Genomic DNA, 71,438 nt, shown 5'->3' with positions numbered 1-71,438 from the left:
TTTTTCTTTTTTAATGTTTGTTTATTTTTGAGAGAGAGAGAGGGAGGGGCAGAAAGAGGGAGACAGAGGATCCGAAGCAGGCTCCACGCAAGGAGTGCAGAGTCTGATGCGGGGCTTGAACTCACAAACTGTGAGACAATGACCTGAACCCGCACCAAGATTCAGCAGCTTAACTGGCTGAGCCACCCAGGTGCCCCTGTCTTCAAATCTTGTCAGGCGGGGGCCAAGGTATCAGATGACAAAGTCCATTTCACAGATGACAAAACTGAGACTCAGAACACAAGTGACTGTCTGTCTGGGCTGTTCAGCTGACACTGAGCTCCTCCTGCTCCCAGACAAGCCTCACTTGATTTTGTTAAAGTTTATTTTAGACGTTAGCCACTTCTCTGAACTTTGAACTTGAGAGGTGAACTTTGCCCAGTACTCCCAGCCCCCTCAGCTGGGCCTCAAGTCCCCAGAGAGCACGGCCCCCAGGCCCTGCCTTGTTCACACCCAGCAGGGGAGAAGGATATCCGGACCCTCAGGAAACCAACCCACCCTCCCCTCCCACCACCAACTGCAAAAAGGAAGCCTCCAGGGATCTTTAGCTGACCTCTGTGACCAACTGGCCACTTGTCTGACCCGCAAAGAAAGGCCAAGGAAAATGGATTAAGGAGCCAAGCGCCCTCTGGAACGAGAGAACACCATCCGCATACAGCTCAGGGAGAAAAGCTGCCGTGGGCAGGGCTTAACAATGTCAAAGACTCTAAGACCTCCATCCCCCTCCCCTCGTCCTCACCGTCCAGAATCCTTCCAAAGCTGTGCAGAAATGGAGGCGGCCGCGGATTATGCCCCCAGGTGTTCACAGAACCGAAGGAGGGATCGGCTCCTTAATGGCCATTGACTTTCATGGTCTGGGGCCTGGGAATCACCGTGTGTTCTGATGCTCTGGACAATGTGCTATTTTCTTCCATGCACGGGGGTGCGTGTCACACATGGGGGGTGATTGTGGACAGACGTGTGTAGATACGGTGCACGCTCATCTCGTGTCTGTATGCATACGGGAGAATGAGTAAGTATTTGTGTGTGTTCCACACCCATCTCTGTGCTCGGTGCCTTCAGGTTCGTTCTCCTGTTCGTTTGTGCGTGTCTCTATGTGCTCTGCACATATACATAGGTACATGTGTGTGCATGTGTGTGTATATGTGTGTGTGCTCCTCCCCACTCATATATGTGTTTGCGTGAGTGCCCCGTGCACCTTTCTATGGGTGCGCGGTGCACGTGCTTGGGGCGCACACTCACCTGTGCGTAGATTTCTACGTATACTCGTATGGATGTGCAGTCTGTGTTCATGTGAATGCTGATTCCATATTTTGACTCCTTGAATGTTTGGAACTCTTTTCTCCCTCAAGGCCTCCGCACGCGTGCTCCAGTGCCCGAAACTCTTCCTCTGCTACTTACCTTCCCGTTCAACTTAAAGAACACATTCCCTGCTGTTTTTTCTCACGGTGTTCTACTCCTTTCCTTCAATGTACTTACGTGTATTTGTTACTGTACATTTATTTTTGTGTTAACTTGCCTCTTCCCTGTCTCCAGGAGGGTATGGAGCGTCTCTTTGAAACCCTGCTCTTCTCTGGGCCTTGAATGGTGTCTGGTTTATGCAGGTTTTCGACAAGAATTAAGTGACTGTATGATTCTATGCTGTGTGTGTGTGTGTGTGTGTGTGGCGGGGGGCATTTGCCATGAACTTCTAAGTAGGGGGGCATGTCTTTCTGGATGCCGACACTGATCTGTGTGCACAGATCTGTGCGGATGGTAGAGATCTGTACATGTATGTGTGTCTGCATGTATGAAGAAATGGCAGGATGTTTGTTTCTTCCACTTATCTCTGCCCTAGCTGGGGTCTCTTAGGTCCCCAACAGACACCAGGGAAGGAAAGTCGGGGTATCCAGAATGGCTGGGGAACGGGACACCGTCCTGAAGGCGAGCTGAGCAAACTCCCCCCAAGGGGTGCCCTGTATGACTGCAGGTCTGAACAGACCCTGGCCGTGGAGCCCAGGGAAAGGACGGGGCACACAGGCGAGGAGCTGACGCCACTGTGACTTTCTCACAAATGGTTGTTCGGCACCTTTTGTGAGACCTCCTCTGGGCCATGCCCGAGCTGGGTGCTGAGGTGGGGCCCCAGGGAGGTGCTCCCATGAGCCGCACACCAAGGACTTGCCTAATCAGGGCAGCACTGCTCAGTCTTCCCACGGCTAGTTTATCTGCCCTCTGCACTGCCCTGAGTCCCCCCGGGGGCAGAGACCAGATCTGTCTTGAAGAATACCAGCCAAATAATCGAGTGAATAAAGGGGTGCCCAGTCCCTCCCCCATACGTCCATTCCATTCGTCTACAGCCTTGAAGCTTGTAAAGAACCGCATCACCCACTCTCCCGGTGCCTCCTCCCTGGTGAGAGGCCCCTCACGAGTCTCTTTCATCACTTATGAAAGCGGAGAGAGGATACAAACACAACAAAACAAAACTAGGGAGGAAAGGTGGCTAATAGAACAACATGCGGCAGGAATAGAATGCTATAAAAGTAAACACAGGCAAAAGGCAGCAGACACAAAGTCTGTTAATAAACGTACTTGGGGAAAACAGCTAACGTGGTTTGAAGAAACTGTTGATAGCTCGGCCCAAGTGCCAGCCGAATCCTTTTACTGGAACGGCTGTAGCCAGCGTCTGGTCTCAGCCTCTGGTCTCAGGAGGGTGGAATTCCATCGGGGAGGCTGCCCTGGCCAGTCCGCCGCTGGAGGCTGCGGTTTCCTTCCCAGCAAAATGCCGATGATGTGAGACCCACATGCAGGTTTGAAGATGAAATGATAGGACCCTGGCAGGTATTAGGTGCTCAGCCCATGCCAGTTTCTTCTTTACTTACACACAGACTCCACCACACGTAGTTTCCGGTGTGTGTTCTTAGGGCTGGGATTTAGCAGACCCAGGTTAATACCCTGAGCTAACATTTATTGATTTATTGGGTACAGACACTGGGCTGGGCACTTTACATGTGATCTCATTTAATATACAGAACAAATCTATTATTATTCCCATTTAATCGCTGACGAAACTGAGTCTTGGGAGGGGTGAAGCCTTAGCTTAGCTCAAGGTCGCACGAGCTAGTCAAGGAAAGAGGCTAGTTCTGGGGGACCTTTGCCAGAGCCTGGGTTTCTCATCCGTGTGCTTTACAGCAAATTTGCTTAGCAATGCCCCTTTTCTCCGAAGCTCAGATTCCCGTTCTGTAAAACAAAAGGGTTAGATTACACCATGGGTTTTCAGAATTTTCTAGCAGCTGAACACTTTTATTCAAATAAAAAAAATGTATGAAATAAATCAAAATAAATCAAAAGGGAGCTGCCCTGATTGAGGCAACAGAGCCCAGAGCCTTTCCCTCCGCCACCCCCAGGCAGCCCGAGGCACCTCTGGGACCTGGGGGGACAGACATTTAAACATGCTGGAATAGATGATCTCTATGGACCAGGTCCTGTCCTGGAGGGTGAGGAGATCAGGGAAAGTGGCCCTGGAAACAGGAAGAGAGAAGGCGAGCCCACTACCTGCCACCCCCCTCCAATTTATAAAAGTGGAAATCAACTTAAACACTAAGATAACAAGAAAAAAACTGACGTGGAAAGCACCGGAAAGGCCCCTGAGCAGAGAGAAGCTCCAAGCGGGGACGTGGCCTGGGGGTGTGGGCCGGAAGTCCAGCTCCCGCCCCCCGAAGGAGGGGCTCCCCGCCTCTCTCAGCACTGGGAGCCCCATGCCCAATTGGAGAGCCTTTGTTTGAAGTCCTGATTTATGCAGCTTCTTGCTGCAAACTATGCATTAAGTTGCCAGCCAAGATTCAAAATTGTAAAATAATTGTGGTGGCGAAATTATTCACAAATCCATCCAGGACGGGTGCTTCGGGAAGGCGGTCAGATTTACATTGAGCACATGGTGACATAATTCAGGCTAAACAGATAAGCTTGTTCTGCTCCTGACAGAAGCAATTCCCAGGAGACTGCGGGGTAATGCCAGGCCAATTACACGCCGGGCCCGTGGAAGGGCAAGCCCATCGCCACTGAGGGTGACACGCAGTGACAAGGGGGCAGGTCACACCCGAAGGGGAGTGTCTTCATGAGACCTGAGCAAGCATAGGAGGCCAAGGGACGTGGCGTCCTTGTCGTGGGGCGGAGCCCATGCGGGCAGGGATAGGGGTGCCCAGGAGAGGACCAGGGTGAGGTCTAGCTTTAAGCCAGCCAGTGAATCAGCCGGCCAGCTCGTCAACCAGATCATATCAGGTTCCAGGAGGAGGCAACGGCGTCCTTCAAATGACGAGATGGGCTCTGCCCCTTTGGCGGGGGTGGGGGCTACATCTATTTGCACTGGATCAAGTTCCAGGTGCCAGGTGCACCACTATGATGGTTTTGTCGGTATCTCTCCCCCCAGTGCACTTGAATACTTTTTCTTCTTCCTTTTTTTTTGCCAGTGTAAGTTGCTTTCCATGGCTCTTTACCAAGGAGACAGGTGTTTTTTTTATATTCCCCACAACGGTTTTTTCACTCTTATCAAATAAAGCTGGTCGTGATAATAGCTAACGTTTGTTGAATGCTGCGCTAAGAATTTTATAAACATTATTTCACTTTAACCCTCGAAAGCAGTGATTTTCAAACTTACGCAGGAATCTAAATCACCTGTGTGGCTTTCTAAACCACCGACAACTGCTCTCCACCCCCAGCGTTTCTGATTCAGAAGGTCCAGGGTCCAGACTGAGAATGTGCGTTTCATTTTTTTGTTAAGTATTTTTTTAAGTTTATTTATTTATTTTTGAGAGAGAGAGAGAGAGAGAGCGCACAGGCCAAGGAGGGGCAGAGAGAGAGAAGTAGATACAGAATCTGAAGCAGGCTCCAGGCTCCAAGCTGTCAGTGCAGAGCCTGACGCGGGGCTCGAACTCACGAACCGTGAGATCATGACCTGAGCCGAAGTCGGATGCTTAACCGTCTGAGCCGCCCAGGCGCCGGGAGAATGTGCGTTTCTAACGAGTTCCCAGATGATCCTGACCTTGCTGGTCTAAAGACTGCTCTTTGAGAACACTAAAGACAAAACAGATACAGAGAAGCTTAAGAGGCAGACGTATGCTTGTCCTGCAGCCGGATATCACCCGGGTTCAGATGCTACATTCCTCCACTTCCTGGCTGTGTGACCTCAGGCAAGTTGCTTAACCTTTCTGTGCTTCAGTTTCCCCATCTGTAAAATGGGTATAATAATAGGAACTCCTTCCTAGAGAGGGAGCCGCGGGGAGGGCAGGAACTCCAGAAACAGCACGGCTGAGGCAGGAGGCTCAGGCTTGACATCACACCTAGCCGTGTGATGCGGGACCCTGTCTCCCCTCTGGCCCGAGTTCTCTCTCCTCGGAAAGATACACCTGCGTTTGGGAAGCTTATGTTCTAGGCAGTGGACTTTTCCACTCCACTGATGGAGCCAGATCACAAAGGATTCTGAATGCCAGGGAATTAGGGCTTGGACCCAAACATCAATGCGGCTCAAACTTTTCTGCTCTAGGATCCCTACTAGGCAGGAGCGTTGCTCAGAGCCAGGCGGTTTCTCGGAAACTGCGCTTTAATCCTAAAAACGCACACGTGTTTTGTATTCTACTCCCTAATATTGCCATGTTTGTTTGCACATAAAGATAATAACATTTTTTTTTTCTGAATCTTCTAATAAAACAGGCATCCGGGAGCCATGTATCATGTTTGCCTGGGGCTTCGGATCTTCTTTGGTACGTGTCTGAATACATCTGGGGAGGATTCAGCCCGTAGGAGAAGGAGCGAAGGCCCAGGTTCCTGGCGGGGGGGGGGGGGTGGGGGGGTTGGGGCAGCCAGGCTGTGTCCTCCCAGGGTGGTTTCCTCAACCCCAGCTCCTTGAAGGGTGGTGTCAACCCACTGTCCAGGCTGCTGTCCCTCCCACACAGGGGAGATGCCACCAGCCCCCGCTTGATTGCGGCTCCTGTTCTTGGAGAGATTTTACATCAAGTGCTTTTCATTCAGAATTGGAAGCTTTAATATGTTTTACAGGAAGCCCTTTTATGTGCCAATAAAAAACGAGCGATTATAGCAGACGATGAAAAGCAGCTAGCGCCTCGGAGCCACTGTGTGTTTGGAAAGAGTGGGTACGTTTCCCCCGAGAATGACACGATCTGGTCCTTTCTCCTTCGTTACGGAACCAGGCAGAGAGGAGCTCTTGTTACAGAAACGCAGAGATTTCCACCATCACTGTCCCCACTTGTGTGTGTGGTTGGAGGGCGGGGGCCCGGCGGGGTGGGGAAGGGGAAGGAACACAGAACAAACAACCCTCTCTGGCTTTCCTAGTTTAATACCTTCTTTTTTCTTTGTGAAAGGGAGGGCCATAAGCCAAGGGCAGTAGCCATGACCACCAGGGGCAATTAACTCGCCCTTTTAATTACTAGTCCTTCTCTGAAGACTCCAAAACCCTCACCATTTCTGGAATGGACAAAAGCCAGGTTGGAAGAGACCTCAAAAGGCCATCCCCTCCCCCAGGAGCACAAGCAGGACTCTCTCATGTGCTTAAAGAGAACAGGTAGAGGGGCGCCTGGATGGCGCAGTCGGTTAAGCATCCGACTTCAGCCAGGTCACGATCTCGCGGTCCGTGAGTTCGAGCCCCGCGTCGGGCTCTGGGCTGATGGCTCGGAGCCTGGAGCCTGTTTCCGATTCTGTGTCTCCCTCTCTCTCTGCCCCTCCCCTGTTCATGCTCTGTCTCTCTCTGTCCCAAAAATAAAAATAAATAAAAAACGTTGAAAAAAAAAAAAAAAAAAAAAAAGAGAACAGGTAGAGTCCTTGTACCGTCCCTAGAAGGCCATCAAGGGGGCGAATCCCCTTACCCCCGCGCCCTGTCCTGAGAACCGGAAACGAGGGAGGATCCCAGGGTATACTTGTGAATCCAGGGTCGCGATGCACATGGAGCTGTGGTGTCCACACCCCAATGCTGAGCCATTCGGGCAGCTAGGAGGCATGGCCACGGCCAGGAGCGGTGCAGGGCTGGAGACCCCGAGCTGCCCTAAAAAGTGTGCACCCCTCCTCCCCGTGCCTGGTTAGCCTGTCTCGGTGTGAAGTGTCAGGCAAGGACGGACATTAGATTTCACGGGGTATAAGCTACGGTGTCAGCCCTAACCTTGAATGTGTAGTGCCTGCACGGATCGAAATCCAGAATAGGCATCGATTAAGGGGGACTACTGGACCAGGTGTAGACCTGCTGAGCTTTAATCCTAGATTCTCCAGTCACTACCACGTGGCCTTAGGCCAGGGGGTTCACCCTGGGGTGGTTTCACCGCACCCCAGGAGACGTTGGCAATGTCTGGAGCCATTTTTGTTGTCACGACTGAGGGGGTGGCGGTGATCTTGGCATCCAGTGGGCAGAGGCCACGGATGCCGCTTAAACATTCGGGGCGCCTGGGTGGCGCAGTCGGTTGGGCGTCCGACTTCGGCCAGGTCACGATCTCGCGGTCCGTGAGTTCGAGCCCCGCGTCAGGCTCTGGGCTGATGGCTCAGAGCCTGGAGCCTGTTTCCGATTCTGTGTCTCCCTCTCTCTCTGCCCCTCCCCTGTTCATGCTCTGTCTCTCTCTGTCCCAAAAATAAATAAATGTTGAAAAAAAAATTAAAAAAAAAAAAACATCCTACAACACACAGAATAGCTCCCCCAACAAAGGATTATTAGCCCCAAATGTCAGCAGTGATGAGGTTGAGAAACCCTGCCTTAGCCAAATTACTGGACATTTCTGGGCCTTGGTTTTCCCATCTCTAAAATGGGGGTGGCACTGACAGTACCCTCCTCACAGGGCTGTTGTAAGAATTAAAGGAGCTAATGTGTACAAAGTGCTTAGAACGGTGCCTGACACAGAATCAGCACTCCAGACATGTGCTCCTAATACTATGATTGTCCCCCGGGGCAGTAGAAGGAGGCAGGGCTAAGGGGAGACCCAGCAGAGTCTGCAAGAACAGAGGTCCAAGGGCAGAAACGAGGGGAGAATTCAGTGCCCCAAGGCTGAGAGTTCAGAGCTGGGGAAACAGGATAGAAAGGAAATGGGTTGGGGGGGCGGGGGTGGTCCTGAGCAGCTTCTTCAAATCCCAGCTGGTATTTGAGGGTTCGCTTCAGGAGGCTGGACAGCCAGGGAGCAGGTGAGTGGGAGTCCACGACTGCGATGGTCTGGGCTCACCCTCCTCCTTTCCCGCCTGCCCCATGGCCATCCCCACCTGCTCCCCGATGGCTGCTGTGCGCACACAGTGGGCTTTAGCCTCTCGCACTAGGCAGAGAATGGGGCTTGAAGCGGCCCAAGCTCTGAATTCCGGGGGGCAGAGGAGTTCTGTTGGGTTCTACAACGGTTTGAGTTGTGCCCCCGCAATGTACATCCGCCTGGAATCTCTGGTTGTTACCTTCTTTGGAATGAGGGTCTTTGCAGAAGTGATTAAGGTAATGACCTCAAAATGAGATTATCATCCTAGATCATGGTGGCCCCTAAAACCAACAAGTGCCCTTATAAGAGATGGAAAGGGAGAAGACGCAGGGAAGCAGGGAGGTGGGGGAAGCAGAGCAGAGATGAAATGATGCATCGACAAGCCAGGGAGCACCAAAGACTGCGGGCCATAACCAGATGCTAGGAGAAAGGCATGGAACAGATTCTCCCTCAGAGCTTCCAGAAGGATCCGACCTTGCTAACACCTTGATTTTGGACTTCTGGCCTCCAGAACTGTGGGAGAATAAATTTCTGCTGTTGCAAGCCAACCAGGTTTGACGTCATTTGTTACAGCAGCCCCAGGGAATGAATAATACAGTTCCCCAAACAAAAAGGCCTCAAGGCCAAGGCACCGTCAGGTCAGGCAGCTGGGCAGGGAGCTCAGAGGCTGGCCCAGGCCCAGGGTCACCTTGCAGGGCCTGGGACAAAGCTCTCAGCATCTCGACCTCAGATAACTGCCCCGCAACAGGGACATTTTCTTCCCCAGATCGTAGAACTCTCCACTCTTGGCAAGATCTAAGTCTCCGGACCAGTTAACAAGGCCAGTGGATGGTCGGGTTAAGGCCGTGTCAACAACCAACTGTGTGAGAAGAAAAGGAGAGAGAGAGAGAAAAAAAAAAAAACAACCCCAAAAAACAAAAAACCAAACAAAAAAAAAACCCCAAAGCACAACCGAAGCTTTATTAATTGTCTGAGCTATTTAGCAGTAGGAGTTGAAAGGAAAGTAGTTAGCTGTGGAAGGGAGAAATGGAAAACTCTGGTCTTTCATTAATCTCGCTGCCCTCCGTGTCAAACGCCCATTGTCAGGGCGGGCACAAAGGCTGCCACAGTTTTCGGCAGAAAAGCTAAGGGACGAGCAAACGGGAATGTTCGGGCCCGAGAGAGAACGGTTCAATATGGAAAGTGTTTTCTCCGCAGCCAGAGGTGCCCAATTCCAGTCCTTTTCAATTTGTATACTTTTCTCCAATGACTCCTTGAGGGTAATTACAGTTCTTTTCACAAATGAAGTATGGAAGATACGAGAGAGCGCCGAGGCTGTCAATAGCCCTGCAGGAATGCACGGTCTGTCTCCGGGAGACAGAAAGCATCGATCCTCCTTCCTGTGGGACTTGGAGCGTGAAAGGGAGGCTGGGGTGGACTCGCCTTCACCTCCAAAGGGCCGGCTGGCTGGGGACAGGAGGTTCTGAACCCCAGGGAGGCACCGATGGAAGAGATTGCTCCCCACTCCCCAGGCAAGAGGTTGAAGACCCGAGGGCTTTGCAGTGTTTGTGTTTTCCTTCCTGGGATGGACGATCCAAGAGCTCCAGCCACAGTCAGCATGAGGCGCTCTGGTGGCCCGGGACACCAGTGACAGAGAGGACCAGAGAGCACCTGCTGGCAGACAGGTACACGGTACACAGCCGGAGACAGGCACCACCGAGGAGGTGGGATCAGACAGACGTCCTCCGGCTGGACCAACGGGCTGAGGTTTACCAGCTAAAGCGGCACAAGCGTAAATGTGCAATTTGCCCTTGGGTCCTAAACCCAACTGCCGCCTTACGGACGCGCCCGCTGCATACAGAGCTCTAGGGCTGTGAGTTGGACAGTAAGCTCAGGACCGGTCAGCTCTCTGCCGTGGGAGCGAGTAACGATGCAGATGGGACACACTCAGGCCGGGGCACCACGGTTCCAGAAGGATATTGACAATTGAGGACACGAAAGGAAAAGCGTATGCAACACCCACTCTCACTGTCCCCGCGCACCCCCATTCCCACCATACTTGGCCCGCGGCCTCCTTGCAACCCCCATGTCTGAACTCGCCTCTTGTCCCCTCCATCGGCTGTCCCCGGAACCCCAGCACTGCTTCCTCCCCTGTCCTGAGTCGCCACTGCCATCCTATTGACTCCACTCTCCCAACACCCTCAACCTCCTTGTCCTTTTTTCCATCCCATCCGGGAAAATGCCAAGTCTGGCTTGAGACTGTGACCCTTGTTTTTCTGCTTAGGGACTTGGGTTTCTGAAGACAGCAAGACTGGAAAATATACTGGAGACTGGAACACGTCAAGCTCGGTGTCTCCACTCCCCCAGCAAGGGCCTTCCACACATCAGCTTCGTCTCTAGTCCCCACTCCTGGCTTCTTAGTCCTTGTCCCCTCTGGACAACCCCCCTCACCCGCACGCCACACTCCTCACTCTCAGCATATGACCTGACCTGGGTGGGAGAGAAAAAGGCCTTTTGGCGGGGGTGGGAAGTACTCCACCAACTTACTGCCCCTCTCTTTTTTTAAAACAGCTTAATGAGGTGTAATTTCCATGCCATAAAATTCCTCTGTGGACGTGTACAATTTACTGATATTTGCTGTTTTGACAGACTTGGGCAGTCATCACCCCGTTCTAATCTTTTAGTCATGTTCCATTCCTATCCCAAGCTCTAGGCATCCACAAATCTACGTTCTGTCTCTACAGGTTTGCCTTTTCTGGACATTTCGCGTAAATGGAGTCGCACAATGCGTAATCTTTTGTGTCTGACTTCTTTTTCAGGTTCGTCCATGTTGCAGCCTGCAACAGAAGCTGGTTCCATTTTATTGCAAAATGCTCTTGCATCGTATGGTTAAAACACATTTTGTTTGTTCACTAGGTGACGGACATTTGAGTTGTTTTTGCTCTTTGGCTGTGAGGAGTGATGCTGCTGTGAACGTTTGCATACACATCTTTGTGCGGATATATATTTTTATGCCTCTTGGGCAGATGCCTAGGAACTCACCCCAATCTTACGAGCTGATCTAGATCCTTCTCTCCTTCCTCTCCAGTATCAGTGACTGAGGTGTCTCTCCTCCGATTACAGAACTCTCCAGCTATGCTCTGCATTATCCCCTTTCCTGCTGCCTGATGGGTCTTGCTCTGTCTGTCCCCCCTTCTCTCTCACTGCCAGTATTCTCCTCCATAAAATGAGGATAACAGTAAGGTCCACCTCCTGGGGTTTTGTGAGGATTAAATGAGTTCAGTGGATAGATTCTGAGGTCCCTCAAGATCCCCATCTCCTCCTGTTCAGGCCTTCGTGAAATCCCCTGGCATGAGTAGAGGTGAGACCTGTGACTTGCTCCTCTAACCAATGGCATATGGCAAAGGTGATGGGATGTCACTCCCATAATTATGTCACATTACATAAGACTCTGTCTTAGAAGACTCGAGGTACAGACTTTCCTTGCTGGCTTCATGAAGTAATCAGGCACACTGGGGAACCCTGGGCATCCTCCTGCAGGTGGCCTCTAGGATCTCAGAGGAGCCTCTAGCCAATGGCCACCAAGACTCCACAGCCCCAGCACTACAACCACAAGAAAATGAATTATGCTAACAATCTGAGTGAGTGTAGAAGTGAAGTCTGCCCCAGTTGAGCCTCCAGATGAGAATTCAACCCAGCTGCCACCTCGACTGTAAGCTTTGAGACCCAGAGCAGAGGACCCAACTCTGCCATATCAGGATTCCTGACCCGCAGAAACTATAAGATGATAAATATGTGTTGTTGCAAGCTGCCGAGTTTGTGGCAATTTGTTCCATAGTAACAGAAAACAAATGCATACATAAAGAGCTTAGAGAAGAGTCTAGCACCACCAGCAGCCCCTAAGAGTGTTAGTGGATGCTCACAGTAGTACCAGATCAGCAATTTTCCCCTAGATTATAACCAAGCAAAGCCCATCTCAAGCAATCAACAGAAAACAAGTGAGCCTTTATTTTCCATCCCTGACAAATTCCTTCCAAGAGTTTTCTGTATTCATTTCTTGCCCTTCTATTCACTCTCATTTTGCTGCAATTTAATTCCTCCACTTCCTCTACTCCACTGAAGCTGTTCTCCTCGAGGTCACCAATAATCTCCTAGTTACTAAATCTGCTGAATGATTTGTGTCCTTCCTGTACTTGACTTCCCTTTGGCCCCTGATGTTGGTGACTGAAGTGGCTTAGAGCCTTGTCCCAACAAGACCTTCGCTGAATCTGAACCTCTTTCGGGAGAACTCAAGAGCGATTAGATCCTGGCATGCTGGCTCCTGGAAACTTCCATTCATTCCTTCATTCATTCATCTTGATACACCCTTGCATACTTGTGGGTATTGCAGACGCAGCACCAAAGCACTCCACGAAACGGGCACGGTCCTTACTCTCAAAGAAGATTGCATTAGAGGCACAGAGGCACAGATTAAAATAGGCCCAGAAGTAGATAGACTGTAAGATTTCATGTGTGTAAGTATTGTGATGACAACAAGGGAGGATGAAGTGACAGAGAATCCTACATAGAGAACCTATATTAGAGCAAGCAGTCGGAGAAAGCTTCTCCAGGGAGGTGACATTTGAACTGGGGTTTGAATGAAGGAGCCAGCCATGGGGAGATTGGGGGGAAGAGCACTCTAGGCCAAGGGAGCAGCTAATGCAAAGACTCTAAAGCGGGCAGCATCTTGGGGTGTCTAAAGAACAGAAAGAAGGCCAGTGTGGCTGCTGCAGAGCTGAGTGAACCGCTGAGTGGTGGGAGATGAGGCCAGGGACACTAGCGGGCTCAGCCCCCCCCGCCCCCCGGGCCCAGTCTGGACTTTAGTCCAAGTGCAACAGTGAATGGAGAGACTAGCGGAATGGCTATCGCAGGGCTGTGGGGGAGATGTGATGGCGGTTTTGACTAGTGTAGATTGTTTTCCCTGGAGACAGACTCTGGAATTCTGTGATTTGCACACAGGTGATTTCCTGGGGGATGCACTCAGGGACGACACCTGTGGGGGAGTGAGGAAAGCAGGCACAACTTCCAACTGTGAACAAGTTGCAACTGAGAGCCCTCAGCTCCCCTCAAGGGAAGCCACCAAGCTGGGAGACGTCCTTGGAGCTGTCCTAAATGGAAGCCAGAGGGTCAGGCTTTCAGACCATAGACTCAACCAGTCCCTGGACGACGGGGTGTGGGCCTGGGGAGGGAACGTAGCCTCAAACAAAAGAGGGTTCTCTTCAACTGAGAGGAATTCCTGGAGAAGGACGCCGCCACTGGAGGATCGGGTGCCCTGGGCATGCTATGAAGTATGCCACAGGTGGTAGCTACAGAAATGTAGAGAATCTGGCAAAGCCAGATTATAATTTCTAGGTAGAACCAGCAGAAGTCATAGTTGGCCTCACTGTAAGACAAAACATGGGAGGAATCAAAGGTGGCTCCCAAGTATCTGGTTTGAGCACTGGGGAAGATGGTGTTCCCATTCCTGAGACGGGACACCGACTTCTGGAGGAAATTAAGAGCTCAGCTTTGGCCATGTGCCATCCCAGAGTCCTGACAGATGTCCGCGGAGTGTTGACAACTATGCAGCCTGACAGGTGAGCATGAGGCTCAGTCAAGGCTGAGGACCTAGTTTGGGAAACTCCTGGTCATCCAGCAAGTAGAGGATGTGTAGCCTGCCAGAGACACTGAAGAGAGACCCATGAAGTGGGAGAGAATTGAGAAGAGTGGGTGTCCCAGAAGCCAAGAGAGGAGCCGTTTTAAGGAAGAGGGAGGAGCCGTCAGGGTTGAGTGCCAATGAGGGGCAACCGTTGGATTTGGCGGGACAGGGATCACCAGGTAATCTTGCCAAGAGGACTTTTGGTGGGAGGTGGGAATGGAAGCCCAGGTAGAAAAGGTGAGAGGGAGAATCAGAGGTGGAGACCTGATTACAGCAATTGTAGGCAATTATTTGTTTGACCTATCTCACTGTACTGACAAGTAGGGAAATGGGACAATGCTTGGAGCAAGGTGTCTGGCCAATTATAGGGGTTTTCAAAAGATGTCATTCCAGAACATGCACATCTGTAGGTGAGGATGATCGAGGAGAGCATCAAGAGGGAAAGAAGGAGCAAAGCCCTGAGGAAGGTGAGCTGGCTTGAGTCCAGGGCATAAATGGAGGATTTGGACGTATGCTCAAAGTCTTCCAACCATGTTATGGAAAGGAAAATACCAACTGTAGGTTTTGATACGAGTATCTGTAGTTGAGTAGATTTGGTGGTGGGGGCAGAAGGTGAAGGAGTTTCATTCTGTCAATGGAGCATGAGGTCAAGTGAGAAGAAAGGGCATGTAGGGGATTCCATGACCAGCTGGAGGTAAGTAGCTAAATTCTTAGTCTCCACTGGAAAAGGCTGGACTCAGGCCCTGGCAACTTAAGGGCAGATCTGCACGAGCGCTGGAAGGCTGCTTGGCGAACAGACTCAGAACAAAGACGTCTGGTGGAACAAAGAGACTAGAGACAACCACAGCCTTCTGCATCCATTCCTCTTGCCCTTGAGAAGCTCTTGCCATTGGGACCAGAAAACTCCAAATCTTATAGCTTGAATGCTCTGTATGTGTCTTTAGGAACAGAATTTCCTGAAGGTCACGGTTTCTTGTCTTCTAGACCTCCCTGGGATGGGCACCGCCTCTCTTTTCTCTGGGGACTCCCACTCTCTTCTGCTCCGTGATCAACTTCCTTCTGGCCAAAAATTTTCTTATTTTAGATTTCCTAGACAGACAAAATAGGCTATAGTCCAGCACTTCTGGTCCCTGAACAATTTTTCATTTTTAGATGACCCAGCCTATGTCTGCTCTAGTCCATGGGTTCCAACGGACTCTCGGGGACTTAACTATTTCCCTTATTTTCCCATTCCCCAGTGCCACTCTCATACACTCTCCGCTTTTCAGCATGTTCCTTTCACCCAGGGTCCTTCTCATCTCATCCTCCTTCTTCCTTTCTCACCCTCTCCAAGGTCTTCCCAGCCCTCAGGCACTGGCATAGCTGGGGTCCCACCTTCATGATTCCATTCTTCTGAACTTCATATACTCTTCCCATGTTCCCCTGGCTTCCACGGATGATCCAATGAATTCTAAATCCTTATTGCCCGCCTAGAGCCCTCTTCTGAGCTACAGACTGGTCTCCACTGAATGTCTCTCACAAGTCAAGGTCCCTTCCATGATGACGCCCTTCCAGACCACCCCTCCCCCTTCAGAGTTCTAGTCCCTACACAGATCTCAATCTTAGCATCTTGTAATACTCACTTTTAAAATAGACTTTATTTTTAGAGCCGTTTTGAGTTCACTGCTAAATTAAGCAAAAAGGACTGATCGTTTCCAAATACCCACAGCCCCACACATGCACTTGCTCCCCTATATCAACTCCCCCCACCAGAATGGCACATTTATTACCATCAGTGAACCCACATTGACAAGGCATGATCACACCAAGCCCACAGTTCACACTAGGGTTTACTCTTGGTGTTATACACTCTAAGCGTTTTGACAAATGTACGATGACATTTATCCACCATCATAGTATCATAGAGTAGCTTCACTGACTAAAAGTTCTCTGTGCTCTGCCTACTCATCCCTTCCCCCCTCCTAACCCCTGGCAACAGCTGATCTTCTTACTGTAGCTCCATAGTTTCGCCTTGTCCAGAATGTCAGATAGTTGGAATCACACAGTGTGTAGGCTTTTCATATTGGCTTCTTTCACTTAACAATGTGCACTTAAGTTTCTTCTATGTCTTTTCATGAGCGTTTGATAGCTCATTTCTTTTTAGCAGTGAATAATATTCCTTTGCACGAATGTATCACAGTTTATCCATTCACTTCCTAAAGAAAACCCTGTAGTACTAATTTTTTTTGCAGGGGAGGGGCAGAGGGCAAGAGAAAATCTTAAGCAGGCTCCACGCCCAGTGTGGAGCCCGGCCCGGGGCTCGATCTCTCAACTCTGGGATCATGACCTGAGCCAAAATCAAGAGTCGGCTGCTCAACTGACTGAGCCACCCAGGTGCCCCAGTAGTCATTTTTTTACACTTGTCAATTTACATGTATGTCTCCCTCCACTAGATAGCAAGCCCCTTAAGAACAAGAGTGACCAAATTTTCATAACCTTACCATCTAGCAAAGTGCCTGGTACGTAGTTGATCCTCAATAAATGTTAAACAGAGGCGTGTTAAAGTCAATAAATAGTGTCCCAGTGGCATCTACAACGCCATATGTGCAAAGCCAAATGTAATCTCTCCTTCTCTTCGCCTTCAAAATGATCCAGATATACTCCTTAGACTTTCTGTTTCATAGAATCCACTTAGGATAAAAATCTGAAGATACCCTAGACTCTTCTTCTCCTTCACCTCCCATGTCCAGCCCCTCCCAGCTCCTATTGACTTGACCTTGAATGTCTCTCACGTTATGCCTGTCTGCTGCACCTTTTACCACCTCTCAAATTCAGACCCTGTTCCTTCCTCCCCTGGATTATTCCAGCAGCCTCCTCACTTCACCGCATCCGTTCTGGCACTCTTCGCACTGGCCACCTGAGTGGTCTTCCTAAAATATCCCCTCCCTACTTAAAAGTCTGCAGTGAGCCCTCACGCCTGTGGGATTACAATGGAACCCCTTACAAAGACGTTTCAAAGCTACTCATGATCCAGCCCCTGAGACGGCGTATGTGACGCTCTCAGCACAGTGCCTGGAACAGGAAAAGCACAATAAATGTTCACATTATTACCATTTTTACAATATAGCCTGGAGATAAAAAGAGTTTGGGAGGACAGGAGAATTGCCATCAAGTACCTGATGACCAGGCATATGAAATATGCATCAGACTCTTTCTGTTTTCTTCCAAGAAACAGAATTGGACAGACTGAGGGAGGCCGTGGAGAGGCAAGTTTCATTTAAATTGAAAGGCGACCTTTGTAACAGCCGGAAGCATCCAGCTGGAAGGAAGTGAACACCACTTCACCAGAAGAGTGTGGTGGAATGTTCTGGTATGTTTGAATCCTGGCAGAGGCGTTCACTGCAGTCCTAAAGCCCAGATGGCTTACAAGGGGGTTCAGGCACAGGGGCAGGGGCAGGAGTGTGGACTGCATGACCTCATGGGCATCTCCAACCCATGGGTCCTGTGAGCTGGTGGTGGGAACCCCGCCATTGTCACTTCTACAAGTACCACCCCCCATCCTGCTGTCACAAAGTGACCATAGACAACACTTCTCCCGCCCTGCCCAGACCCTTCAGTTGCCTCTGCCGTTGCTCCTTCCCTCCATCCTGGGTTGTTTTGCTAGCCCCCCTGAGGGCTCCCCAAACCCTACTGCTCCCCCGGGGCCAATCCATCCCCCCGCCCACTCTTACAAAGTGATCTTCTCAAGACAACAGTTGAGACTCTTCCACTCCTCTCCTCAAAACCTTCCAGATCCTCAGCCCCTCCCCCTGCCCTGCCCCAGCCCACTCACTGCCACCCACCCACCACGCACATGGGATCACTGAACATCTGTCAAGCCACTCCCCCGGGCTGGGCCACGTGTCACCTGCTTCAGCATCTTTTAAAGGCTGGCTCACCCTTTCAGGGACAAGTCAAGCCCCACTTCTCCCGTGAGCCTCTCTCCTGCAGGTCTCCATCAGAGGGAATCAGCCCCACGCGTGCGTTCCCACAGCATTTGGCTCACGATCCCATCAGAGCACCTGCCTTGATGCGTCTGGTCCCAGGTCTGGTCCCCTTTGGGTCGGAAGCTCCTTGAGGACAGGAGCATTGTCTAGCCCCTGTCGCTGCAGTCTCCATCAGCCCCATGCAAGGGAGGGGGCATTCAAAGGGAAGGTGAGGAGGTTTTTAAATTGCTTGGAACCCAAGGCTTCTCCGTAAATGTTTGTTAAATATGTGGGTGGACGGGGGAGAAAAGCAGTCCACAAACCTACGCTCTTACCCAGCAGCCTTCGGTCAGGGCTGGTGGTCTTTGGGAGAAGATGGCTACCTTTTACTCCGAGGGTTACTGCTCTGCAGGAAGACCCCGTCTCCAGAATCCGCCCCCCACCCCCAAGGAGCTCCTTTCCTACACCTTCTACTCCAAAGGCTCTTCTCAGTGAAAACTTCCAGAGCCAGGAAAGAGGGACCCCCAGTTGGCCCTTCTCTGGTCAGACACCTCTGCCCTGCGGATGGCATGCTCTGTTTGGCTACCTCAACAGCTCAGCCCCCAGGGGCCCCCATCTTAGAGCAGGAGGCAGCCTGAGCAGACCTTTGTACCAAAGGCTGGAGCTGGGATTCCCCGGCCGAGAAGATGGACGGTAGAAATGCAGACCACCAAGGAGGCAGCCATTGGTGGGGGGTGAGGAAGGTGGCCCAGCCGAGACCTACAGTCCTTGTCCGTCCAACAGAATGGTGCCTGGAGCTCAGGGCCAAGCCAGGCCCATACACACATGCATCCTTGGACCAGTTCCAGCCGTGTGTGCACACACACGTACACACGTACACACACACAAGCACTGATGAGCTTGGCTCCTCCCTTCCTTGCTCTGGGATAAGAGGTTGTAACCCACATGCCCCTGGCCCCTTGCAGGTGAGCCGGGGGTTTCCTGGGACCCACAGTCTGGGTGGACCCAGGCTATTGTTTATTCACAACTGGCCTGGGGGGAGGGGGGTGGAGGGCGGGACTCTGAAGACCCCCCCCACCCCGCCCCCACTCCCACTTTCATTTTAATGAAATGAAGCCACCCCCCCCGCCCCCCCCCAAACCTTCCTAAGGTAAGAGTGAAATTGATTTTCCCTTTTAACTGGAAAGCAAGATAAACACATGGCACCCTTAGGGGCGGAGGGGAAGCACTTAAAATAGCACATCTCTGGGAGCAGGCTGCTGCTTGCGGAGTTTGTCAGAGACAAGGGCTGAATGCAAATCACAGAGGCGGCAGCTGGGGCCCCCGCCTGTCCCCGGGGAGCAGGTGAGAAGCTGCACCTTCTTAGTTCATCCAGCCTCTGCTTCCACCAAAAGCTTCAGTGGGGTGGGGGCACTGACCTTTGTTCTCACAGACTGCTCTGGAAAGATTTCCCCCAGGTCATCCCCACTTATGCCCACAGCCCTGCAGCCATGGCCCAGCCTTACGACTGCCTGCACCTCAAAAAGAACCCCAGAAGAGCCAAGTCCCTGAGGACAGCAATACTTTTTCAGGGAGCCAGCTGGGGCTACTGACCCTCTTCAAAAGCCCTGTCTAAGGCCCCACCCTTAGGGACCCACCCTCAAGGGACTTGCTCCAAAGACAAGTCTGAGACCCTGGCTGTGGCTGCTGTGGCATGGCTCAGCCACCACGGCTGTCCCCTGAGCACGGTCCCACCAACACTCACTTTGGGAGCCACGCGGGACTGAATGCCGGTTTGCATTTCCAAGCCCCGATCGTACACGCGATAGAGGCTCGTGCAGCCGTTTAACACAAAGCTGCCGCTCTGTATTTATTGACATGGAAAGATGTCCACAACATATTGTCGAGAGAAAAAAGCGTTTTACACCACAGCCTGTGGCGTCTGCTCCCGTTCATTCAAAACTGCGTCCATATGTGTTTACAATCAGACAGAGGTGGCTGAGAATGTTCACCAACACGGTACCCAGGGTTGTTTCTGGGAGCAGGGTTTTCGGTGATTGTTTTTTTTACTTTCTCCTTGGTTTGTTTCTGTGACTCATTTTTGTAATCACGAACACGTGTCATATTTTGTTTAAAAATTTTTAGAGACGCCTGGGTGGCTCAGTCGGTTAAGGGTCCGACTCTTGATTTTGGCTCCCTCGAGGTACGTGTTTAACTCGCTGGTGTACCTGCCTCCCAGGAGTCGGCAAACGCATCCCATGGGGCACTTCCAGCCCACAGGACTTTTGTGTGGCTGCCAAGCTAAGGATGGGCTTTACATGTTTCAAGGGTTGGAGCAAACAAAGAGCATGGGGCAGGTACCACATGTGGCCCACCAAGTCTAAATTACTTACTATGTGGCCCTTTACAAAGAAAAGTGTCCACTGCGGGTTAGGAACAGAGATCCGGGGGCACCTCGGTAGCACCCCTGGCTGCCGGAGAAGTGACAGCTAATGACAGGAGGAAGCGACAACTCAGAAGCCCAGAGTTGTTTCCCTGCACGGCGTAATGGGTGCCGACACTCCCGTGCGGAGCTCTTGAGAGAGACTGTAACTTCAAGATCCCCCGGCTGGCGAGGCAGAGACATGGGTCGACTTCAGGATGATTTTCATCCCAGAGAGTAAAATGGAGTTTGGGGGTTTGGGGGAAAGGGCTCTGATAGGGCAGGAAACATACCATGGAAGCTGAGTACTATTAATCATCCCTGCTTTCAGAGGAGCACACAGGGGCCTTAGAGAAGACAGGCAGTGAGCCACCGGGGGTGGAGAGCAGAGATTTGAGCCCAGTCTGACCCTAGGGCCCATGTCCTGAGGTCCTCGGGTAAAGTTACCCGGAACGTCAATGACTCATCTGAGTCAGGTGGACTCCTGTGGGCGGGGCCACGGTGCTACCTATTCAGTTGCTTAGCCCTGACTGTGGCCCCGCCTCTGCCCGGAGCTCAGAGGCTCTTTGAGAAAGCAGAGGGAAGGGGACATCCGTGTTCTAGCCACTGCCAGGCGGGCCGGGCACCGTGAAGGTGCTTGACACACCACACGGTGCCCTTCCCTTCTCACACCCACCCATGATATTGGGACCACGGCTCTGTTTTGCAGAAGGGGAAACTGAGGCTCAAGGAGCTTACACAAAGTCATGCAGTTTGTAAAGGGCCGCTTCTGGACTTGAAACCAGCTCGAACTCCAGAGTCCACACCTTTCCGTGCTGCCTCTTTGGGGAGGTGGGTGGGGGCACCTTCTCATCTCCTCTGGGGACGCCTCCCTTCCACACCCGCTTCAAGGAAATGCATCAGCAAGCAAGCCGCCTGCCCAGAGCTCTGTCCCAGAGAATCTGAGCCAGCCAAGTGTAGCGGGATTGGGTCTGTTGAGACAGACTAATGAGGCAATTTAAAAACGATTGTTTGGAACACACATACATCTGGTAATAATAGACTACAAGACAACTGACCAGTGAATTTTCTCAGGGCCACTAACAGAGCAAGAGCTCCCAAGCACGTGCGGATGGCACGAGACTGGTGGAGGGCCCCACAGGTATCTCTGTGAGGGTTTAACTCGCTTCGTAGGACTGGCCTGTCCGCTCTTCTGGCGTCGCCTGGCTGGCGGCTGCGTATGTGTGTCTGAAGGATGCTGCCTCGCCCAAAGAAACGCAGGTCCGTGCTCAGCTGGACACTCTCGTGCACGCGCAGAGCTCTGCACGCACTGACATACATGTGAAAGGGCGCCTATGCACACCTACGGCTATCTACGCCCATGCACATGCACAGACATCTTGCACACACACGTGGAAGAGCTCATGCAAACATATACACACGCATACGAAGGCAGAACGCAGTGTCAGCCCCAATCCCTCACCTCTCCCTGTACCCCCGTCCTTCGCCATGTGATGGTTTGGTGTTTCCCACTGAGGAGAGGGGAACACAGTTCCGGGCCCCTTCACTTTGGGTGTGGTCATGTGACTTGCTTTGGCCAATAGGATAAGGCGGATGCAACGGAGTGCCAGTTCCCAGGCGAGACTTCATCCGCTTGCCCTCTTGTCCTCACGCCAACACCACGGAAAGAATGTGCCTGGGCCAGCCCGCCGGTTCCAGCAGGGGGGTGGTGACAGACGTGTGGAGCAGAGCCCGGCACAGATCAGCCACCCCAGGCAATCCAGACGCGTGGACGACAACTGGTGCGCTCTGCTGTGCGGCGAGAGCTAATCAATAGACACGTTCAGGGAGACACATGCACACAGCGGTGCACACACATCCCCGCAGCCCCTACGTACACACGAGGCACGCTTCTGCACATGCACGTTTTCAAACACCAGCTTCCTCACGGAAGGGCTTGCAGGAGACAGCAGTGGGAGTTAAAGCCGACCCTGGGGCCCCTGCATCTGCCGGCGGCTCTTTCTTGGTGCCAGTGGAGAGTCTGCGAGTGGGAGGTGTTTGCCCAAAAATTATTTCAGAGATTTCAAGACCCTGGACCCACAGTGGCAGGGTTTCTGTGGAGCCTCCTCTGAGCAGCTCCAGTGGAGGCCCCAGTGTTGACTCAGATCGCAGCTTCCTCAGGAAGGAGGCGTGGGCTGTCACCTAGTGACTTGGGAGCGAGAAGAAAGAGAACAGAGGTGGCGCGGGGGGGGGGGGGGGGGGGGGGGGGCGGTTGCTGGGAGGGGCTGCTCCGATGCCGGAGCATCCCCAGGGCACGGGCCCTACCCCCTCCCATCCTGGGTCCTGGGCGCTTCACCCTGGGGAGCAGGCGTCCACGTGCTCCGTAAGGCTGGTCCCACGGGAGGTGCCATGTGACGCCTGCCCCTGGGCTGGGCTGGGCCATGTCGCTCCCTCTGGGGGTCCGAAGACACGAGCTCCAGGCAGATGTCCTGTGCCCCTTCTGTGAGGTGGGATGGCTCCCTGGGAGGGCGCTCAGGCTTTTAAACCAAACGACCTGGATTCTCAACTCATGTCCACCATACCTTGACTCAGCCTCTCTGCCCCTCAGTTTACACGTCTACACACGGAGACAGTGATAGGTGAAGACAGAAGCCTCCGACTCACTGCCTGCCATAGAAGCCCCAGCAACGGTAAGAGCCATTATTACCCTCTCTAGACCACTGGGTCCCAAGGGCGGGAGCTGTACCTCATTTCATTCCTGTTCTGTGCGCCGGTGGCCCCAGGGCCTGACACGCAGCAGCATCAGTGGAAGCGGTGAATGAAGGGACTCAGAGGGCAGAGTGAGAGTGCACACAAAGGCCTCCGCAGTCTTCAGGGATGTGGATCAGGGGTTAGATTGCAAGGTACCAGGCAGACGGGGCAGCGAGCCCCTGGCTAGACCTCAGCCGGTGATCATCTGTAGCAACCCCTTCCGTGCACGGAGCCCCCGGAGCAGGTGGAATGGACTGGAATCAGGCAGGAGCTGTGCTGGCTGGAAGGAGAAGGCACTGCGGCCCACACCCTGGGGCCCCTCGATGTCCAGGGGCCGGGACACAATGAAAGGCCTGCAGGCGGGGCCGAGGGGAGGAAACCAAGTGAAGAAAGGGCACCAGGGAGGAGGGCGTGGCCCCCGCTGCCGGCTGCCCATTGCGTTTGACAGGGTGGAGGTGGAGGAAGACCAGGACCCTGAGCAGAGCAGTTCTGGCGGAAGAGGCTCATGGGAGAAAGTGAAGGGAAGGCCTGGACCCAGCAGGCACTAGCACCCTCTCTGGGAGTTGGCCCAGAAGCGGGCCTGAAGCTGTCAGGGAGGGTGAGGTCAAGAGAGGGGGTTTTGGAAGGTTGGGTGTAGGGTTCAGAGCACTGTATCTGTGATGGGAAGGGAACGATCCAGTCGTGGTGGGCCCCCTGCAGGGGCCAGGAGCAGGGCCACATCCACAGGTGGGTTCAAGGGGACGGAGTCCAGGGGGTGGCCATGCGTAGGAGCCGCGCGGCTCATCCACAGTCACAGGGGGAGGACAGACCATGTGGGCACAGGGACCTCTGTACACGTGGTGGTAGGGGTCCGTGAAGCCCACGTCTGATTGCTTCTGTTTTCCCAGGGAAATAAAAAGGAAGGTGGTCAATTGGCCAAGAGGAGCAGGGAGGAGGGGTTAGAGGTGATTCCTGCCCGAGGTTATTCCATCCCGGGCAGCCCCCAGGGCAGGACCACCCAGCATCTTTCCTGACTTACAAGGGGTCAGAAGGACACGGCCTCCTCCGCCCTGAGCTGCCTGTCCCTCCCGCACCTGTCCGGGACCCCAGCGGGCCCCGAGAGCACTCCACTAGCTCCCAGACCCTCCACAGCCCCGCTCAGCTCCCTTCCTGAGCCAGGTCCTGAGGGCTCAGAGCGGCCCACCGGTCAGGCCAGCCTCAGCTCTGGCAGGTGGGGGAGTGGCAGGGAGAGGCTGGGCTGGGCATCAAGGGGAAATCTCCTACAGGTGTCTTCTGGAGGCAGTGCCCGCAGCCAGCCCCGCTCACAGCCAGCGACAAAGCTCGTATCCAGAGACTCTTTGCTGTTACTGCTAAACTGTGTGATTACACTTGTCAGACCCCTCAGAGGAAGGCAGACAGGCTTCCCGTGCCTTCAGACGGCTGAGCGATGGAAAGAAGAAGCAGCTGTCAGCTCGGGCCTCTTTCTCCCTCCGCCCGTCTGCTCCTGCTCTCAGCCTCCTCGCAACAAGGGCAGTGGGATGGGACAGTGTGGGGACAAACCTCCAACCCCAGCAGGCCATGTGTCAGGGCCAGGCTCGGTGCCGGTCCCTCTACACGCATTAGCTCATTTAGTCCTCAAAACAGCCCCACGTTCGGAGCAAACGTTACCCATAGTTTACAATTGATATAAGACTCAGAGAAGTCAAGGAACTTGCCCAAGGTCACTCAGCTGGGAAATGACAAAGACAAGGCTTTGCGTCCAATCTGTCTGTCAATAAAGCCCTCCACCGTGTCTCTCAGCGTTTGTCCTGACAGTTTAGAAACAGGTCACTGAGGACCCAGAGTGTCCAGTCCTATCCAGCTCTCTCCCTAGCCAATCTGGCCAGGGTTAGACTGCGGAGGCTCAAATCCTTCCTCAGCCATTCACTACCTGAGTCACTTTGTACATGTTACATGAACCTCCCAAGTCTGGTTCCCCATGTGTAAAATGGGACCATCACAGTACCCCCCTCTGAGGGATGCCACCCTAACCCTTGCTAGGCCAAACCTGGCATGCCCCAGAATGTGGTGTCAAAACCTCAGGCAAGGGCACGGCCAGCACAGCCATCTCCTCCCTCATTCTGAACAGCAGACCTCTGTTAATACAGCCTCACAGCCACCTCACTCCCTGGGGCCCACATAAAGCATACAGTCCCCTCGGCCTCCCAGATCTCTTTAACATAAACATCAGCAAGATGACTGAGCTTTGCTGTAAAGACACTGAGTCGCCCTGAGCTGGAGAAGAGTGAGGTACGTAGTCCCTTCTCAGAAGACTATAGTAACATGCACCTGTTCCCATTATTCAGGAGCCCTGGGATGGGTGTTTCATGTAGATGAGGTTGATTAAATGCAAATTGGGAGTGGGCTGGAGGTTGACTGGGAGGAAGCAAAACAGTGGGTGAAGGATTAAGGCCTGGGGGCGGGGAGGAAACGATGAGCTGGAGAAGAGAAGACCGAGTCAGGAAGGAGCGGAAGCCAGGCCTGAGTTCGCAACTGCAGGAGGAGGTTTGGAGAGGCCCCCCTGCTGGGTGAGCACCAGCTCCAAAAGGCGGAGAACCAGAAGAGCTTTGGGGAGAATCCCGCCAAGCTGGGGTGACCTCTTTGGATCAGGAGGGGCCATATAGCCCGAGGGGGCCCACCAGCTTCTGCAGAGCCCAGAGGGACCCAGCATGCACTGAGCACAGCCCATTCAATCTACACACAACCTTGTGAGGTCGAGGCTATTATGCTCCTTTTACACACAAGACAATAAGGGTCCTGGCTCTCTGCCCGGTGAGAAATCCCCAAGAAACTATTTGTCAGAGCCTTTTGCAAACCTCCATTGACTGGGAGCTCATGACCTCATGACTCTCCATAGCTAGTGCACGGCCATCCGATGCACGCGCAGATGAACTTGACTCCACAGTCCATGGTGCAAAAGCCTCGGAAACCTCCCCACGGGCCTCTCTGCCTCTGGGGACCAGGCTTCCTGCCAGTGCCCCATCATGGCTTCCCTCATGCCCAGTGCCCCAAAGGAGGACTTATAAAACCAGGTGGTGCAAGTTGGGGTGAGGCGTTTGTGGTCTGCCCACCCAGAGGTCTCAGCCTGGGGAAATGAAAGCCTGTTATTCCGGGACCACTTGTGGTTGGAGAAGGCCTGGGCCAGGCTGGAGTGAGACCGACAGACATAGAGAGATAGGAGGAGAGAGAGAGAGAGACAGAGAGAGAGAGAGAATATGACCTGAAATCCTAGGGGGTCCCCTGAATAGACTGTCCTACAGAGCCCAAGAGGATGTCGGTTCTTTCCTCCACCTGAGATAGAGAAAAAGAGAGAGTTCCCCCAATTACAGGGACCCTCACTCCCTCAGGGGCAAGTAGGCAAACAAGTGAGGCAAGTTCCAGAGGGCTCAGGACCAGGGAGGTGGCGCCCAGCTGATGGCACACTCACTAATCCTCTGCCTGCGGCAGACATCACTAATCAATCACAGCACTCCTTCTTGATAAGGCAGGACGATGGCTTTCTTTCAGACAACAACACACACCCTGAGGGCCCCGCAGTGGATCCAGTCTCTAGCAATAGGAAAATTGCGGAGATCTTGGAAAGGCAAACCGAACTTGGCTCTGGAGGTCAAGGGCAAATCTCTAACAGAGCCTTAGAACCACTTTCACAACTCGTTGGTTTAGGAGGCAGTTAGGTCACTTGGTGTAGTGTCCTCCTTTCCCCGGTCACGAGTGGCCAGTGTGTGAGTCCTCAGCCCACAGAGGACAGGACAGGACACAGACCACATCAATGCATCCACTCTTTGCTGACTTTGGACCCAGCCCGCCAACAGCTACAATCTCAGGAAACTGAATGTGCGGTTAGCTGCACCCAGTGCCCAGCCCTCTTGCTTTCCTGGAAAAACCTAATCAAAGACTCAAGACTATTTTTAACTGATTAAGAGGAGAGCCTGGAATCAGAGTTTCTTTTCAGCAGCTGTGCCACCAACAAGGTGCCACTACAAACAACTGCAATTATTCCAGAACGCACCATGAGCATCACTTGGGCTTCTGCTCAGCCTGACAAGGGCTCTCATTTGATCACTGTTAGCCCCTCCACACTCAGCCATTAGGATGAATCAGGGCAGCAGAAGAGACAATCACCTGCTACGGATCTCCCCGGAGCAGGAGTAGCCAAATCATCTCAGTACCACTTATGGGACAGCAGGGCCCGTGACAATGCAGTCAGGAGGTGAGTGGCTGACTTTAAATAATGAGACGCTTACAGATCCGTGCACACAGCTGAACCTGTGATCCTGCCTGGGAAACAGCCGTTGAGAGTCGAGGGGAGGCTGAGGAAGAGGAATCCTCGAAAGGGACGGCGGTTAACTAGGTACTGAGACTGGCCTGAGAGTGCAAAGGTCGGCAACAAACTCCTAAAGATACGTCTCCATTCTGGCCAGTGTTCGGGGCTCCGTCCCACAATCCCTTCCATTAGGGAGCATTTTCGAGAAGTGGCATGATCCACCATCCTCTACCTTTTGCCTGTGGCAGACATCACTAATCCATCATAGCGCTCTCTCTGGCTAAGGCTGGATGTGGATTCAGACTACTTCAACACAGAGCTCCAGCCAGCCACTACTGACCGAACAAGAAATAAAACCTAGTTGATTGTCTGCTTTAATAGCTCCTTGTATGATTCAGCTGGGTGAGAATGGGAACTGACCTCCCCGCTCCTGGCCACAAAGGATCTTTTTTTTTTTTTTCAGCCTCTGCTTTCGTTTTGATGTACCAGTGCGGGGCGCTCGAGAGGACGTTGATGGTTCCAAGAAGCAAGTTTGGCCCCAGAAGGATGGGAGTACCTGATTCACATGAAGCCTTATCGAGTGCTGATTGGATGGGGCTCATTTAATTTCTGTGTGCCCAGCACCCCATCTTTGGGGACAGCTGCCCCTTCTTTGGCATAACAGCCCCTCTTCTCTCTGCACAACGAGGTTGTGGGGGGGTTTCCAGTCATACTACCTACCTCATGGCTGTACTGAGTCTAGATGTAGATTAAGCATGGGCAAGACATCTGCGCTGGGCTGGGTGGAGGCCTTTCCTGAGAGTTACGGACTGGAACTAAGGGAAGGGGCGGGGGCTGGTCTTCGTTGGTAGTTACACTGTGAGGTGCAAGCATGGGAGATGCCAGTGGTCGTTTCTTGACACGTGAAGGAAGTTGGCTTGAGAGAACAACGTTGGCACAGAAAGACAAGCAAGAGAGATGAAAGTCAGGACAGAGAGACAGAAAACCTGGTAGTTCTAGTTCTCCCCAAGGCCAAGTCACACCCCTTCGGTTATCACATGAGTCTTCTAATAAAGTCCCTCTTTTTAATTACATTTTGGAAGTTGGGTTCTACCCCTGGCAACCAAAAGCCTGTCACAATGCACATACAAAACTATATCAGTGCATAGCAAAGACTGCACTGGGGTGGGAGTCCTAGAGGGAAACATGAAAAGCTCCCCGGGATCATGATTTTTACTGTCTACCACGGGGTGAAGGTAGTCATGGCAATGGAGGGAGCCTGACCTCTCAGGGAGCCACAAACAAAGGATTTGGACAATTCTACTTTTTTTACGAAGTTCACTTCCATGGGCTGGTCCTGGGAGGTAGTATTGCCCAGACTCAGAGTTCTCGGGCATCATGAGATCAACTGAGTTTTCTAAGACTCCGTAAAACAGACTGATGGCTGTGATTTCTGTGTACTTTACTCCAGGCTTGCCAAGGAACAGGCAGTACCCTGGGTACAGTAAACCATACTGTATACTGTATCCTGAAGTTCAGTATACTGGACTTCACGCGTTCCTAGGAAGAGGGGCCAAATCTCTGTGATGCTCTCATGCTCAGAGACCAGCAGCCTCCCATACTCTTCCCTGCAGGACACACCCCTCTGAAAACAGGGAGGATAGGAGGGTATCTTCTACAAACACCCACATACTTATCCGTGCTTTCAACATGGGTCTGTTGGCACCTGCTATATGATAGATCACCTGCTGGTTACCTCAGATGCAGATAAAAACACATAATCCAGGTCTTAAGAGAGGCTCAAGCTAGTGGGGAACAGAGACACACATATAGAATACGGTGCATGGTTTTTAGCAGAGGCGGGTGTAAAGGATTCTAGGAGGCCACAGAAGGCATGATAAGTCAGCCTGAGGGATTAGGGCAGGCTTCACCCAGGAAGTGACAGGTCAGCTGAGTAAGAGCTTATACAGAGGGCAGGATTCCAAAATTGTCCTTAAATTCCCAGAGGGTCCCAAATATGGAAGGTACTTCACTCTCCCCCTTAGTGATGTCTTCCTGTAAAATAGATGGAAGGCTAAAAGCTAACATTTCTCAGACACCCTCTGCTAACTAGGTTTTACGTGTGACCTAGGTTTTGCCAAGCAGATAAAACAGATGATGCATGGAAGGTTGAAAACGAGCCAGGGGAGGTGGTAGCTATGGGATCTTCTACAGAAGCTTTGGCGAAGCATCCACTGTGAAGTTTCTAGTCGTAGGTGCTGAGCAGTGGGAGGCAGTGGCCATGGGGCTTCGCTAGCACAGTTCTATTTTATGGTGGGACATTTCTCCTAGCTTTGTTTCCTGACCCTCCCAGAATAAATAGCATAGATCCCTTTCTATTTAAATGGGTTGAAGTATATTCTGTCTGCAGATAAGACTCCTGATGATGGCAGCAAGTTCTTCCCTGGGCTTCCTTCCTCTCTGGCTATATATACAGTGGTCAGGAGCTTCAGAAAGACCCTGGTTCAAGTCTCAGTTTGATCATTTTCTACCAGTGATACCTTGGGATTGAGACGGGTGTCTCTACCTATCAAATGGCAGTGAGGGTGCTATGCAGCTCATGGCGTTATTATAAAGCCCAAATGAGATAATGTATGTAAAGTGCACAACATTAGACACACAGAAAATGCTGGATAGACAATCATTAGTATTCTTACAACTTGGGTTTCTTTGCCAGCCAACCCAACTTCACACTGCTTGTGAAATGTTACTTGAAGGGCAGACAAAAGAGCATTCATAGTATAAACAAAGAAGACCTTGACGATCTGGAAGACGAATTGAACAAGATGAAATAAAATGAGAGGAAATGCAAAGCTCTACTCTCAGGTAAAGAAAATTTGAACAAAGAGCAGTAGACTGAGACACAGGGCTGGGTTGTAATAGATATGAGACAGATTTGTGGGATTAGAAAACAGATCAACGCGGGCCACTAGTGAGATGTCACCAAAACGTGAATATAATCTTTGGCTATATTAATAGAGGTAGAGTGTAGAAAAAGGAAGCTGAAAACCCTGTTCTACTCTGTCCTGATCAGCCCACATCAACAAAGTTGAATTGAACTCTGAGGAATCTCACCATGAGAGGGATACAGAGACGAGCTTGCATTCAGAAAAGCCACCTGGGATAACACCTAACATTTATTGATCTTTTACTATGTGCCAGAAGCCACTCCTAACTCATTCTTAACTCTTTTGCCAGCAGGATAGACTTGGACGTATGGAGGTGGAGGCAGGCTGTGCAGAGTCAGACTTAGCCCTAATAATGGCCATGACAAGGAGGGCAAATGTGTAGCATTCGTATCACCACTCACCCCTCTTAGCCCATGGCAGACATCCCTACTGAATCACAGAACTTAGCTCACTGAGTCCAAATTGGCTTTCAAAGTATCCTCTCCACCCAACGTTGTACTCAACTAAAGATGAATCTTATAGGCCAGTCCTTCACCATACGGACAAGATGGATGAATGGTGACCATGCTGTTAATTGTGACCAACCCAAGCAGGGATGGGCCCTCTTGCAAAATAGGCTACAAGACATGGGAGAGAAGCTGGCAGGGCCTCCCAGTGGCAGACAGCCCAGCCACTTGTCCGCAGCTCTGCAAGTGTAGAAACTTGGTATTGTTAATGCACCCAAGCTGGGCCAAGCTTTGTGACCGAGACAATGCTGCATGTTTACCAAACCCCATTTCATGTCATTCTTCCTGGGCACACAGGAAGACTACATCTCCCAACATCCCTTGCAGTTAAGTTGAAGTCAAGTGACTTGGTGTGGCCAACTGGGCTATGAGCAAAATTGATACGTAGCATTTCTAGGCTGCACAATAAACCCCCTTAGTGTAGTGATCACCAACGCCCTTTCTCCCCCTTCATCACTAACCTTGGAAGCCATGTGTTGGGGACGGTACCACGGCAAGACGGAAGGTGCCTGGAGCCTGCAGCCTTCACTGTGAGAAAAGCTTCAAGGGTTGCTGTCCCACCCACTTCTGACTGAGATACAAGCAAAAACCAACTTTTGTTGTGTTAAGCTACGAAGACATCAGATTAATGTTTATTAATGCAGCGGAGCCTAACTGAGACTGATTACAGAAGGTTAACACGTAGAGTTTCTCCCAGTGTGGCCTGGGACCGCCAGCATTAGAGTCCCCCAAGAAGACGGCTAGAAGTACACGTCCTTGGCTCCACCCCAGAGGACCTGGAACCACAGATCCTAGGAGGAGCCTAAGAGTTCACACCTTCAGCAAGCTGTCTAGTGATTCATATTCTCCCTGAACTTTCAGAATCACTCACTGCTCAACCACACTCAAACTTACCACGTGATGGTGAGAAATTATACTGTCGAGCAGAGTGGAATCCTTTGGTCACCTGGCCAGGACTGTCTTTGCCATGGACACATGTAAATGAAAGAAATTGAATTTCTGTCTGAAGACCACTTGTGGCCCTGGAATCAGCCCCAGGGAGTTGGGAAAGGGGGATTTTAAAGGGTCTCAGCCTGAGCCATGTGGCCTGAGACTCTCCCAGCCATCACTGCACACTCACCTGGGAGATGTCCTGCCCAGACCAAAAAGGGCACCAGCTTCCAGAACCTCTCTGGAAGCACCTAAACAATGTCCTGTCTAAATACCACCCTTCCACTTTCCCAGCCACTGGGTTGGCGGGAGCCAACATAATGAGTTAGGCGATGCCCTCGAGGTCATCCCAGGAGGATTCCCATCGTGCCTCAACATCCCCTCACCATCCATCTCCAGCGTGGGGTTGGGTGGGGCAGGGAGGCACACACCTGCTGTATATGTTGACTCTTAACTGTCCCCTATTTCCAAGGTGTGAAGGCTGACCACATGGGCTCCAGAGCACAGGGTGATTTGAGTCCCAACTCTGCCACTTACGGAGGGGGTAAATGGGGCACGAGCCGTTTCAGCTCAGCAGTTCCCTACCTGCCGAGTGGGGATAAAATAATAGCCGCCTCCCACAGTTACGATGGGTCCGGGACATATTTTTCACAGCCCCAGTACTTACCCCGTGTATGGGGAAAGTTGTCAAATGTCAAATGAATCAGATGATATTTGTGATGACCAGGTGCATTTACAGGAGGAGGGACAGAGAGCGTGAAGGGCATGGAGATTACGAGCCTGCATTTTGAGGACGGAGAGGCTTCAATTTGAATTGTCAAGTACTGACTTGTGGCCTCTGTTTCCATATGTGCAAAATGGGAAAATTAACTCCTCTATCACAGGGTTGTTAGAAAGATAAATGAGCGAAACAAAGGAGCAATATTAATTTGTGCGCGCGTGTGCCTCCATTATTTGTGCATAGATGTGTGCTTGTGTACCTGGATGTGTAATAATATAGTAGCTAGTATTTATTGGGTGCTTACCTCATGCCAGGCACTGTTCTAAACACTGTGCTATATTAACTCATTCAACCCTCACAAAAATCTATGAGGCAGACATTATTATCCCATTTAACAGATGCGGAAGCTGAGCCGTATTTTGACCTGAGCTCTCTCGTAAGGTATCAATAAGTCTTCCATTTCTCCACTAATGCTGCTTCTTTTTCTGTCTCCGATGCTAAGAAGTAAGAAGGACAAATGTTGTCCCCCAGCTCCTGGTAGAGGCCGAGCCCGCTAAGTCACCAGCAGCACCTGGACCCACTTTGTTTCACCCCTACCGCCGACGGAGCTTGTGTCCTGGGGAGCTCTGTGCAGCGCTCGGGTGTGAAAAGGGGGACAAATAGGGCAGAAGCAAAAGGGTTGGCCCCGGTTCGATGGAATCCCGGAGCCCAAAGTTCATTATGTCCGTGGCCCATCCTCCTCCTCCTCTGGCGGGACCGGGACTGACCTAGTCTGATTTCCCTGTGATTTCAAATACATCGGAGATTAGATAAAGTCATACAAAATAAGACTGTCTTACCAGCAACCCCCTGCCAAGGGATTCCTTTCCGAGTTCACACCTTAGAGCAACACTTGCCATGTGCACCTGGAGACATGGCCAGGAACGCTCAGAGCAGCAGTGACCATGAAGCCAAAAAGTGGATAGATGAGGTATGTTACAGCCACACTGTGGAACATGATGCAGCCCTGAACATAATGAACTACAGCTGTGCAAACAGCTTGATGGAATCTTTTTTTTTTAATTTTTTAATGTTTATTTATTTTTGACAGAGAGAGAGAGACAGAGCATGAGCGGGGGAGGGGCAGAGAGAGAAAGAGACACAGAATCCAAAGCAGGCTCCAGGCTCTGAGCTGTCAGCACAGAGCCCGACGCGGGGCTCGAACTCACAGGCCGCGAGATCACGACCTGAGCTGAAGTCGGCCGCTGAACCGACTGAGCCACCCAGGGGCCCCTGCTTGAAGGAATCTTAAAAAATAAGGTGGAGTGGAAAAGTTGCACAATAAATACTTTTTTTGTTTACCAAAAACAAGCAAAGAAACCCCCCAGACTTTATGTTGTTAAAGAAAACAAAGGAATGATCGGCATAAAAGTCAACTAGTTATCCCTGGCAGAGTTTCAGTGGTTTGGGAATGTTCTAGTTCTTAGGTTGGGGTGGAAACATTGGTATTCATTTTATTATCTTATCGTATATATGTTAGACACACACATATATTATACACACATATATATTATACACATATGTAATACACACATATATAATACACCTATATACACAATACACACATATACACACATATATAATAGACACAAATATATTTTAAACCCACATATATATCCACATTTATATTATATGCACATGTACATGCATATATTATACACATTTATATATACATTATATATTATACACACACTTTATATATAATTATATATTATTATATATTATATATTATATTATATATAGTTATATATTATATATATATTATATTATTATATATATTATATATTATACACACACTATATATATAATTATATGTTATATATTATATATTATATTATATTATTATATATTATATATTTATTATATTATTATATATATTATACACACACTTTATATACATAATATTATATATATTTTTTCTTAATGTTTTTATTTATTTTTGAGACAGAGAGAGACAGAGCATGAGCAGGGAAGGGGCAGAGAGAGAGGGAGACACAGAATCGGAAGCAGGCTCCAGGCTCTGAGCCATCAGCACAGAGCCCAATGTGGGGCTCGAACTCACAGACTGTGAGATTGTGACCTGAGCCAAAGTCGGACGCTCAACCGACTGAGCCACCCAGGCGCCCCATATAATATTATATATTATACACACACTTATAAATACATATTATACCCACGTGTAAGTATTATACATGCATACACACACATATATGTGATACGTGCTCTTATTGGAATCAGATGAAATACAAAGAGAGAAAAGGGACAATAAAGCAACACCTTTCTCTTGTGTAGTGTCACACAAGCAACTTCACGTTGGAGTAAGAAGAAATCCCCATCTTTTCGTCTGTTGCGTCCTGACTACCACATTAATAACAGCAAGTATTCATGTGACCCATTGGAGCAGGACCCACTCTGAACACGACCCGCGCTAACACATCCGATCTCCATGAAAAGCCTATGAGATAAAGTACTATTACTATGTGCATTTTGTAGCTGGAGAAACCGAGTCAGGGAGGTCAGCTTGCCCGAGGACGTGCACCTTCTAAGTGGCGGGGCCGGGATTCACATCCACCCCGCCGGCTCCTGAGCCCGTGTCTCTGACCGTGGGGCGGCACGGCCTTTCCTCAGCCTGTGGTTTGCCACGATCAGTGCATTTAATCCCGCACCGGCCCTTTCGGGAGCACTTTATTCTTCCCCGTGTCCCGGAAGAGGAAACCAAGGTTTCTCTGGCAGGCACAGTACCCGCTCATACACCACACCCCTTGCCAGGCCCGTGGCAAGCCCAGCTGACAGGTTGTGCACAAGCTCAGGTCCCCCTGTAGGCAGGTGCTATCAATCAGAGGCGGCCCACACCATGGAACCCCTCAGCTGTGAACGAGCTCTGTTTCTGCAGGTGCTCAAAGACCCGCTCAGCCCTTCTGTCTGAAAGCTTTGCCTGTCTTCCTCCGTGTCTCCCTCGACTGTGCACAGCTCCTGACTGCCACCTGGGCACTTCCGGTCCCCAGGGGCTGGTCCTCCCTCCGTCCTGTGCGCCACCTCGGTTACAAATCGAAACTGGCCTCGAATAAACTTCTGATGCCCCATGCCTCAGTTTCCCCAAATGTGAACCGGACAAAAGGCTGCGTGATCAGTCCCGAGCCCTAAAGAGCAACAGCTCTTATCTGTACTTTCTGCTTCTCAGGGAAGAGGCCCACCAATGGCCAAACCCTCTTGGGGCCCCATTTGCGACAGTCAAGATTTGGGGCCACCGCCGGCCTCACCCCCAAGAGCCCCGGATTATACTCTAAGCAGCTCACGGGGGCAGCACATCGCAATAGGTATTAATTGCTACATTAAATTCTATGATATTGCTTAAGAGAATGTTCATTTAATTTCCCTGCAACTGTGGTCAACCTGATCTTTAATCGAAACTGACAGGCACAATTTAAATCAGGTAGCAAACTCCCGTCTCTTTAAAAGAGCCAAGAATGGCATGAATATTAAATGGGTCAGGACAGTTGGCAACACTAATACAGTTTAAATCGGAACAAGCCTCAGCTACAGCTTTTAATTATTCATGCTCTCCTGGTAAGTCAGGCCCTGACAGCCGTGTCACCGGGAGTTCAGGAAACTTCCTCGATGTGACATGAAACACAAGGCGGGGCAGGGGTGGGGGCAGCGTGGCCCAAGGTCCCAGATTAGGTCCCAAGCTGTCTGAGGGTAATCTGCCTTGGAGAACACGCTCGCAGGTTGTCTTTGCCACCCTTGGCGACACTTAAATGCTGCATGCTGAATCGGGGAGGCCAAGAACAGAGGTAACGACGAGAGGCACAGACAGAGAGGCAGGTGGGTGGGGGAGAGGGGAGGTGGCAGCTCAGAGATGGGGCTGGGCTTCCGGAGAGAGACACTCAGTGACGGAGAGGGACAGAAACTACACTGGGAGCAGAGACCCACAGAGGCAGAGGCAGAGGTACAGCTGTGGCTCAGAGAGACAGAGCAGGGACCTCCAGGGAGGGGGCCGCTCCAAGCCTGGCCATCGGTCTTGGTCTTGGAGGACCAACAGTGGGGGGCCCGACCGCCAGGAGAAAGCAGCGACAACAGAGCACAGTTGCCTGGGGACCGAGGGCGGAGCTTGCTTCCCAGGGACCGGCTCCTGGATCAGCCCAGACTCCACTCAGCGTTTCCCCGGCTGAGCCAGGCCCATAAATCACTCGGGACGGGAGAAACCTGTGTGCGGACTCGGAAACAGCATCTGGCAGGAGAAATGGTGAGGGGCCTGGGGGAGAGGAAGGACAGAGAGCAGACAGGACAGATCGGAGGTGAGTCAGACAGATGGAGGAGGCAAGAGACGAGGGCCGCCAGAGAGAGGGGCACAGACACGTGGGAAAGATGCGCACACGCGGGGACGGACGGAGACCCACAGGCACAGAGTCACGGGCGGCAAGGATTCAGAAAGAATTCCCTTCCCACGCTGACCTTTGAAATGTTGTTTGCGGAGAACTTACTGGTCTTAAGAATAACACACCTTCCTGCGTGAGGCCCTTACAGGCTATAAGACACTCTCCCATCCATTATGCCACGTTGCCCTCGCTTCCTGAATGTGTTTCCCCGGACTCCCAGCTCCAGAGGGGCATTCTAGAATGTTCATTTCCCGGTGCTCGCTACTGAGACAGGCCGCCTGGTTCACCCAAATAGTCAGTTATGAGGCATTTATCTAAAATCTCTCTCCCTAGGGGTGCCTGGGTGGCTCAGTCGGTTAAGCCTCGACTTTGGCTCAGGTCATGATCTCGCAGCTAGTGAGTTCGAGCCCCGCGTCGGGCTCTGTGCTGACAGCTCAGAGCCTGGAGCCTGCTTCAGATTCTGTGTCTCCCTCTCTCTGCCCCTCCCCGGCTTGCGCTCTGTTCCTGTCTCTCTCTCAAAAATAAATAAACATTAAAAAAAAATTTTTTTTAATCTCTCTCCCTAGCCATATTTTTTCTGCCTGTACCGCCTCTTGCATCCGTGCACGTGGTGTGGGGCAAAGAGCATTGGAGGAAGAGTCACTGCCGTCTTCCAGGCCTTGGACACAGGAGCCTCGGTGTCTCTGTCAGCCCAGGTGTGTGACAACCCCAAAGGATGGTGGGGAGGGTCGGCTGACATAACGCGTGTAAACGTGTGAGGACCGTACTCAAGAGAAACTGTCACGGCCCACAGGAGGACACTTCTCTCTCTCTCTCTCTCTCTCTCTCTTTTAAATAGAATTTATTGTCAAATTGGTTTCCATACAACACCCAGCGCTCATCCCAACAAGAGGAGGACACGTCTCTTGTAGATGTCTTTGTAGGGCTCGGGAAAGGGTCCCTGGATTGAGGCGCAGGCTCCAAGCCTAGTCCTCCTAGGCGGGGTTCCTTCTGCTCCCCAGAGCACCGGCTCTGTCCCCGCTCCTCCTCTGCAGGCCACGGGGGCATTGCTATTTTGTGCAGACCCGGGCTGAAATTAGCATCCCATCTCCTGGGCTGTCGGATCTCTGCCCACCCGGAGGGGAAGGTAAATGAAAAGGCAGCCGGGGCTTCCTGAACGTGTTTGCCCTCGGCGGCACTTAACATTTACACACGCAGGTGGAGGAGGTAAGCGGCCTTAGCGCCTAAGGCTGGCGTGCCCACCAAGGAGGAGAGCCAAGTCCCGGCTGGGCAGGCTGGAAGAAGGGACGAGGATTCTCAGGCAGAGTATCTCACCCCTCTGGGCGCGCAAACATCGCTGTCAGCTCTGAGGACCAACAGGGGGCCTGGGAGGCGGGCGCAGACCCTGGTGGGGAGTGCCTGCTCACGCCTCCCACCCCGGAGCTAGCCTTGCCGAAGGAAGAGCGGGCACCCGACCCCGCCTCCCACGCGCAGCGTCCCCGCCAGCCTCTGACAGCCAAGGTCACGCAGCACTGGGTGCCTGCGGTGCTGTGTCATGGTGTTGCCTTGACTCCTAGCTGCCCCGGAAAATCGGAAGGGCAGTAGTTGTGGTTTTCTTCTGAACGCTGAGGCCCAGAGAGGGGAAGCGACTTTCCAGAGGTCACACAGCACGTCGTGGTGAAGCCAAGTCTCACAGCTGCCAAAGACATCACCCTTTATGTCTGCCCTACATCACCAGGGCCTTGAACCTGGGACCAAGTCACGTGCAAGCCACTTGACCAAGGCCACGTGCCTCTGTAGGAAGCATTCATTCATGGAGTGCATGTTTTGTCGAGTGCTTACTCTGCATTGGGCCCTGTGCTAAGGGAAACCACAGTGAGCCAGATAGACCTGCCCTCGTTCTAGTGGAGGATATAGATAAGGAGCAGGAAAAAACCAAAAGAAACCAGGTAACTATAGGCTTTGATTAAAGTGAGAAGTGAGAGAGGTTGCTAAAGTGGACAGTAATACAGGATCTATTCTTTTTTTCAACGTTTTTTTTTTTTTTTTAATTTATTTTTGGGACAGAGAGAGACAGAGCATGAACGGGGGAGGGGCAGAGAGAGAGGGAGACACAGAATCGGAAACAGGCTCCAGGCTCCAAGCCATCAGCCCAGAGCCTGACACGGGGCTCGAACTCACAGACCGCGAGATCGTGACCTGGCTGAAGTCGGATGCTTAACCGACTGCGCCACCCAGGCGCCCCACACAGGATCTATTCTTAACAGGGCCTAGACTGTCCCTCACCCCTAGTAGGCACACAGTAAGTATTTGCTGACTGACTAAATGAGAAAGTCATTCTTGCTGACATCTGAGGAAGGAGAAAGAGCCAGTCAGACAAAGTGTGGCTAACTCCGGGTAGAGTGAACAGCATGTGCAAAGGCCCTGAGGTAGGAAGAGCTTGGCATGGTGGGGGAGCTGAGGGAGGCCGGTGAGGCTGGAGCCCAGTGAGCTAGGTGTTGAGTAGCATGAGGATTAAAGATGGCCTCTAGTTCCTTCTTGCTCTTCTCCTAGATAGGCAAAGTCTATTTCCTGTCCCCTCAGTTCTGGCCCTTGCCCTATTTTGACCAACAGAATGCAGCACAAGGGATGCAGTGGCGTTTCGAAGACGGGGCCCTCCAACGCGTGCAGCTTCTGTTTCTGCCACTGACACTCAGCCCGAGCTACGGGGAGACATACGTGGGAGAGGCGTCTCAGGTAACAGTGCTCGCTGAACTTCGAGCCGCCTCGGGGGACCGCAGCCCAACCGACACCGCGTGGGGCCAGAGAACCGCTCCGCAGAGCCCGGGCGGCTCACAGACCTTTGAGAGACAAATGGGCGTGGCAGTTTTAAGCCACTAAATTTTGGCATGGCGTGTGACACCGCAGCAGGGAACCGAAACCTAAAGGTGAGCGGAAGTCGACGGACAGGCAGGATCCGGACCCAGCCCCCCGCGACTCCCGGATCCTGCTTCCGTCCACCAAGCTGCGCAACGACAAAGTCTCTGAATGCTGCTGCCCTGGTGTAATTCCCCTGCCCGTCTGCCTGCCTGTCTCCCATGCTCCTGCCGGCTCTGACTTTGTCAGCCACCTCCTGGGCCTGACCCTTCCCCGGGGACCCGGCTCGGCTGACGCCCACGAAACCCGAATGGCGCACGAGGATCTCCGTCCATCTTGCCATCGTGGCTGCGTCTTTTGTCCCGGCACCAGCGTCTGCGCTGGCCCGGGGGAGGGCTTCCTCCCTCCCAGCAGCCCCGGGGAGCAGGCCGCTGCCCTACTAGCTCTCCCCTGCACTCAGACGTGACTCACTGACCTTTACGAGCCCGAGACTTGATGGGCCTGGTGTTTTATTAACCTAATAAAAAGGCAGTCTGGTTCAGGGGCTTAACATTTCTGGAGAGAGGAAGGCTCTGCCCCCTGGGCATTGGAAGGAAGAAATAGTGTCTTGGGCCGAGCTCCCACAGCACTGTTCTCTGGGACTTCTTGCGAGGAGGCAAAGAACAATTCATTGTATCCCCATCAAACAGCCCCAGCAAGCCACAAAGCTTAATTTAATTTTGTAATCAGTGGAAGCACAGGCAGAGGAAGACTGCTCACTGTTTTCTCCACTTTGCTTTTTAATAGGATATCTGACAGCCCACATAATACAGTGGCTTTATGCAATAAAGAACGTGCACACACGCACACACACACGTACACATGTACTCGCTTCTGCGGGAGAAAGGCAAGCCTCTAGGTTTGGGAGGCCAGAGACCTCCTCGCTTGCTCACTTTGGGGCCTCTGGATAAGTCGCTTCGGTCCTCTGTGCCTCTTTATGGAACAAAGGTATTCTCCTCATCTTTCTCAAATTTAGTGAAAATAATAGCTAATCTTGATGGCGAGCTGAAGACGCGTGCTGGGGAACGTGCGGCGTGTCTCATTGGATCTTAGTAACAAGACTGTAGGGCAGCTCCTGTTAGCGTTTATTTTCTAGAGGGGGGGGGACCAGAGGCACAGAATGGCTGAGTCGCATGTCTAAGGACACACAGCCAGGAAGTGGCACAGCTATGTTCAGAGGGCTCTTAGCTGCAAAAGCACCAGAAGCTGGTTCTGGATGTTTGAGCGGAAAAGATGCTCATCCAAAGCGTGACCAGAAGCAGTTTGGGTTGTGCTTCCAAAACCACGCCCCGGAGCTCAGCCTGGCGATAAAGCCACCTCCGTAGCTGATGCCACCGCCAGGCACACCCTGCTGGTTACACCGTGGCTGAGAACTTGCCTTTCGGCTCCAGCCCCCTGCTGCTGGCTCCAGCGTGGATACCGCTTCTGCCCTAGGGATCCCACCTTTACCCCTGCCGCCCCCGGAGCCAGCAGCCTTGACAGAGCGTCTTCTTTCCCGATTCTCTCACTTCTCATGAGAGTCTGGACCGGTGGGTTTGGCCGGCGGAGCCCAGCTCACCTGCCAGCTCCCTGGTTGCAAAGAGGGGAAAAAGAGAGTTCTGGGTTTTCCCCCCGGAGACACAGAGCACGCGGGACTGGAAGTTCTCCAAACATCCGAGGGTGATCCAAGGGTCCGTAGAGCCAGGAATGAGCCGGATGTCCGCTACTCACCAGGCAGTCCGATCTAGAGCCTGCCCTTGGCTGGATCGGATGAAACGCTGGGGTGAAAGAGCTCTGTCCAGCATAAGGGCCTTTGGCAGGGTGGGAGGGCTCGGGGAGACTCGGGTGAGTGGCCAGTGAGCGAACACGGTGCCTTTCCACGTGATCTCCCCCTGCCCGTGATAACAATAGTGCACATGCGCGTGCATTTTTAAAAATTTCCTATATGCCAGGCACCGTTCTGAGTATCTGACATACGTTAACTTATCTACTATTCACAACAGTCCTTTAAAAAAAAAAATGAAGAAAACCGGGGCGCCTGGGTGTCTCAGTCGATTAAGCGTCCGACTTCAGCTCAGGTCATGATCTCTCGGCTCATGAGTTCAAGCCCCGCGTCGGGCTCTGTGCCGACATCTCGGAGCCTGGAGCCCAATTGGGATTCTGTATGTCTCTCTCTCTCTCTCTCTCTCTCTCTCTTCTTCCCCTGCTCATGCTCTGTCTCTCCTTCAAAATAAATAAACATTAAAAAAATTAAAATTAAAAACAATAAAAAATGAAGAAAATGATCATCCTCATTTGATAGCCGAGGAACTCCCGGAACAGAAAGGTTGAGTAACTTGCTGAAGGACACACAGCCAATAGCGCTGGGATTTAAAGCCAGCGCCTGCTCCAGAGGCCATGCCTGCCACCACTATGCTAACACGTCCACCTGAACGGCACCTCCTCTGTGAAACTTAATAAAAGAGCTCTAGTCTAAGGCCAACCTTCCCTCTTGTGGAACCCCCCCAGGCCTCCAGCCTGTTCTGGCAGGATCTGTCGCTTGCTTTCGTTCCATGATCTGTTTTCTGTGGCTCTGTCTCACCCACTGGACTGTAGGGCAGGGACTGACTATGTGTTTGCTTTTTATTCTCTAGGTTGCTAACAGGTTCCTCACTGCGCCTGGTGCCTAAGAGACGCTCCGTACTTGTTGAATCAACGAGAATTTTTGAGCAAATATATAGGGTAGAAAGAAATCACGGCCAGGTCTACATTACTGAAGAGGGGCAAATGTTGTTTCCAGAAGCTCATTTCCTACCCTCCCTCCCATACCTGCAGACTCAATTCTGGGGGTGACAAGAATCTTCCGAGGGCCTTGCCAGGACCTGCTGTGGCCCTGGTCCGATGGAGCAGGTATCCTTAACAGCAGGAATTCTTTCAAACCCTTGGGTATTGGGGAATTTTCCTTAATTAAGCCTGGCAACCCTCCCTATTAATTAAGAAGGAAGGAAAATAGTAAAGAAGGGATGATATTCACCTCAATTATTACCTTGACATGTTTTTTTAAGTGGTTCTCAAATGTCATCTCTGAACAAGCTACATTGGAGTACCTGTGGATTTCTTTTAAACTACAGATTGATGAGCATCGTTGAACTGAAGTGGGGCCCGGTACCTGCCTTGGTAGGTAACCCCTGGGGTGTTTCCCCTGCCCGGCTAGGTCTGGGAACCAGTGTTTTGCATCACGTTCGCCACCAGAATGCCATGAAGGATACTGTTGGTCCCTCTGTGTAGGTGGGGCTGGAAAAGTCAAGTGTTTGCCCAAGGTCAGCAGCCAGTGGGTACAGGCCGGGGGCTGAGGCTGAGGACTGCTTAGTAAGCAAGAGGGAAGACAGGAGGGGGCTGGTCGAGGTACTAGAATGCCCAGCATGAATGAAGCAGGAAAAATGATTGCAACAATAGGGAATGACCATCTTGTTTCCTCCTTCCCAGTTTTGTGGCCTCTTGTCAGCCTCCTGGTGCCCAGCTCCCATGGCCGCTCTTGACCTTAGCAGAGACAACCTATCCTGGATGGCCTTGGTCCGACTCGCTGGCCCGTGATTACCCTCTGGGTCTGGGAAGCTACCCTCCTGCCATCTGATTGGGCTGGCAGTCCCTTTCCCTACCCCCGCCTGGCCCCACTATGTCACCTGGCTCATAGCGACATATCTACGACATGCCTTTGGGAGACTGTCCAATGTCTCCACACCCCCAGGCCAGAGCATCCCCCTCTGGGAGTGAGCAGAAGGATTTGCCAGGGCAGAAGGGGGCATATATTATAAAACGTAAGCCTGACAGGGGTTTGCAAAGCACCTGCTATGACTCTCACGGGAAGATAAGAGAGGGTCCCTGTCCTGGAAGTTCACCATCTTGGTGGGTATTAAGACACTCTCTTGAAAGGCAGAGAAAACCCACTTGATCAAAGGCAGCATCCTAGGATTCAAACAAATTCTCAGACCGTGGGAAACACATAGCTGGAGCCATCCCCGTAAGCAGAGGGCATCACGGAAAGGGGAGAGGAGGTCCCCCTGGAATGTTTCCTCAGGATGTTTGGGGTTTCGGTGGCCAATGTGGTGGTGGAGGCTGCCAGGGGGCCCAAGCCGGGAGACAGGGGTGAACAACGGGCATAGCTCATACTCACAGCACCGGGTAGGGCCAGGCATGACTCTATGCCCCTGGCGTGCGTTACCTACCCCCCGAATCCTCATGACCACCTTCCAAAAGAGGTGCCTATAAGGGAGGCCATTTGACAGATGAGGAAACCAAGGAGCAGGGAGGGGACAGGACTTGTCCAGGGTGGCACAGCTAAGGTAGCAGACCTGGAGTTGGAACACAGGCCATCTGGCTCCAGGGTCCGTGCGCCTGACCGCTCTGCTAGGTTCCCTGTCCGAGTGGAAAGGTGCATGAGGAGGGGAGGTCTAGAACTGCAAGGAGCTCAGACTCCACTGTGGCTGCTTCCTGGTGGGAAAGGCAGGGGAACAGGACCTGAGGCTGGCCCTCCAGGTTGGGCAGAGAGGGACGTGGGCAGTGTTGGCATGGGGCATGTGGATGCTTCTGCAGATGGAGAGCTGCTGGGTTTCGAACCCAGGCAGCAGTGGGGTCGCAGGCCCATGGTTGAGGCTAGATGAATCTGGTCCCTGTGTACAGGGTGCTCCGGGTGGACAAAGATGCAGGATGTTTCTGCAAAGCAGAGGCAGGGTTGAGGGTCTGCAGGGGGAGCTGGGAGGGGATGCTGCAAAAGTGGGAGGAGGGGCACTCTTGGGACAGCCTCATCTGGGCCTTCTGCTGGGGCCACTGCTCCTCTCTCCCTGACACTGGCCAGCTGAGTGACTTTGGATGGGTGGCTTTGCCTCCCTGGCCGTCTGCAGAATGAAAGGACACGGTAGAGGTCAAATGAGGCCAGGACTGTCACGACAGGAAGCCGCAAGCACTGTTCAAACGGGAGACGATGTTTCTGCGGCTGATGCCATTTTCCTCCCCTCCATCTATTTGCTTACTGATCTCCAGCCATCTATTTTCAATCTCCCTGTAGGCATTTACCAGTATATTTGTAGCAAGTGACGTTGCATCGTTTTTGGATGTAGCAAGATCATAAATTATAGAAAAACAAATGAACGCCATCCCTGCCTGGGCCTTTGCAATCCTGGTGGTCTTTGCCTCCGGCGGCCGACCCTTTTGTCCGCTCGGCGGCAGCGGCCGTCCATGCTGTGGCCTCGTGGTCCCGCCCAGACCCCAGCCTCTTCGTGGAATACTAACCAGTCCCTCGGGGAGTCCGCGGGGCTCCCAGCCACTCCCTGCCGCTCGGCATCGCCACATTCTGCCCCATGCACCCCACCTCCCCACAATGAAAGTTCATGGGAGACCCTGGAAGGAGAGCCCTGTGGTTCAGGGTCACTCGTTCGCCACCCTACAAACCATCCGGGGGGCTGGGGAGACCAGGCTCAGCCCAGGTTTGGATTGGGATGCCCGGAAGACAAAACACAGGCCAGTGACCGAAGCGGGAGAGCCAGCAAAGCGTTTTGAGACCTTTTTCAGCCAAGATATCCTGGGTCGGACGTGCAGGGGGCAGTCGAAGATCCAGATTAGAACTCAAGACAAGAGTCTCTGCCGGAGGTGCAGGCTGAGAGTCGTCTCCATAGAGGTTTATATTTAAAGTGGAATGCATCTGCTATTCTGGTCTCAGTGACTTTACTAATGTTGGAAATTAGCTGTTGCCAAACAGTCATCACGGTACAAATAATCTTAAATCTATCCCGTAGTATATCCACTCACTGATAAGTCCTAACGGAGCACCCACGATGTGCCAGGCACTGCACTAGGCATCAGGGCTGCAGGGGTCAAAAAACAGACATGGTTGCCACCCTCTGGAGCTTAGAGCTGAAGGGCGGGGGCGGGGCGGGGTGCAGCAGGTGCAATGGTAGAGATACCCCTTCACTACGACTTGGGAGGCTGCAGGGGGAGGAAGGTAGGTGGCGCTCTACCTGAGGGATCTTACCTGGCTTGGGAACAAAGGACGGTTTCCCTGTGACTTGTGAGATTTAAAGAACGGGCAGGAGTTGGCCAAGTAGGGGAGTAGGGGGAAAGCCTGTCAGCAGAGGGAGTAGCACCCCCCGAGGCAGGGAAGAGCTTCTCAGCTTTGCCAGAGCTGAGCTAGAGTTCAGCTCAGCTTTGCTAGAGCTTCCAACAGGAGGGGTCTTAGCTCCTACCATGTTTTGTGTCCGTCCTTCTGCAAGGCTGTCCTCCTTCCCCCGACCCCAGATTCTGCCTCTGGAAAGGAGAGCTGTCATGCACGGGGGACCAGCAGGGTATAAAGCTTAGGAATCAGTGAGCCGAGTTCTAGGCCTAGCTCCTCCATTAACAAGCATGTGGTCATTTAATCTCCATGGGGCAACGTCTTCACAGGGTTGACAGGAAAATTAAATATGATAATAGAGATCTGGCCCTCGTCACAGTGCCTAGTACGGAGTGCCAGAACGGCAGCTAACGCATCCAGTGTGCTAAGCATTCTAAGTAATCCATTTAACTCCTGACCATCCCGTGACGTGGGTGCTGACATACTCCCATTTTACCCACGGTAAAACCCAGGCACAGAAAGGTTATGCAAGTTGCCCAAAGCTGCACGGCCCGTAAGTGCCAGAGCCACAGGCGCAAACCGAGGGAGGCTGGCTGGGTGAGTCTGCTCAGAGTCCCCACGGCGCGCCTGCCTTCTACGCGAAAGCCAGCGTTTCTGCTCTGGGTATTGTTGTTTCTATCGTCAGACATCCTGACACCACGGCTGTCTGCCAGGCGTCTGAACTGGACCACCTCCTGGAAGCCCTCACTGGCCACCCCGCAGATCAGAGCCCGATCGAGAGGCCTGTACATCTGTGCGAGGGGGGCGCGTGTGTGTGCGGATGCTGCCAGCCAGAGACAAAGAGATGCTGCTTCCAAATCCCTCTCATCTCCAACAGAGAGAGAGAGAGAGAGAGAGAGAGAGAGAGAGAATGCTGGAAAGAGAGGGAGACAGAACTAAGGACAAAGGGAAGAGCCTTAAGCGGTTCCATGTTTAAGAACGGATGTGCATCCGCGAGGGCCGGGGTGAGAAGGGTCTGCGAGCCGAGCAAGCAAGCGTGTCTCCGGGTCCGCGGTGGGTCTGTGGGAGGACCTGCGAGCAGGCCGTGTCTGTGTGTGTGTGTGAGCGTAGCTCTGTGTGCACGGGGAGGGAACGTGCGTGCGGGGGGCACATCTGAGCAGCTTCATGAGCGTCCCCCCGCCCCCGCCCCAGGTAACAATCACAGAGTGGACTGGGACTGAGTCAAGACAGAGGCTGGGTCTTCCCGGGGACACGGGCGCACAGGCCCATCACAGTCTCTGATATTTTATTGATTATACACCAGCCTGGAGGCGATTAGAGTTGGGGCAGCAAAAAAGCAATTTTCCTCCCTTTCTCCTGCTTTCCCTGCCGGCCCTTGCCGCTAAGCTGAGGCCAGCCCTGCGTGGGCAGCCAGAGGACATCTGTGTCATGCTAGTCCAGAGCAGAAGTCCCCGTGCTCGGTGACCACCCTCAGATTCACCAGGGTGCAGGTCCTGCTTTGGAGGGCACATCACTGGAAGGATAGACGCATGGCTTAGGCGGAGACAGAGTGACAGCAGCCTGGTCTGCCCTGCCCGGGCCACGGAGCTGGGTGCCTGCCAGCCTTTCAGTTTGGGACCGGATGGAGAAGGCAAGTCTAGGCACACCAGGGTTGGGAGGTCAAGAGCATTCAGACAGGGGGCCCGTCATGATCCTGAAGCCAAAGTAAGGGAGCGTCTTGCCCTGGGGGATGTGGCAGGGATCCACTGGCCTTCATTGTCCTCGCCTTTGCAGTGGGCACAGTCTCTCTTGGGATGACTGGGAGGGGTCACTGATCCATCACCTGGCCCATAGTAGGAGCTCACAGAGCCCAGTGGTGCCATTAGAAGTGAGGGAAACACGGTTCAACCCAGGCTTGCCAAAAGTAAACATGACTTCACTCATATGAGGAACTTAAGATACAAAACAGATGAACATAGGGAAGGGAAGCAAAAATAATATAAAAACAGGGAGGGGGACCAAACATAAGAGACTCTTAAATATGGAGAACAAACTGAGGGTTACTGGAGGGGTTGTGGGAGGGGGGATGGTCTAAGTGGGTAAGGGGCATTAAGGAATCTACCCCTGAAATCATTGTTGCACCATATGCTAACTAACTTGAATGTAAATTAAACAATAAATAAGTTTAAAAATTTTTTAAAAACTAAAATATATTAAGAAAAAAAAAAAACAAAAAGCAAAGGTCAGGACTGGGACAGGCTTACTTTTTTTTTTTTTTTTTAATGTTTACTTATTTTTAAGAGAGAGAGTGAGACAGAGGGCCAGCAGGGGAGGGGCAGAGAGAGAAGGAGACACAGAATCCAAAGCAGGCTCCAGGCTCCCAGCTGTCAGCACAGAGCCTTATACAGGGCTCAAACTCACAAACCGTGAGATTATGACCTGAGCCGAAGTTGGACACTTAACCGACTGAGCCACCCAGGTGCCCCGACAGGCTTACTTTTTAAAACAAACCTTGCTGGGCACCTGGGTGGCTCAGTTGGTTAAGCATCCGACTTCAGCTCAGGTCATGATCTCATAGCCCGTGAGTTCGAGCCCTGCATCAGGCTCTGTGCTGACAGCTCAGAGCCTGGAGCGTGCTTCGGATTCTGTGTCTCCCTCTCTCTCTGCTCCTCCCCTGTTTGCGCTCTGTCTCTCTCTGTCTCTCAAAAATGAATAAACATTAAGAAAAAAATTTTTTAAAACTAACCTTGCAGCAGGTGGGAGTTGACAGATTGGCGGGGGGGGGGGGGTGGTGGGGAGGTAGTGGAAACAGAATATTCCAGGCACCGGAAACAGCACTGTGAAAGGCACAGAGGACCAGCGGCTGCCACAACTACTAGAAACAAATCCTTTGGGCCATTTGGCCATTCTCCCATGTGCCAGACATTGTTCTATGTGCTCTTCACGTGCTTGCTGGTTTATGGTCTTTGAGGTGTACTCTCATGGGCCCATTATACAGATGAGGAAACTAAGACACAGAGACATAATCACCGGACCAGGAGCAGTCCCAAGAAGACGCGGGGGAAGAGGGTTCCAGCGTCATCCTGAGATATTGAAACTGGCGGCTGTATGGCCAGCGGGGAGAGATCAGTCGGTGGCCCCTACAGAGGGTGGATCATGGATCAAAGGAGGTGTGGCTGAAGGCAGTGGTCAGAAGGGAGGCTGCTCCCATAGCCATCTTGTATTTCTGACAGGCATCTCCGGCTTTGAAAGCACGCATGCATGCCGAATGACGAGTTCTGCTCACTGCAGCTGCCCCCAAGGCACTTCCATTCCCATGAATGCTGTGTCAGTCCCGGGAGATGGAATTTGTCATACCAATTGCACAGATGGGGACAGCAAGGCTCTGGGAGCTCTGATGCATGTCGCATAACTGACATCCAGCTGAGACAGGACCCTGCCTAGGACCTGTCGCTCAATCAGTGACACTAAATTCTCTTGTCCTCATGAAACTATCTCGTCTACTTGGGCTGCACCCTCTTGGCAGGTACAGTCTGTCTGACCCACCAAGCACATGGTAACCGCCAAGAAGCATGTATCAAATGAGCAAATGATGAGTGAGTTTCCAAGCACAAGAGTTGGTCCCCCCGGCTCCGGAGAGCCCTCAGATTCTGTGGCAACAAGAACAGAGCTCAACTCTTGCCCTTTTTCTCTATCAGGCCAGGGAAGATTCTGGTACATGGACAGAGGAGCTGGTTCATGAGATGAGGGCAGAACAGGGAGCAGGGGTCCCCGCCCTGATGACTGGACTCAGGCCATCTACCACCAGACCCCCAAGTTAAGTGACCCTGCTCACCCCCTCCTCCAACTCCCAGGCTGGAGAGGAGGACAACCCCATGTCATAAATGCCAGCCCGGACTGTGGGAAGGGCCAACAAGCTGATCTGAGGAAGTACTGAATGCTCGGAAGACAGACCTCTGAACTGAGGCAGGCCTGAAGGACAGTAAAGGCATGGACCAGATGGCAATCCTAGAGGCTTGGGGAAATCTGGCTCCCTCAGGACAGCTGTTCTGGAGGAAGCCAGCACTGACTCGGAAACCCATCTCTAATACAATATGAATGATGGAAGTGCTCTTTCTGAAATATTTTAAAAAATAAGATCATATATATATATATATATATATATATATATGATCGAGAGAATGACAGATGGACGGGGTAGTCAGCAGAGTATTTTTAATCCTAGAGCCAGGCTTACGTAACGATGGGAAGAGAAAAACGAAGGCAGGTGGTGAGTCATCTGGAGCAAAGATGGGAAGTCTCGCCCCAACCTCCCCCTTCCCATTCTGCCGCATCTGCAGGTGCCGGGGGCCGGGGGGTGGGGGGGCACATCGAAGAGCCCAGAGTCATGGGCCCGGCGTTGGTGAAGAACCACGGTGAGGCAGGCTCAGGGCATGGGCTGGCGCTCGCAGGTTCAGGAGGGGTGCTGGAGAGGAAGGCAGGGCCCAGTCTGGCCCAGTCCCAAAGGCTGAGTCTTGGAAACACTCGTCAATTTCCAGGAACTTGGGAAAGGCTTAAGAGATATTTTCGAGTGAGTTCTTGGCTCCACACTGCAGACTCTGTCATCTTTGACTTCCTGTAATTCGCTGAAACGGGGAACTGTGAAGGCTCCCATCTGGGAGGCTCTGTCTCTGAAGGGCCACCATGTCGGCTGAAGGCACGAGAGCTCTTCGGAGCTCTTCTCTTCTCAGGTCTGGGGAACACTAGCCACAAGCCACCAGGCAGTGTGAAAGCAAGAGGCTTTGCATGGGGGACATGAGGAAGCCACCCTGACTGTCACAGAAGGAAGTCTGGAGATGGGGCACAGAGAGAGCCTGCAGAGTCCGCCTCTGGGGAACTTCCGGAACACGGCACCTTCTGTCTGCCCCCCTGGTGGCCTACAAAGACATCTGCGTGAGGCAGGGGGCTGGACGAGATGGCCAGGGGAGGCACCCTCCCCCTCCAGAGATCTTGTGTTACTGCTCAAACTACACACAGCCCTCACAGAACTTTCTTCAGCAGAACTCCTGCATATGCCCTCTTCCTTCCAGCATTCCCAATATCTCCTGCTGACCAAGTGTTTACCACGGGGCCAGATGCCTTCTTTGCTGCGTATTATCACATTTAATCCACCACCCTCCCTATAAGACAAAGGCTACTGTTCCCGTTCTACAGATGTGAAAACTGAGATATGAAGTCAGTGTCTTACCTGGGATTTTAATCCATCTGTGTAACTCGTGCTCTTAACCCCGACAGCCTGGAGCCTCATTGTTCCAAGGCTGACCCTTCCCAGGGTCTGGACCCCTGCATTAAGTTTGGATGAATCCAACCAGAGTTATGGGTCCAGAGAGGCAGCTGCTGGTTTCAGTAACCACGTCATCTGTCCATGACTCAGCCTACAAGCAGGCAAGAACTGTCAAGAAAGGGGCTCCCACACCACAATCCAGCCAGTGGCCAGCCAGCTGCAGTCACTGTCCCGAGCAGCCCTTTAAAACTCTGACTGGTCAAATCGGGGCAGGGAGGAAGGCAGGGAGGGAGGGGAGGGGAGGGGAGGAGTTAATCAAATCAGAGGCAGCTTTATCTGTCTTATCAGGGACCACCATTGTTAGCTTCCAAACAAAGGAACCTTGTCTTTTTATTGTTCCTGTTGGAGGATCCCTGAGGTAAGCCCAGCAGCCGTCGGCACTGGACAGAAGGCAAGGTCTGCACAGGACAGAAGACAAGGTCTGGGAGAAGGACCCTGGTTCTGCCAGTGCAGAATGGCCCAGATTGCCCTCCAGCCCCTTCCCATGCTGCTGAGAGAGGAGAGACAGGGCATGAGGGAAATGCCAACTTAGACAGAAACAGAGGCCAGGAGAAATCTTCACGAGGTAAGGAGAAAGAGAGGCCTGGAGACGGAAAGAGACAGAAAGCCCATAACAGATAAAGACAGAGATAGAGATCATGGGAGAGACTCAAGACTCACGGAGACCCAGACAGACAGACAAAACAAAAGCAGAGACCCTCAGAGACATAGAACCCAGGCAATTAGCAGCTATTTATTGACACCTTCCCCCCACCACTCCTGCCATTTGCCAGGCACAGTTCTAGGACCTGAGGATACAGACACGACTGAGGCAAAACCCTGTTCTCAAAGAACTCCCTGGCTAGTGGACTGTCAGGGTAGGAGACACAGACAATCCACAAGTAACCCCCCAAAACATAATGATTTCGGATAACAAGAGAATAAAATACGATGATGATGTAATAGAAAAACTGAGAACCAGGGAGACTGATACCAGAGAAGAGGCAGAAAATGCCATTACAGACCATGAGCCAACCAAAGAGGATGGGAGGGAAGAGGGGAGAAGAAGAGGAAGGAGGTGGAGGAGAAGGAAGAGGAAGAAAAGAGAAAGGGAAAGAGAGAGAGAGAGGAGACATAGATAGAGAAGCCACAAGAAAAACAACACCAAAAAAAGGCCAGGAGATACGGAGGCCATGAGACAGATACCAACAGTAGTTAAGAACCCTGAGAACCTGACTGTGTGCACAGGAAGACTAGAGTCATGCCCTGACTGAGGGAGACTGAAGATAGGAACCAAATGACAAGGGCATAAGCAGAGAAAATTAGAAACCTAGAGTCAGGAAGACAGAAAGGCTGGGTAGCAACCCAGAGAGAGACAGAGATGGAGGGAGAGACAGAGAGACAGCTGCCATCATTCATTATGGCGCTGGGTGTTCAAAGTTGCCCCTGGATCCATGGACTCCAACCTTCTCATCGTTCCTTTTGTTATCCTCCCTGAAGGGCCCCAAAGTTTGAAAGATATTTGTCTACCAAACAATCTGCATTTCATAAGTAATAATTTATTCACTTTCCCATTTTTTATTCATCAAAGACGTCTATAACTGGCAATCAGAGCTTCAGAACAGCAGGAGCTCGCTCATGTTGCCACACTCAGTTGCTGTACTTCCAGCCAAAAGCAAAGAAATCTGCCATTTGAGTCATCAGCCTCGTTCAGTCTGATCACAGGTAAATGGATCCTTTGTGTTGAGTTTTGGGCGACGTTGACAATAGTTCAAAGGACACAAAGGAAACCCTGCTGCCTTCACAGACCTCTGCAGATCCAAGGGCCCATTTTCCAGATGACAGTCGCGGGAAATTCCTTTGTCCTGTCAGGCACTGGGCTGTACTACTGGAGTGAAAGTCTCGTTAAGGTGGACTCTTCCCTTGGAGTTCATGGCCAGAAATGGATGTACAGCATCCATGTTTTACATGAAAACTATAACTATTAAAATAACAGTATAAAAGATTCCATTTAGCCCCCTAGCTGCTGTCCTAGTTCTCGCCTTCCTCCACAGCCATACCTGTCAAGGAGGGAGGGTCCTTTTCTTCTGACCTCCTATAACTTGGCTCAGCACTCTTATTCTTCCCTGAAAGTCTTCCAAATTGACCAAGCCAATGACTTTTTCAAATTCAATTCTCTTTATTGTGTAGCACCATGAACACTGCCTTCCTACCCTGTTTTCAGATGTTAGATTCTGGTCCAGAAGACTTCAGATAGAATATATGTTTGCTGGTGTACCTGTAGGGATGGGGCGGGCCTCCCAGAATGACCTTGCCAGAGGCCAACCACCCATCCCTCTTGGTCTTGGTCTTTGTCTCTTGGTTTCCCCTGTCAAATTTAAGCCCTAAAATGATCTATGGAGATTGGCAGTTCTAATTGTGTCTTTCTGGTCTGTGACCCTGGCCACGCCCCCAACTATGTACCTGTGAGAAAACTTGTTTTGAAGCATGTCCATAATGGCTTTCTGGGCTCTAAGTGCTGGGCTGTCCTTGGTTCGGTGTCGTGCTTGACCCCAGTTGCAGTGTGTTTCAGATTCTCCTGCCAGGTCTTCCTGCAGCTCATTGCCTTGTTTATTGGATCATATTCTCCCAGTGTCATCAGTGGTGGGCATTCACCAAGGTGCGACGACCACTCCAAGTAACTGTTCTCCTCGTGCCATGCTCTCTCACTGAACACCATCTGTGGTTGGATTAAACACCACGCCCAAATCAGCACTCTACCTCTGATTGCCCACTTATGCATTTACTCATTTTCTCCCTCATTTTGAAGAATTTATGTTCCATCCTTCATTTCTGTCTATTAAGCTACCACCATCCTTCAAGACTTACTTCTCTCCCAACTCCTGGTGCAGGGAACCAACTGCACACCACATGGAAGATCTCAGAGGTTATCCAAAACATCTAGGAGCAGGGATCGCTTGATAGGTCTAAACCCTAGGATTCCAAGAAAGCAAGCATAGAGAGCGTATCTTTTATACAAACGTAGAACCAGGAGGGGAAACAAAAATGAACCAGAAGGATCCAAAGCCAGGGAGACCTTGGGACAAACCAGGGATGAGAATAAGGGTGGAGCAAATTAAGATACTGTCCCACTCTCATGGCCAGAGCTGAGGTTCCAGAAATTCAGCATGTTAGCAACCAGTCATAGCTCATGAGTGGGTACCATGTTGAATTAAAGGCACAGTGTCAGAACAGGTGATTCCTAAGTGCTACAAAGGGCCTCTCTGTCATCATACTCAATAGCAACCTCTCCCTCCCTCTGCTCTCCCAAAGCACTTCATCCTATCACCATTCATGTTTCATTCACAGCTGCTGTTTGCTCACAGGTGCTATTTTTCTTCTATTGAAAGCATGAAATTTCACAAATATTGATGATATTAACTCCCCAATTATATGTTAAAATTAGGAGAAAATTCTATTTGAAGAGAGACTTAAACAAACACAGTGTTAAGGGACAGATTTATTCCCTTCTCACTTTCAACCTTGTCTGTAATTAATTTTGACTTGGAAATCTTGAGTTTATTTATTTATTCAACAAACATTTACTGAGTGCCAAGCATATACCAGACACCATGCTAAGAGATTCGGTGTCACAAGAAGCAAAACACAGTCCCTGCCCTCTAGGAGACCCTCGTAAAAACAGAAAGACAGGAAAATCAACAGTTAGAGGGGAAAGTGATAGGTGTTGAAATAGAGTGTGTGTTGATGTTTAGGAAATATATGGTAAAGGTAATCAGCCAAGACTCTGAAGGAGGTAATGGTCAAGGAAGGCAGGAGCAATACCTTATCTGAATCCTGAAGGACATGAGGTAGTTGGAAATGGGTAGGAGAGGAAGAGACAATTCAATCAGAATGATGAACCCAGATAAAAGGGAGAGAATGACACAAAAATTACTGGAATGGCAGATTGTTCAGAGTGTCTAATAATAGGCTGCATGGTGGGGCAGGATAGGTGAGAGATGAGAGGTGTGGCTGGCTGGCAAGGAGAAGTCTGGAACAAGATCACAAAGGGCCTTGTATTCAATGCTAGAGAGTTTATATCAAATATGCTTATGTTAAGTATTCCTGTCCTTTCCAAGAGATTTAAGTAGGGAATGGCCTGCCTGGATTTGAGTAGTTGAGAAGAACCCTTCTGGCCTATGTAGAAATAAGTTAGAAAGATGTTGCAGTAGTTCAGGTGAAACATGATAAAAGCTTGAGTGAAGGCAGTGGGGAATGGAGAAAATGGGTGAATTAAAATGCTATTAAGTGGAAAGAGTCCACAGCCTTCAAAGAGTGACTGGGGTGCAAATTTTCTTTGAACATGTCCTTACATCAGCAGCCTTCTGGGCTGTGTTTGCTCTGCTTTGGGCTCTGGCTTTCAGGGCTAATGGGCAGCACGGATCCACCTCTATCTGATGGCTTGCTACAGCTACTCATGGATTGACCATAACCAACACTCTGGAATGAATTTTTTTTTCTTGCTTTTGGTTTCATTGGAATAGGGTGTCACTCCTGCCTCCTAGTTCCTCCAGCAAGGTCAAGACCAAATTCCATAGTCCAAAAAGAAAACTTGTGCACCTAACTTCAGATTCACAATCCATCCCTACCCTTTTCTGCCTTCCATTATTGCATTTCTTTTCTTCTCATTGCTTCAAAGAGCACTGGTGACAAATATGGCTGTTTGTACTTAATTCCATCCTTTCTTTGACTATTTTTGACCAATCAGGATCAAAGTTTACCTTGGTTGCCAAGGAAACCATGCTATTAGTTATCTATTCATCCATCTTTGAAGCTCACCACTAGTGTGAAAGTTACTTTGCATTAGATTCTAAGGGGGTGCTCATTAACTTGATTATACTAGAAGAAGCAGTTCTAATGTAAGCTACTCTTAAAGGAAACTTTTTTCCTCTTGAATATTTTAGACATATTTGTAGAGTAGAATTAATTTTTAAAGAAAATTACATAGTATTTTTATGACAAGCAAAAATAGATTGAGGGGAGAGAAGAGGGAGGAATGCCAAAGAGGCAGGGGAGGTGAGGGAGAGAGGAAGGGAGAGAATGAGACTACCTGAGTACAGAGAAAGACAGAGATAAATAGAAAAAGAATATGACAGAGACAGAGACAGAGTGGACACAGATTACTTCTTATTGGAGTTGCTGTTTGCTGCTTGCTATCAAGCAATGTTTTGGAGATAGTCTATGGAATAGATCATCAAAACCACTTTTTACACCTTATAAAATATACCAAGACTCTGACAACTACAGATTAGAGAAATGACACCAACACTAACTGTCCTGTAGTTTTTCACTCCTGGTTTCAATGTTTACAAAGAATACTAGTACTTAAAACTTTCACTTTCTGCCCAAGATATGATGTGTCTTGCTGTCATTAACCAAGATCGAAGTCAGTCAGGGCTGACATGTCATCTACCTTCCCTGTCCCCGACCTGTAGCTTGTTCTAATTCCCTTTCCTGGCCAGCTCCAGAAGTCCCAATGTTTTTCATTCTCCCAGTGAGTGAAGACTACATTGAAGTTGGTAGCATAAATCTAGTTTCAGAGATGAATAGGATAGGGCAGGAGGAGTGTTAGCTCCCACAACTTCCCAGAGAAAGAACCATGTACTTCTGTGCAGCACTGGCTCAGAACCATGGACAGCAACAGCCAAGCCAGCTCTCCTTCCTTCCCCTCTCCCACCAAACATTAGGTTTTGCTTTGGAAGAGAGTAGGGAAATCTAAATACTTAGTACTGATAGTAGATGAGGGAGGAGGGGTTAGGAAGACATTCTGTGGAATTAAAATGTGTTGAGAAATGTATCTTCTATATCAGATTGCCTTGACCCTGCACTTTTGCAAAGTTAAGAATCCTTTCTCTGGGTCAGGCTCATACAGATAGTCATAATGGATCTGAGATTCTGGTCCTTGTCTCTCTGATTGCACCACGCATACTCTTAACCACAATATAGAGGTTCTCTGTCTGAGCTGGGCTCCTTTTACATGAAGGAGTCAGCATCACTATTCTAGGGAGTTTCCCACTGTGGAAATTTCACCGATTCTGGTCTTGTCTGATCGGATATTCTATATGTTCTATACCAACCTTGAAATGTTATCTCAGAGGGGAAAAAAAGACTAAGAAAAAAGAAAAAAAGGGAAGCAAATTATTTTAAAAGGGAAAAAAAGACACCCCATCACTCCTCTACTCTAACACGGCCATTTTTCACTTCTACATATTATCTTTCAGCCCTTGTTGACACACTGACATATTTTCCATCATTGCAACTGAAGCAATTGTAGTATTTGCATTGTATTTTCACTTAGTGTCGTATCATAAACCTTTCCCCAAGTTGCTATACAGTCTCTGTAATGATCACTTTTAATGTCTGTGTAATGTTCTAACAAATGAATGCACCATGATTTACTAAACAACCCCCTAATTGTTGAGCATTTAGGTTATTTCCAGTTTTTTATTTCGTAGATTGTGCTATGATGAGCATTTTTATGGGAAAACCACATGGGGTGCTTGAAGGAGCACGAGCATGGAGTCAGATGGAATAGAGTTAAAACTCGGCTCTGCAATTTACCTCTAATGAGTTGAAAGAGTTCTCAAAGGTTTCATCCTGGGGGCGGGGGGAGTGGACATTGCCAGTGCAGTGGAGTAAAGGACTGTGAGGCCGATGTAGGCCACCCACAGAGACAGATGCAAAAGGGGGAGGGAGCCACTTGAGATAAACTTCCAGGACTTTACAACTTTGCCTTCTTCAGTCGGGGGTTGAGCAAAAGCCATTCACCCAGAGGAAGGCACACAAAGGGGATATTTCTTCTTTGATCACAGACTCAGGACCTAGGGCCTGAACTGGACAATACATAAATGAGATCAGTTGGTAAAACTCTCCTTTGAGAATACATGACGACAGTAGCAGGCTGGAAAAGTGGCCCCCACACCTGTTCCTCTAAGCTCAGCATCCTGGGGTTGGTTAGAACCTTGGGGTTACTTCTCTGCCCCGGATCGACTTTCTCTGAATTCTTTCTTCCTGCCAGCTAAGGACACAGCCAATCTTCTCCATCATCTGGAGCCACCAACATACCTATGAACCCTGATCATAGCTACCAGGTGGGACTCAATCTCCCCAGCCTCTCCTGCCTCTTTCTCCCCAGGGACAATAATCGTACAGATTCCTCCATTATAATCTCTTCTGATATGCCGTGAAGGTGGATATGTCTGGGAGCTACCATATTTCTGGAATCTTCCACGGTTTCGATCATTGTGTGTGAACCTACCTGTTTCCAGCACCAGGTCGGAAGGTGCATCTAGAGAAGACCATGAAACAGATCAGCACCAGTTGCCTTTCCATGTGTTTCAAATTCTGGAGGGTAATTCTGTTCCCAGACCACCACCAGACTAAGCAAGTCCCTCAATAGTGTGGCCCCCTTTCCACACCTATATAGTAAAGGGAGGTCATCCCCTATACCTGGCTCAAAATCTCCATGGTCAACCCTACTTGAGGTGCAAGGGTAGGGAAAAGGGTGGAAAGAAAATAGGAGCCTAGGGCTAAGCCCACCCATCAGATTCCTTCAAGAAGCAATCCCCCCGCCCCTTGCCCAGGTATGTCCACGTAATTTCTGGTACATGGCTGAATTGGTAGGCTGAGCTCTCACAGCCCTGGGGAGCAGGGAAGCCTTGTCAGGGGAAAGTTGCTGACCAGCCCCTTCTCCTTGGCTGTCAGGGCTAATCAACATCAGGGCAGTTAATGGGGAACACAAAACCTATTTAAAAGCTACATTTACCACTTGGCTGGTTCCATTATAGTGTGTAATATCCAGGTGTCACAATCCCTCTCAAAATGTCTGTCTCAATGCTTCCTCGAGCTTCCGGGGTTAGGAAGTTACTGCCAAGAGCCACCTGAGGAGGACTCGTCCACCTCTGCCCCACCCCCATCCTCATAGCAAGCTTCTCTGCAGCCTCCGGTGGGAGATTCTGGAACAGGGCCCTATTGTGGACACCACAGGCACATGACTCGCTCCCTAGACAGGAGGATTTCTCCCTCTCCGCCATGACAGCTATGGCACCAATCCTATGCCCCGCCCACCTTTGAGCATGCCAGCTGGATGCCAGCTGAGCCCCCAATTTCCCCAACTCTCCCTTAAAGTCCAGATGAGCAGCATAGCTTGCCACAGCTCCCTGACATGTGCACTTCCTACTCCTGCCCCTGAAGCTCTCTCACTAAGGATCCGGAGGCAGAAGAAAAGCTGGGGATTCCATCTGGTAAGACCACAGCCCTCTTCTCCCTGGATGAAGTCCCCCAGCTCTGCCATCCATGCTGTCCATCCCACCTATCAGCGTTCAAGCATTTTATATCCCTTAAGGCAGCAGAGTCTTCAGTTGCTCGCCCCTGACCAGCCATGTGCCTGGTCTGCGAGGGTACAGTCTTTAAACGGTACATGCTGGGACTCTGAAGAGAGTGCATGTTGTGATCGTCAAAAGCAACTCTCTTTTTATTCATCCAATAAACATTGCACGAGGACCTCGTGTGTGCCAGGCACCGCACTTGGCCTGAAGACACATTAGTGAACAAAACTTGCCGTTTGGCAGTAGACACAGGCGGCAACCGATCACAAACACCTAATTTACACACTGTGGCGTGTGCTACGGAGGAAAAGCTCAAGGGTTCCTGAGTGCAAATAACAGGGGCCGGAAAAGCTTGAGGGAGACCCCCGGAAGGGGCGTGCGTGTTCAGCCTCGTTCCCAGCACCTCGCAGTGTCTGGCGTACAGAACGTCGCCAGTCACGTTTGTGGAATGACCACCGAACGCTTCTTGTCTCCTCCCCTTCTCAGCCTCCTTCACCTGCTCCATGTCTCAGCCACGGCCATCCCCGCCTCCGCAGCCAGCCTCACGGCCCGCTTCACCCAAAGGAGTGGGGGCCTTGCAGCAGGATCAGGGCTGTCCTTCCCTCCTCCTCCGTGAGTGGCATGGGCGCCCTTTGGAGGAGCCTGGGAAGAAAGCTGTTTCCTCAAGAGGAGCAAAGGATCCACCTCCCTCCCCCTCTGGCGTTTCCCGGCAGTGTCTCCTCAACAAGCGAGGCCAGCCCACCAGGGAGCATGACAGCTCAGATTGGCAAGGGAGGCCCCGGCTGTGCAGGCCTTCCCCGGGGCAGGGTGCTGGGAATCTGGGTTTCCCAAAGGCCAACCACTCCTCTGGGATCAGCCAGCTCCAGGGCAAATTCCATTTCCCATCCCCTCGTGATGCGAGCCTGCTTAGGCAGCGGAAGTGAGGGGTGTCCACCTCCCAGGAGGTGCTAGAAATGTTCAGAGCAGCCTTGCACCGGCTGGATCTCAGCAGCACAAGAGGTTAGCCTGCCCTAGGAGGGCATCGGGTGCCCACACATCTGGCCACTCCAGACGGCATCTGTGGGAGCTGCCCACACCACCTGCTCAAAGGGCGTCTCTCCATCTTGCACACAACTGGGTCACAGTCTAAACAGAAGGCCTGGCTTCTGCCGCTGTGGCCAGACAGAGGCTGCCAGAGCTCAGCCCAGACCAGTGCCTATCCCCAGACAGGGTGGAGAAGCGCAGCACATCCTAGGGGGCCAGGGGACGCAGGGCCGTGTCCAGGCAGCTTTCACTCCCTGTGTAACCTTGGCAGCGGCCTCCTTTCTGTGAGCCTCGGGTCTTCCCTGTGAAATGAAGGATGAGGCTAAATCAGTGGCTTTCCAGTGGCTTCCCATGGGCCCCCAGAGTCCCCATAAGGCAAAGGGGAGGCGGAGGAGCAAACCTTGGGGTCCGCGGCCAGCACGGTTTCTCTGACCTGCTCCGGGGACAGAGCTAGTGCAGCAAAGTTTCGCTTAGGAAAAAAGAAGTTCATGGCTGTGAGCAAATCTGAAAAACGCTGGAGTGATGGTCCCTAAGGCCCCTTCTAGCTCTGACATTTCATGATTTATGAGTAAATAAGATAATATATATGAAAGAGGGCCTGGAACACGGTAGGGATGCAATAAATGGGCTACGTTATTGCTGGCGGAGTCGGCACATGTCACGGGAGCCGATGGTTGCTCAGCTGAAACCAAGAGACTCGGCTCACACCGTCTCCCCATCTTCAAGCACAGGAACTGCACTCGGAGAGGTGCCACGGCTCTGGGCTGGGTAAATGGAGAAGAGAGAAAGGCAGAGAGCGCAGGAAGTGCAGATGCCAGGGTCAAGGCCGATGAGCCCTCTGGTGTTCAGGTTCCTAGAAGAAAGGGGTGAGACCCAGCTCCATCACGGAGACCTCTGTGCACTGGTTGCCATGGAGATGGGGAGGGCGGGGGCCCAGGGCACCGGCCTCTCCACCAGAAGCGGCATTTGCTGCTCTTGATTTTATCCAGTTTAAGAGGGAAGGCATGGACGGGGGATCCTGTATACCGTCCTCCCCTGTCTCCCCATTGTGTCCTCACTACCTCCCACTCACCTCCAGGACTTCCCTGGGCAGCCACAGGCTGAGTCCCCTCTGGATGAAGGTCCTGGCCCACGTGTGGATGGAGTGGACGAGGGGAAGGAGGCTGGCATGGCCGGAGAAGGTGGGTCGGGAAGGTGGGAGGCGAGCTGGAGAGCAGGGGTGGGGGGAGCAGAGGGGAGTCTGAAGAGGTAGGTCTGCCCAGCGGTGGAGGGTGGAGCAGGGGAATGAGGTGGCCCAGGGACCGCCGCTGCTGGAGTCATTCTAGGGAGAGAAAACCAAGGCCTGGCGTACAACAGCATCAGGGGAAATGTACTGGAAGAATGAACTCGAACAGGAGGGACGGCAGACAGGGGTTCGTTACTGGACTGAAAGTCTCAGGACCTCGGCCCGTGAAGGAATCCAAGGTCTAGCCTGGCTTTTCCCAAAACGCCTTCCCTGGAAAACTGGCTCCACTAAAAAGACTGCTGGGACCAAGACCCCCATTCCAAAAAATGCGGGTGTGAAGGCAAGGCCAGGGGCACATTAGCGTGATAAAGGCCCCGTGAGGCCCCGCCACAAGGATGATGCTCCCTCACTCGCGTTTGACTCCACTCTGATTTTCACAGAGGTCCAGACAGAAAGAAACTTACATTAACTGTGTTTAGCCCAACTTTGTGTTTTAACTTTGACCACAGAGCCTCCTCCCCCATCCCCTTCAGAAACATCTATTTACACCTTCTGGAACATTTGGAAATTACTGATCTAGTCACATGGATCTCTCTCTCTCTCTCTCTCTCTCTCTCTCACACGCACACACACACACACACACACACATGCACACACACACACACACACACACATACACACACACACACAGTGCACAGCAGCAGGGAGAAGATTCAGGATGCGTGGCTGTCCCAGAGAGAGTCACATATGTGACCCAGAGGTCCCACTTCTGGGGATCAGGCCTAAGAGACGGGTGCGTAACGTGGAAATAACCACATGCATGATGTCACAACCAAAATGTGAAAATAGTTAAATATCTAAAAATCCAACGGTTCCATCAACTGTCGTATAATTCCTCAATGGAACGTTTGCACAATGATTGTGCATATGTAGCTATACAAGAAATCACTTAAGATAGACTACATTGGGGGCGCCTGGGTGGCTCAGTCGGTTAAGCGTCCGACTTCAGCTCAGGTCACGATCTTGCGGTCCGCGAGTTCGAGCCCCGCGTCGGGCTCTGGGCTGATGGCTCAGAGCCTGGAGCCTGCTTCCGATTCTGTGTCTCCCTCTCTCTCTGCCCCTCCCCCGTTCATGCTGTGTCTCTCTCTGTCTCAAAAATAAATAAATGTTAAAAAAAAAAAAAAAAAGATAGACTACATTGTACGAATTGTTTGCAGTTTGTTAAAAAGAGAACTATGTGTGGAAAAAGAAAGGAAGAAAATACACAGTAGGTGTTTTTTTACCATGAAGAAATCTCTCTGAATGGTGAATATGAGTTCTATTCATAGAAATAAAGTCATATCCACCACCACCACCCCCACACACACTGTAATAAATGGCATCTGGCTTGTACATCTGGCATCTGTGAGTCTAGTCAGTTTGAGTTGGTTCCCTGAGTCTCATTCCCTGAAGGCATATTAAGTATCTGAACCTGGAGGGCTGAACCGGGCTATTGCTGTCAAAGTACAGCCCCTGATGAGACTCATCCAGAAGAGCCACACATCACACCTCCCCTTCTGACTTCCTCGTTTCATGGTCTCAACATCACCAGGGCAAACGGGGCTTTGGAGAAGGAACAGCTGGAACAAACACGTCAAGGAAAAACCTCGACTCACACTAGACCCTCCAGGAGACTTCCATATTGCTCGGTTCTTTTTTTTTTTTTTTTTTTTTCTTTTTTATATTGCTTGGTTCTTGACCTTGGCTGCACATTGGGCTCCACTAAGAAACTTCTGTAAAAATGCATGAGTGCCACCATCAGATATTGGGATCTCGTGGGTGTGGCGCACGGCCTGAGCGCTGGCCTTGGCAAAAGCCCGGGTGACTCCAAAAGCCGGGTGACTCCAGGCTTGGGAACGGCTGTGAGCGCTGCTGGTGAGCCGGGGGCGGGGCTGAAGGAACGGGGGTGCTTGTCACTTCCTAAGGACGTGGCCAGGGTCCTTGAGGGAGCTCCTCTCAGGGCCTGGGGGCCTGGGCGGGGCATGTGATGAGTCTGGGCTCCCTCCCGTGGGTCTCGGGTCAGGCGGGCGGCCAGTCCGGTGCCTCTGCCTGTGAGGGTCAGGCGGGCGGCCAGTCCGGTGCCTCTGCCTGTGAGCGGGAGGTGACGGGGCCCCGGGCTCCCCAACATTCCAGGTTTGGGAGAAAGTCGCTGCCCTCCGGACGCCAGCGCCCGTGCTTCTCAAAGGAAGACATTGCCGCCCGCCAAGTGGACGGTTTGTAGGGCTAAATGGCTTAATATTTTTGGAGTCGAAGGAACAAAACTGCCGCAAGACACTGTTGTTTTCCCCGCTGTAATTGATGGGGCTCACTCTTTTCTGCCGTTAAAGCACAAGCTGCGGCTATTTTTCTTTTTTTAACCAAACACCGCTGAATGTGAAACATCGATTTTTTTTTTTTTTAAACTGGGTTTCAAACTGAGAAATGTCTTGATCCCAGAAGTCAATCACCTCCAGCATCATAGTGACTTACATCGGCGCCCTCGTGGGGCTGACCCGGGGGCTCCTGTGCCACCCCCCTCCCCCCGCAGGGCAGAGACTGCCTCAAGGACAGGGACCCTCCCGTTCTTCTGAAGGGCACCTGAGGACCAGACCTGCCCCGTGTGGCCGTCAGCTTCTCTTCTGGGAGCGTCCAAAGAGCCCTCACTGCCCTCTTGACCACACCCATACCCCAGGAAGGAAGGACACTCAGAACCTCTGCCCCATTGCGTGGCTCAGGCCCACCTCATACAGTTGCGCTCGTTGCTCACTGCACAACTCTAGAGAATGTGTCCCCATTAGTGTAGTGCCACTCACCTGCTTTTTAAATTATTTTTTTTAATTTTTTTTAATGTTTTTGAGAAAGAGAGAGAGAGAGAGAGAGAAACAGAGCTCGAGAGGGGAAGGGCCGGAGAGAGAGGGAGACACAGAATCTGAAGCAGGCTCCAGGCTCCGAGCTGTCAGCACAGAGCCCGATGCGGGGCTCGAACTCACGAACCGCGAGATCGTGACCTGAGCCGAAGTCGGACGCTTAACCGACTGAGCCACCCAGGCGCCCCACTCACCTGCTTTTTAAAATCAGTTCTTGACAATTCCCTCACTGCCTATGGCTGAAGTCCAGCTCTTGAGCATGGCTCCCAGCGCCCTGTCCGGCCTTCCTGTCCAGTCATCTCAAGCTTTATCCCCTCATCTCTAGCTCTGGTCTCACTGGACTTCTATCCCTTTCCCAAAGAAACGTGTTTCTTCTGCCTGTGTCTTTCCCACCATGCCCTCTGCTTGCAGTGCTCTCCTTCCGTCCCTCCCCTCCTCCCCAGGCAAATTCTACTTGCCCTTCAGCTCTCCACTAACACACCACTCCCTCCAGAAAGCTTTCCCGGACTCTCACACCCCACCGAGTCCCCCCCCCCCCGCTTCATGGCACCTTTTACTACCATTGCAGTTGGCTCTTATCTGCTAGAGTGGAAGCGACCGAGGGCAGGCACTGTGGTCTTTTGTTCCCTGCTACTTCTCCAGCCCCGGTGCAGACACTGGCCAGTGGTGCTCAATTCGTTCATTCTCAATGAGTGAGGGAGTGAACAGGTGGCTGTGGGTTAGAGGGCTCCTTGCCCCGCGTGTGGTGTGGCCCTTCCTCACCTCCCGCCATGTCTCCTACATCTGTACTTTAGTTACCCTGATTAGACCAGGAGCCTGCCTGCCCCAAGCCCGCCCCTCTCGACTGAAAGTTGGGACCCACCAGGCCCTTTCCTGTCCCCTCTCTTGGAAGAGAGTGGACAGATGTATCCTGGTCCCCAGAGAGCCAGCCCAGTTTGCAGATGGACTGATTCGAGCATTGCCAAGATGCTGATACCCTGGCTGGAGCTCCAGCTGAACACCTGGGTCCCTGGACTCTCCATGCCGGGCCCAACCCTCCGGTCACGAGACCCAAGAGCCAAGTGCTTCACAGAGTTAGCTCTTTTAGAGGCCGCCTGGGTGGCTCAGTCAGTTGACTGTCTGACTTCGGCTCAGGTCACGGTCTCACAGTTCATGAGTTCGAGCCCCGCATCGGGCTCGCTGCTGTCAGCACAGAGCCCATTTTGGATCCCCTGTCCCCTTCTCTCTCTCTGCCCCTCCCCTGCCTCTCTCTCTCTCTCTCTCTCTCTCAAATAAATAAACCTTTAAACTGCACAACTATCCTCTGAAGTGGGTTATTATTGTTGTTATACCCGCTTTATTGATGAGGAAAATGAAGAACAGAGGGATTAAGTGACTTGCCCAACATCACACAGGACGCAGTGGCTGTGCTAGAATTTGAACGTAGGGCAGACTGACCCCAAAGCCTTTGCTTTCCACTGACATTCCCTGAACTAACCTCAAATCTGCTAGACGGTATTAAACCCAGGGCCCTAGATGGGGGACTGTCTTTCAGGGCCCACCTTCCCAGGTCCCCAGGTCCCCCCAGTGTCCCCTGGGCTCTGGAAGAGGCCTTGGTGAGGCTCTGGCCCAAAGCCGGGCATCTTTCACCTGTCTCCCAGCGGGGCTTTCCGTGCCCCTTCTTGTCCTCTTGGCCCAACCTTCCCCGAAGCACAGAGCGGGCACGGAGGACACGGCTATTCACAGTCTCCCTGGACCATCCTTCAGAGGCAGCCTCCGCGCCCCTCAATCTTCCTCTCGATGTCACCGCGCTTTCTCAGTACTGGCCGTGTCACCTTGGACTGTGAAGTCACAGGCGGTCCTGCAGTTACAGGAAAAAATAGGCAAAGAAATTGCATTTCGTTGCATTTCCTCCGAGACCATTGTGAAGCGTGTGACTTGCCTCTTTTGTGTTGAATTGTTTTAGCTGCATCTTGCAGGACCCAGATTCCATTTTTTTAAAAATTTTTTTAATGTTTATTTATTTTTGAGACAGAGAGAGACAGAGCATGAGCAGGGGAGGGTCAGAGAGAGAGGGAGACACAGAATCCAAAGCAGGCTCCAGGCTCTGAGCTGTGGGCACAGAGCCCGACGCGGGGCTCCAACCCACAGACCGCGAGATCATGACCTGAGCCGAAGTCAGACCCCCAACCGAGTGAGCCACCCAGGCGCCCCCCCAGATTCCATTTTTGTTGAAACAACTGGGAGAAAGGGCACCTGGGCTCCAATCCCAGCTTTGTCATCAACCTGCTTGAAAGCCTTCAGCGTCTCCTTTTGTCCTTAAGATGATTTCCAAACACCTTAAGATGGGGAGGCACCATTGGGACCCGCCGTTTCTCCGGAATGCTCTACTCCGGCTACATTGAGCTCCTCCCTCTTGCTCTGACCCTCACAGATGTCCCTGAAGCTGTCCTTCTCCTCCCTCTTGGCCCCAAACACCCCGATTCATCCTTCAGCCTGCGTGTCACCTCCTCCAGGAAGTACTCTGCTATCATCACCCACAAAGCCAGTTGCTGAGACCCCCGGTTCCCCTGGATGTCCTCTCGTAGGGTATGTAATGCAATTTGGTGTGTTTTCTCTAGTCAGTCATTTGACCATCTACTGTGTGAGCTTCAAGAGGGCCCCACTTAATCCATCTTGCTCGCCATTGTTTCTCTAGCGCCCAGCACAGTGCCTGACACACAACAGGTGTTTTAGAAGCATACACCACATATGAACGACTAAACAAACCAGTCAGGATTCTTAGATGCAAACAACAAAACCAGTTATGCCTGATTTAAGGGGGAAGAAACGATTTCTCCGAGGGCAGTCAGCTAGCTCACAGAATCATAGCAAGTTCTGGAGACCCAGGCTCAGGACCACACAGCAGAATTGTGCCGGCCACATGGCAGGACGCGTTTGGTGAGGGCACCACTGCTGTCTTCAATAACAGCGAGCCCCTGTCGCTGAGACCACCACCATCCCCAGCCGTGGGCCCTTGACCCCTCCAACAACGATGTGCCCTGTTCCTCTGGGAACTTGAACTCGCTCCTCCTTCTTCACGTTATGAACTCGATCGAGAGACGGAGGCTGGTGTCCTGATGGGCACACAGCCTGAGTCACGTGCCCACACCCTAGCCGCAAGGGAGCCCGGGAACGGGAGTTCTTTGCATTTTTATTTCCTTGAGTGAGGGGGGGGGAGTCATCGGGTAGGGGCCTCCTAGGAATGGGGTACGCGTGCGGAGCAGTTCACAAGAAGGGGAAACCTCTACCACAGCGATCAAGTGAACGGCCCCATAAGGCGGTTTCCCTCCTTTCTTGCTGCCTCAGTTTCCTCAGCTGCAAGAGGAAAACAGGTCAGTCCTTCAGTTTCCTCTCTGGCACTAACATCCTCTGATTCTGGTTTTGTGTTGTTTATCCATATGCAGTCTGAAGACACAAGAAGCACAGGTGAACCAGAGGGAGGAGAATCTCCCAGAAGTTCCTGTACCAGTCAGGACCAACTGGGTTATGCCACAGTAACAAATCTACCAAGTCCCCGGGGACTTATGCCAAAGGACACTGCCACGGTTAGGGACGTGGCTATCTGGAAAGCGGAAGGGGGGCGTGTTCACCCACTGCTGTAGGTACTTTCTACGGCTCATAGGAAGCACGATTGCCCTGAACTATTCTGAAGGAGCGTGGTCAGAATGGCTAACAAAGAAACTAGCTGTTCCACCAGAAAGGCCAAGTTCAAAGGCAAGCAGCTTCACAGAGGAGGGTTTATCAGCAGTAATATTGCGGATGATTTATTTATTTATTCCGTCATTCATGGAAGAAGTATTTATGGGGCATCCACTCTATATCAGGTACCAGACTGGCCACGGGGATGTGATGGTAAACAAGACAGAAAGGTCCGTGCCCTCTTTGAGCTTATACTCTAGCGAGGAAGAAAGAGAATCACTAGATAAACAAAGAATTACGCAGGATGCTTTCCGTGGTGCTCAGTGCTACAAAGGCATAAGCAGGGTGGTTCAGGAGAGCAGGGAGTATGTGGGTGAGGGGCATCTTAGCAACGATGACGGTCAGGGAAGGCAAGGCCCCTCTGGGATGACATTTAAGCTGAATGGTGATTAATAATAAGAGGAAAGAACGAACCAGGCAGAGGGGACAGCCAGGTGAGAAGACTGTAAAGTAGGAGCCCATGTGGCTGGAAGAACAGGAGACAAGGTCAGGGAAGCAGGTGGGGTCCTTGCTCCATAGCAAGTCATCTGTAGGGATTCTGGGTACAAGGGTTTGGGGGGGGGGGGGTGGGTGCATTGCCTGGCATTAAGCAAGAGAGTGACAAGATCTGATTGGATTTCATGTTTTTTCAAAAGATCCCTTTGGCTGCTGGGCACAGAGCGGATCAGAGGGGAGCAAAGTAATAACAGAACGAATACAATACCTAGTTCAATAGAGTGAAATTGCCAGCGGAGAATCCCGGCTTTCATTGCTACCGCAAATGGTAAATGCTGCGGGTGCCACAGGGAGTTATCATGACCAGGGGCAGGGAGGATGTTCCCAGGGGAGAGTCTCTTGCACTTGTATTAGTCTGGACAGCGTAGGCGACACCACAGCACCAAATTCTAGCCTCAGTGGTTGCACGAGCAGTGCTGTATTTCTTGCTTGCCCTGCATGCTCTTTGTGGGTGGACCTGGGGTCTCTGCTCCTCACGGTCACTCAGGGACCCAGGCGTCACCCTCTGCAGCCTGGTCTTCATGCTCCCTGCAGCGGGCAGGGGAGAAGTATGCACAGAGAGACAACACGTAGTCCTCTGCACTTTGTGACATCTTTTTCTGTCCCATGGGCCAGAATCAGCCACATGTCTGCATGTGATTGCAAAGAAGCTGTGGTCTCCCGTGTGCTCAGGAGGAAGGGAGGAGTGGATGTGTGCACGGGCACTAGCGTCTGCTGTGTGCCTGAAATCAGAAGTCACTTGTCGCCGGCAAAATAAAAAAGGGGCCGGAGGACCATAGAACAGAGCCCCGGCAGGATGGATGAGGCTCCAAAGAACCACCCAAACTAAAAATAAAGCTGCTTTTCCGCTGGGATATCCAATGTGACTTGGGAACAAAAAAAAAAACAACACACACACACTTGTTTTAGGAGGAATACGAATCCGGCTGGTGCACAGTGCAAGGGGCCAGGCACTCGGGACTGGAAGGTCATTTGGTACAGAGCCTCCAAATGCCAAGAAAGTGGATTCGCTCCCAAGCCCCTACACCAGGCCTCAGTTCTCTTGCCTCTTCCTGAGGTCCCTCTGCATAGGGACATGCACGTGCTGGAGAATTCTGGAACCCTTTCTGCATTGCTCTGCGATCTTTCTCTTTGGGACTTGTCCTGTACACACACACATTTTTTTCTTTTTCTCCTAACATCACCATTTTTAGTAATAACCATAGCTACACATTTCCAAGTACCTTCTAAACATTTCACATAGCATAGCTAATTCAATCCGCACAACAATCCCAGAAGGTAGGTATGGTTATCATCACCATTTTACACGTGGGGAAACTGAGGCACGGGGCGACTCAGTAACTTACCTAGAGTGTAGCAGCTAAGAGCAGAGGAGCTGGGAATCAAAACCAGGAGGTCTGGTCCCGGAGGCCCTGCTCTCCATCTGTAGAACACAATGCCCCAGCAGACACGGCCACAACCCACACTGGCTCCAAAGAGCATCTGTCCCCGATGAGTGGAGGACAGCAAAAGATCCTTTTTGGCCAAATTCCTCGACTTGGGACTTCACAGAGGAGCGAACCTTCCCGCGTGGACACGCACAGAAACTAGCCAAAGCAAATCATTTAACTCTTCTCACTTTTCATTTGATTCTACTTCATATTTGGGTTTGGGTTTTTTTTTTTTTCAACAAATATTTTTGAACCTCTCCTATAAGGAAGACACTCAGTCAATGCACTAAAGGGAAGTAAGGAGAAGAAACTGGGTGCCTAAGTCACAATCTCTTCCTTCGAAGGGCTTGCCATCTACTCAGGAAAACCAGACAGAATCACATGACAACACAGACCCTGTGCTCAAGAAAGCCCCAGCTATGGGCTGACAGCAAGTTCTCAGATCAGCAAATTAAAAAAAAATACCGCATGGAGCGCCTGGGTGGCTCAGTCGGTTAAGCGTCTGACTTCAGCTCAGGTCCTCTGCGCTGACAACTCAGAGCCTGGAGCCTGCTTCGGATTCTGTGTCTCCCTATCTCTCTGCCCCTCCCCTGCTCACGCTCTGTCTCTCTCTCTCTCTCAAAAATAAATAAACATTAAAAAAAATAAAATGAAGTGTCTTCAAGTGTCTACATAATTTCTTTAAAAGAAAGAAAGAAGAAAAAAGAAAACAAGAAAAGAAAAGAAAAGAAAAAAAGAAAAGAAAAGAAAAAAAAGGAAAAGAAAAGACAAGACACAAAAGCAGGCCAGAGACAGGAAAGCGAGACAGAAGTTGAGTTTTGTGAGGCCACATTCCGCTCAGCTGCCTAAGCATCTGCACAAGCCCCTGTAAGGAAGGCCCAGGGCTGTGAACAAGTGTTTTAAACTCTATTCCTTACACCCTCGAGGCTGCCATCTTCCATGCTTTGGAAAATTTGCTTCCATCACACACACACACACACACACACACACACACACACTCAGAGTGATCAAACAAACCAACAACAACAAAAACCTACACATTTCCCTGTTGCACAAGTCTGAGCCCCCAACCTACTCTAACTGGTTTTAGAGAGAAAATACATGTATCAAAAGTTATTCGACAACACAGAGAGTTTCAGAGAAGGCCATAGAGCTGGTCTTCGACATCGTTAGGGACAGCCCTCAAGTTCAGAGGGCTGGCCCCCTTGCAGATAGGGTCCCTATCCTGGGGACAGGCACTGCAGCATGAAAGGCCATGCCCAGGACTCGCACTGCTATCTCTGAAACCTTGACGGCCTTCTGCTGCCCTCCACTCCT

The 71,438-nt window shown here is 51.5% G+C and overlaps 2 long non-coding RNA genes across 2 annotated transcripts in view; one reads left to right on the top strand and one right to left on the bottom strand.

Moving 5' to 3' along the window:
- The first annotated feature begins 39,472 nt into the window (after positions 1-39,472).
- Positions 39,473-51,475, top strand: LOC132672793 (uncharacterized). The gene is made up of 4 exons (XR_009607693.2): positions 39,473-39,664; positions 42,245-42,500; positions 42,656-42,767; positions 51,347-51,475. It is a non-coding gene; the product is annotated as an uncharacterized LOC132672793 (long non-coding RNA).
- Positions 51,476-65,812: 14,337 nt separating this feature from the next.
- Positions 65,813-71,438, bottom strand: part of LOC132673246 (uncharacterized) — a 24,431-nt gene continuing 18,805 nt past the window's right edge. Inside the window, exon 3 of the long non-coding RNA XR_009607940.3 lies at positions 65,813-66,316. This is a non-coding gene — a long non-coding RNA (uncharacterized LOC132673246). The remainder of the gene's footprint in view (positions 66,317-71,438) is intronic.

This window comes from Panthera onca, chromosome C1 (genome assembly GCF_046562875.1).
Source record: "Panthera onca isolate mPanOnc1 chromosome C1, mPanOnc1 haplotype 2, whole genome shotgun sequence".
Classification (NCBI taxonomy): domain Eukaryota; kingdom Metazoa; phylum Chordata; class Mammalia; order Carnivora; family Felidae; genus Panthera; species Panthera onca.
This window is presented reverse-complemented; position numbering and strand designations above follow the sequence as displayed.